Source organism: Tasmannia lanceolata, unplaced genomic scaffold, assembly GCF_043159265.1.
Source record: "Tasmannia lanceolata isolate RefF3 unplaced genomic scaffold, GAP_Taslan_0.1 ptg000018l, whole genome shotgun sequence".
Taxonomy (NCBI): Eukaryota; Viridiplantae; Streptophyta; class Magnoliopsida; order Canellales; family Winteraceae; genus Tasmannia; species Tasmannia lanceolata.
Window position 1 is genome coordinate 44891654 of NW_027518695.1, and position 72089 is coordinate 44963742.

General features: G+C 39.6%; 1 protein-coding gene across 1 annotated transcript; it reads right to left on the reverse strand.

Moving 5' to 3' along the window:
- Window positions 1–9635: 9635 nt before the first annotated feature.
- On the reverse strand, window positions 9636–56787 carry LOC143850878 (homeobox protein knotted-1-like 2). Its single transcript, XM_077360155.1, has 5 exons — window positions 55969–56787; window positions 55758–55880; window positions 55493–55628; window positions 10726–10979; window positions 9636–10116 (listed from the first exon to the last, which is right to left on the reverse strand). The coding sequence occupies exons 1-5, from the start codon at window positions 56302–56304 to the stop codon at window positions 9913–9915; spliced, it is 1053 nt and encodes a 350-aa protein (XP_077216270.1). The 5' UTR covers window positions 56305–56787; the 3' UTR covers window positions 9636–9912.
- Between the last annotated feature and the right edge of the window lie 15302 nt (window positions 56788–72089).

Consider the following 72089-nt stretch of genomic DNA (forward strand, 5'->3'; position numbering starts at 1 on the left):
TATTATGTCAGCAAGGTTCTTCACGATGCATAAATAAGGTACCAGCGGGTCGAGAAATTGGCTTACGCGCTGGAAATGGCGGCCAGGAAGTTAAGGCCGTACTTTCAAGCCCACACCATAAAAGTCTTGACTGATTAGCCACTCCGGCAAGTACTCCATCGACCAGATATCTCCGGGCGACTTGTGAAATGGTCCGTGGAGCTAAGCGAGTTCGATATCCAGTACGCACCTAGGCCAGCCATCAAGGCTCAAGTACTGGCCGACTTCGTGGCTGAGTGCACCATCCCCCAGCAGTTCGTCGATTCTGAAGCTGTGCAGCTCCCAGTTGCGGAGAGAGCAGCTCCTAAAGAATGTATAGCGGAGGGAGCTAAAACAGAAGTCGTTTATCAGCCAGCTAAGCCGGACCCCACAACCAGCTCATTAATCTGGGAAGTACATGTCGACGGGTCTTCGAATAAGAGTGGCTGTGGAGCCGGCCTCGTCCTCACCGGGCCTGACGACTTCACTGCAGATTATGCCCTGAGGTTTGAATTCCGCACATCCAACAACGAGGCAGAATATGAAGCTCTCCTCGCCGGAATGAGCCTCGCAATCCAAACCGGTGCCCGAAACTTAAAAGCATACTGTGACTCCCAGCTGGTTGCAAACCAGATTCAGGGGGTCTACGAAGCTCGAGATGAGCGTATGATCAAGTACCTCGCCAAGGTCCACCAACTTGCCAGCAAGTTTGAAAGTTTTGAGGTCATCAGAGTCCCCAGAACAGAAAATGCCAAGGCAGATGTGCTGTCAAAACTGGCTGCCTCCGGATATACCACCCTTGGGAGCATACGCATGGAGTTCCTGCCAAGATCCAGCATCGAAAGTAAAGCCGCGGAAACAATGCAGGTAGAGAATGAGCCGTGCTGGATGGACGAGATCATCAGTTATTTGCGCGACGGTAAACTCCCTGAGGATAAAAAGGAAGCCCGCAAGGTGATACAAAGAGTTGCCCGATTCTCCCTCAGCAGTGACATCTTGTATAAGAGATCCTATACTCTCCCATACTTGAAGTGCCTTAGGCCGGGCGACGCCGCATACACACTCTAGGAGACGCATGAAGGAATTTGTGGAGAACATCTGGGGGGCAAAGCCCTGGCAATAAAAGTGCTGCTCAGAGGTCTGTATTGGCCCACCATAAGGCAGGATGCGCTGAGTCTGGTCAAAAGGTGTGAGAGGTGTCAGAAATTCTCTCCCACCATTCACCAGCCCGCCGTGGCGATGGCTCCAATTATTAGTCCACTCCCCTTCGCAGTATGGGGGATGGACATCCTAGGCCCCTTCCCACCGGCCTCCGGAAAGCGCATGTTCGTGGTAGTGGCGATCGACTACTTTACTAAGTGGGTGGAGGCGGAACCTCTAGCACAGATCACAGAGCAAAATGTGCAGAACTTCTTCTGGAAATCAGTAGTTTGCAGATTTGGGATTCCTCGTACCTTGATAACGGACAACGGCAAACAGTTCGATTGCCGAAATTTTCGGAAGTTCTGCTCTGATCTAAAGATTGAACAGAGGTTCACTTCAGTAGCTCACCCCCAGACCAACGGGCAAACAAAGGTGACTAATAGGATCCTGCTTCAGGGAATAAAGAAAAGACTGGATGAAAAAGCTGGCCGCTGGGGAGACGAGCTGTATCACGTTCTATGGGCATATCGCACTACTCCACGCACGCCAACTGGTGAATCGCCATTCAACCTCTCCTTTGGAACAGAGGCTGTGATACCGGTCGATATAGTTACTCCGTCTCCCAGGGTCACCAGCTTCAACGAGAAGCTTAATAGTGACGGGCTCCGTGCCAATCTCGACTTACTAGAGGAGATCCGGGAAGAATCCCGAATCCGAGTCGCCGCTTACAAGCAGAGAGTATCCAACTATCATGACTCCAAGATACGTCCCAGAGAATTTCGGACAGGAGATTTAGTCCTGAGGAGAGCAGCCGTCTCCCAACCAATGAAAGTCGGGAACTCTCCCCGACTTGGGAGGGGCCGTATCGAGTGAAAGAAGTTATCCGCCCAGGTAGCTACAAGCTAGAGACACTGGAGGAGCGTCTATTACCCCACGCATGGAACTCCAGAAACCTCAGGAAATATTATCAGTAGGCACATCGTCCGGTGCGAGAGGTGATTTTGTAAATTATGTTTATGATAATATGAATAAATAATTCTTTTTGCAGATTCAAATTTTCCTCTTATAACTGGAAACCCAGTTCATAAACTTGGGTACTCTTTGGAAACCCAGTTCATAAACTTGGGTACTCTCTGGAAACCCAGTTCATAAACTTGGGTACTCTTTGGAAACCCAGTTCATAAAACATGGGTACTAACTGGAAACCCAGTTCATAAACTTGGGTACTCTGGAAACCCAGTTCATAAACTTGGGTACTCTCTGGAAACCCAGTTCATAAACTTGGGTACTCTTTGGAAACCCAGTTCATAAACTTTGGTACTCTTTGGAAACCCAGTTCATAAACTTGGGTACTCTCTGGAAACCCAGTTCATAAACTTGGGTACTCTTTGGAAACCCAGTTCATAAAACATGGGTACTAACTGGAAACCCAGTTCATAAACTTGGGTACTCTCTGGAAACCCAGTTCATAAACTTGGGTACTCTTTGGAAACCCAGTTCATAAAACATGGGTACTCTCTGGAAACCCAGTTCATAAACTTGGGTACTCTTTGGAAACCCAGTTCATAAAACATGGGTACTCTCTGGAAACCCAGTTCATAAACTTGGGTAGTCTTTGGAAACTCAGTTCATAAACTTGGGTACTCTCTGAAAACCCTGGTTATTAAAACTAGGGGGCAAGCCGGGCAAGCCACTCAGCTAGAGTTTATCAGAGACGGAGGAGGACAGAGGAGCACAAATATGGACAAGTATAATTTCATTGATCAAAATGTGGGGGGCCTCGAGGGCCAATACAGAATAAGCCTTAAAAGGTTGTCAAAAAAAAGGGAATCCTGGGGTCTCAAGGACCATTACAAAAAGAAACAGAAAATACTAAGAGATATCCGGGACAGAGGCGGTGTCGACAGCGGCATCAGCAGTATCAGTAGGGGCCTCTAGATCCTCCTCGACAATTGTCGGCCTAGCAGGAGGATTCCTATCTGTCATCACCAAGTTTGGGTTGCATGCTTTGAGTTGGTCAAGGCAATCATAGTACCCAAGACTATAGGCCTCGCTGGACAGACTGAAGAGTTCGGCCTCTTTCTCCTCTGCAGCCTCCTTCACCGCGATCCTTTGCCTCTCTTTGGCTCTCTCCCTCTGGGCGTTCATGGCTTCGGCAGCCTTATCCAGCTTCTACCTTTCGAGGGCCAAATCCTCCGTCAGCAGCTTCTTTTCTGCTTCCACCCGTCCGATGCTCGTTTGGAGCTCCTTGACCTTAGTGGCCAGCTTCCCGTTCACCTCTTCAGATTTGGTGATGGCTTCGGAGAACTTCTTGCTCTTCTCCTTGAGATCGTTGTAGTATATTCCAATCTACAGACAGAAACAAGCATCAGTATAGGAAGAAAGCAAAAGATGGACAGAAAGTAAGCAAATTCATTACCTGATAAAGTGACGAGAACACCGCCTCTTCTCCAGTAGCCGGCGGCTCGTCGACGACCTGTTGCTTATCCTTCAGAAGGAGACACTTGCTCACGATCTCAGCCGCTACTCGGCTCTCGCCCAGGGCAGTATCGTCCTTCTGAACGGCCCAATTGGGCCGAAAAACATTGTCACTCAACCTCACGGGAGGACGGGCTCCAGCTCCAGTTCCAGTGGATGTACCACCAGATTTAGAAGAACCACCTCCCTGAGCAAAGGGGCCCACTAGCCTCACTGTGGTTTTTGCCTTCTGAGCCGGGGGTGGCGCAGTGTCTCGTGACGGGGCCGGGCTCGCCAGCTCAGACGCCTTTCTCTTTTGGCGCTCTTGAATTGCCTGTTGAGCCCCTTCCTGCGCCCTTGGCTGGGCTCCTTGCCTTATCTTCTCGATTGTTGATTGTTTCTTCATTTCTGCAAGTAAGCAAGCAGTCAGAAGCAGATAAAAGGAAAAACAACAGTTTCAAGAGTCTAGCTACATACGTGCCGGAGTCGCGGTACTTATACCAAGTCCGAACAGTGAATGAGACCTGTTCGCTCCACCTCCTCCCGCATCAGGACGAGCGTCCTCTTATCGTCGCCCTCAAGAAGCGGCTTGCAGCTCAATCCGGTGGTATTCGGAGTATCCCACACTAGAGGAACTGGCCAGGGTTCGCTGGACTCCGTGTCGTTGACGTAAAAGAACCTATTTTTCCACGAGTGTATCGACGAAGGGATACCAGTAATGATTTTCAAATCAGGGCGCTGGCTAATATAAATCCAGCCCCCTTCCTTGTGCCTCTTCAGGTGTGCACAAGCACAGAATAGAGGCACGGACACGCCCCTCTCCGGCCGGCCATGAACAAGGTACAAGAACCCAGTCAGTAACCTCCATGAGTTCGGAGCCACCTGGGCAGGAGCCAGTCCATAATATCGGAGCACCGCGACATAGAAGGGGTGCAAAGGAAAGCGAAGCTCTGCTCTCAACGACTCTTCATAAATGCAGAGATCCGAGCTTTCGTTACACGCCCTATCTCCCTCTATTGCCGCTCTCAGCTCGAACGATGGGGGCACACAATATTTATCTCTAATGTCCTTCAGCATGGACTCGGTGAGGTAATTTTCCTCAACTACAGCCCGCATGTTGTACTTAGGGTTGGCCTCCATCCGTGCTCTAGCGATGACCTCCACGGCCCGGCCAGGAAGGAACGTTGTCGACGCCTCAACAACGTCACTACCCCCACTCCCCCCTACTCGGTGGAGACTATCAGTCGGGAGTGGGGTGACGTTCAGATCTAATATCACTTCGTCCTTGTCCCCTCCGTCGTCGCTGTCTATAATATCTACTCTAGCAGCCGGACTAGCCATTACAGGCTTCTGAAGCGGCCTAAGTTCTGAGCTACTACTGGTGGAAGACTCAGAACCGGTGAGTAGAGAGCTCCTAGATCCACGCGCGACTCCAACCACGAACTGCGAAGCCGAACTCGCAGAGCAAGAGAAGAGGAGAAAAAGAGGAGAAGATAAAAGGTGAAAAGTGAAAAATGAGAGGTAAAAGCCTCCTTTTATAACTTTTCGAAGGCGGTGGGGCATTAAATGCGAAGCACGCATCTCGAGGGCACTTAAATGACTCCACATGTCCCTTATTTAATGACGGACACTCCCAGACAAAGATGTGATTGAGCACGCGCGTATGGATACGCGCGTATGAACGCGTACCTCCAAAGGACAACCGGACTGGATCTCCGCACTCCGGACTGGATAATCGCACTCCGGACTGGACTTCCGTACTCCGGACTGGATATAACGCGTTTTTGCAAAACGACAAAAACCAGTCCGGCCCAAGCCGGACTGGACGCAAGACGACAAAAACCAGTCCGGCCCAAGCCGGACTGGATATAACGCGTTTCTACAAAACGACAAAAACCAGTCCGGCCCAAGCCGGACTAGACGCAAGACGACAAAAACCAGTCCGGCCCAAGCCGGACTGGACGCAAGACGACAAAAACCAGTCTGGCCTAAGCCAGACTGGATATAACGCGTTTCTACAAAACGACAAAAACCAGCCCGGCCCAAGCCGGACTGGACGCAAGACGACAAAAACCAGCCCGGCCCAAGCCGGACTAGATATAACGCGTTTCTACAAAATGACAAAAACCAGTCCGGCCCAAGCCGGACAGGCGGACTCCGGACTGGACCTCCGGACTCAAATTCAGCCGGACTCCGGACTGGATTTCCAAACTTGTTTCCAGCCGGACTCCGGACTCAAATCCAGCCGGACTCCGAACTGGACCTCCCGACTGAACCCTCCGATTCTCTTCCATACAGCGCCTGCCCGTCCAGATAATCGATCAACCACACTTTCCCAAGTCACTCAATGACTTGGAAAACTGGGGGGCAACTGATGGGGTGTAAAAACTCCGGCCTCTCACAGGCCGCCACCTGTCCTGGAGTAGGTGAACTCCAGCCTCTCACAGGCCGCCACCTGTCCCAGAGTAGGTGAACTCCAGCCTCTCACAGGCCGCCACCTGTCCTGGAGCAGGTGAACTCCAGCCTCTCACAGGCTGCCACCTGTCCTGGAGTAGGTGAACTCCAGCCTCTCACAGGCCGCCACCTGTCCTGGACACCTCACCAGGTTGTCCCCTATAAATAGGGGTTCAAAGCTCAAACCAACGGGTAATAAGAAAAAACCCTCTCCACCCAAACTCTTAGACTAGCTCTGCACTCCTGCTCATACTGACTTGAGTGTCGAAGGGCCTGTCCGGAGTAAAACCCGGGTTGGTCTTCCGACCTCGCTTGCCTTTGTGCAGGACTCAGCCACTTCGCTCCCCTTCACTCCGGGCCCTCAGGACTCAGCTCCTCTGGTCATCCAGCTCAGCTCTTACGTCACTGTCGTACCTGTTACCGATTTCCGGCCTAACAGAAGTAATCTGTGATTGCAAAATGTGTCTGATTTGCAAACTGATTTGGTTACGCTTTGTGTTAATAAGATGAGTTTAGTTTAATATCTGGAGATTTCTCCAATCTTTTCTTTGTTATAATCCCTGTCATTTGTTTTGGGTTTGTTGCAATCCTAAAATTAATGGCTTCAATTCCTCGTGCCAAATATATTGATCCATTTTACATTCCTCAGATTGCATAGTCCAGCTTGCATTTGGAATTCTAAGTCATTCCCCTATTCGAGTCATGGTATTCACTTACAAGATATTTTCTTCTGATATGAGAGTTATTCAGTTCATGAGATGATATCGAATTGGTTGGTTCTCCCATCTATACTTGCATGCATTTGAAATTCCTCATGAAGTTTTCTCTCATTAGAACCATGACAAAGCTCATATGGAACCTAAGATGTGATCACCTGTTATTTTCCCATGTTCCCTTCTAAAGCATTAAGATAAGGAAAGATGCACTTATTAGATTCTCCCATCCGAGGATTTTGATTGGTTGTGATATAAATTAGCAATAGCTCCTTCATTGCGTCTGTCAAAATCTATGAATGCTATTGATAGGAATCTCGTCTGATGCGTCGTATCACTCAAAAGTTGTTTTCTATCTTGTGGGTCTTAATAGGTCATGTCATCACGAAATGTAATCTGATTACCAACGCCATTGAATTGTCATTTTACATCTACCTTCGGTTTAGAAATATTGATTGAATCATCTCATGTTCTGATAAACTTTGGGGAATACCAAATATTCCTAAAATCAGCCTGAATATAGTAGAGCATACATTATTGAGAGATGATCCAAGCCATTTATTTGGTATCTATTAATGTAGAGGGGACATTCTCATCATATCATCATCCTACAAAGAAAATTCTTAGAGAGACATTAAAGGGGTTTCGGATCATCAAGCAAATGTAAGCTCCCAATATTTTGTTCATCAGGTAGTGTGAACCCATTAGGCTAGAGTCATTGAATAAGGGAACCTTTGCTATTGAAATGGCCAAGCAAATCTTGTTTTCTTCACCTTGGTGAATCGACTTAGCAGAGATGGTATTAAACCTTTCTCTATGGTTGGTGATGTTATTTCAAGTGGTGTTCCCGCACCCTTTTTTCCTCTTTATTTCTTTCCCTTCTCAGGATATCTATATCGGGTTCGGGAGTTTCCTTTGTTTCCGTGTCTTCCTTCGGTTGCAAAGTTCCTTTCCGTTTTTTTAGGCGATGACGAAATGATTCTTGAGCCAACTCTTTACCCTTCTTGTCCTCATACTAGGATTTCTCATAGGGTTTAGGGATTCTCCCTTTGTGGGGCCTTTGCTTCTTATAGGGTTCAACCTTGTCTTCTTCTTCGGGTTTACTTTGCACGTTCCTCGGGATCCTTTTCGAGTTTCGGGATTCCATCGATTTTGGGAACGCCTCGTCGGGTTTAGGCGACGACGGACGGAAACCTCCTGAGCCAAAACCCCTTTCAATCAAAGGGATAAACAAAAACACATAAAAATCAAACAGTAGAAATCCAAAAACAACAAAAATCTAAAAACATAAAAAACACCAAAACATTTTTCGAAAAAGTTATTTCGAACTACGTTGGCTTGATCCCTTTCCACAGGGTACTTAGGTAGCTTGGGTCCACCCAAGTTCAGTCAAACCTTTTTAATAAATATTTTCAAACATTTTCAAACATTTCAAAATAAAAGCAAAAATGGGCAAGGATGGTGATTGCCAGGTCACTCGGAGTCCCCTTTTCATTCCATTTCCGATTTTGATCGTGGTTTTTCGATTTTCATCGGTTTTCCGACGTTTTATCAAGTTTTGAGATTGCGATGACATAACGTGGTCCCTTCACAGGGATTGTCCTCGCTGAGTCCAACGATAAGTCATGACGATCGCGAGACTTGTCCGATCTTCAGCAGATTAGGATCGCTGGGCTTGATTCTCTTTGAATCGCCCTCTGAGCCTATCGCGTGTTCTATTTTCTTTTCCCTGGCATTTCTAGTCCTTGCATATCGTCGACTTTCTGATTCATTTCTTTTCGTTCATCTTTTAGCACGTTTGTCTTTAGTTTCTTTTAATTTGCTTACTTCTCTAGCTTGTGATTGATTGTTATTTCCTTAACCTTATCTCTCGCATAGGTTCGCATGCTAATATGTTTACTTTACTGCTTTGGTTGCTTAGCTATAACGTTTATTCATTCGTCTTGTCCTGATTATCTGTCTAGATATAGCTCTTTACTGCTTTCTCTATCTCATTATATCTGTCATTATCTGTTTAGCTCCTTACTTCTCTGCATGTGCTTGTTTACTGCTTTCTTAGATGTGATGAGTTAAGATTTGTTTATTTTCTTTGCCCATCCCCGGGTCATGCATGCTTAGATAGACGTTTTCTCGGGGATGATTGTTCCCATTTCACATGAATTTTGCCCAAAACTCTTCAAAGTTAATTAAAAATGGCATATGAGACCAGGTGCTTGCACTTAGGCGAATTGTGGGTGCTCTTCGAATCTTCCTCATTCGTCACCAGGCACGGACCTTTTGTATCTCTGGTTATCTGTTGCAACAGAGTATTTTATGGGGTTCCAGGGCCAGCTCCTTTGGATGGTGACTCTAACTTATTTTAGGTACGTCTTGGTTTCGAGGCTCCTGTCTCCGGATCAAGAGGTATCTCATACATATACATCGCCACCAATGCTGTGAGTGGCATCATTTCGAGAGTTCCTTGGTAGAGCTCTCATTCACATTGTGGAGGTCTTAGAGGATTGACAGGGATCTCGTATCCCTCACTCACTGTCCTCGGGATCGGGGTCCACACTTATGGACCCGTACCAGGGAATCTATCCATGACTAAGATGAAGCTTGTGTGAAAGTAAGTGGAGGTCAAGACTGGTGTTGAAAAATTGGTGAATGAGATTGTTTCTTGATTTCTTTGCTATATTTCACTCAAATTGTGAGTTCACCAGATTCAATCTGACACGAAGTATCTTGATGAAAAAAATATGATTTTTACCTTTTTCAATAACAGAATGATCTTTTATTTTCTTCTGGCCACATCATTTCATCAGATTTTCCCACCCAAGGTAAGCAACGGCACACAGCCATAGGAACATATAACACAAACCCCAATACATTCACCATCTTACTTAGCGAAGACGTGACAGCATTTGACACACAAGGTTTTAGAGCATCTTTAAATGAAAACAAATGACATACAAATGCTATAAAGTATTACCAATACAAGAGGTCTCCCATTCAAGAACACATCTCTAGCAGCAAAATCACATCACATGGCAAAGTGTAAAATCTTACGTTCTCTGCAAAACAATAACACCATCAACCCATATCTCATGCACCCACAACTGCTCATCTGTACGCTAGCAGAGAGCGATCACGGCCCCAAACGGTACGACCCATCGCTCATAAAGTGGCTTTCCATGAAGAGAGCTGCATTCTGGGGATGGAGTCCATCCATCACGACGAACTGCATGTCTTCTGATGGTTTCCAATGGCGTTTCCGTTGGTTTATAAACCAGTTATTAATCTGTTTCTGGTCTAGACCCGTCGATTCGGCTAAAGCTACCTTCTCCGTCTCCTGTACATATTAATATGTATGTGTTCATATTCAGTATAATCACATGTTTAAAATTCTATTGATTATGGGAAATGACATTCGGACACCATATTTGGTAATGAAAGTCATCTCTCCAGTTTATGCTTTTGCAATTGATTACCAGAGGCTGTTAAAATTTCACAAAATGTTTTCAACATATAAACATAGTAAGTGTATAACAAAAAGTGTCGCTACGAAACTATGGGACTGAAGACATCATTTCAAGGAAGGTGGAAGTAATGAATTGAGAGAGCATGAGTAACAAGAGGGTGAGAAGTGGCTGAAAAGCAGGGAGAAGAAAAATTCTACTAAAAATAGTCTTATTTTTCCTATTTCATCCACATAGCAGCATCACCTCACTCCTACCCTTTCAGTTCTCTCCCCCTCCCATCCTCTCTTCTCTCGCAACTTGGCAAACTAATATTCTCTGAACAACAAATCCTGGTTGCCAAAAATGGCCTTGGGATCTGTTGTTTTTTTAACAAAAAATGGGCGTAAAACAAATTTCAGTCATTTGGGTTGAAAGAAACAGAACCACAGCAAAGTATCCTTTAATTTTACCAAACAGAGCAAAATTGCAACAGTACTTACCGACGGGTACGGCCATTTGTAGTGCAGCTCCCACCAGTTGAGTAGCTTTTGCCTGGCTTCCTTTGGCAGTTTACCTTTCTTCTTTTTCTTGGAAAGTTCATGCTTAAGGCTGCTCAGGTACCCACTGTACTTCTTCAGAAGATGATGCTTAAGTTCTCTGTCTTCAGCACGAGGATCGATTTCCGGAAGTTCAGTTTCTCCCCCACTACCATCTTGATCCTCTTCAGAGGAACCAACACCCTCACATTTTTCGTCTGCATAGATCATTGGAATAATATAAATGAAACTAAAAAGAAAGCATAGGTAGATGGCGCTGCCAAGATGGCCCACACCTTATCTGGTAAAGACCCGCGGAATAAAAAGAGTGCAGCTGTGGCCTTTGCTGACACAACTGCTGAATTTCTGCAGGTCTCTCAGAGGACATGTCTGTTGACTAACAAATGCTTCATTGTCTAGTAAAAGATGGTGATCGGGAAGAAACTATTGTAATAAGTCCTCAGACTATTGAATTTGCAAGAGAATGTTAACGATAACTTAGCTAACCACAAATCTAACCGCAATCTCTTCATATTGCTACAGATTTTGTAGGAGATAATTATCTTTTCACCTTGAAAAATGTGTGACATGGAATTACATGATGCACTCATTTAATTCCTACGAAAATTAATGAACGAGAAAGATAAAACATAGAGAGAAGAATTCATTACAGATAAAGGTCTCAGAAAACAATAAAAATAGTGAAAAAAACAAAGATTTCATGTCTGAAACAAGATTATGGGAGAAAGCTAGCACTCTTGCAAATAGACAAGCACATTGCAGAGTTTTTCACAGAAGCCTTAATAAACATAGTAGAAATCTTTGACAAGATAGATATGCTATGCTGCTGGTATTGCAGAGCTTGAAATAGAAAGGTATGTGGTTAGCCAGCAATGCCGCAATGTAGCAAAATAGACAATGCATAATTGACTGTAGTGTACATCAGTTCATAATGAGCAGAAAAATACAGCTGACACACATTGCACATGTCACCCTGATGGCATGCAAGAAACCTCGATCCTTTGCAATGTGTACCACCCGTGCCACCTACGAGGAAATGGTCTCTCCTAGGCTTCAAGAATGTGACAATTTCAATATGACCGTTCCTTCCGTGAAAATTCTTTCGGCAGAGAAACTCCTTGCAAAATCTATGCAGATCTACCAAAAATTCGGCAATATCACCCTAGAGCCGAGTGAACAGAATGATAAAAATATGCTCTACAAATGCATGGATGTTTACTCCCACCGTTTTGAGGGTGGTCAACAACTTGCAGAGTAACTCCTTGCAAAATCTACGGAGAGCTAATAAAAACTTGGCAACATACCCATAGAACAAAGTGAACTGAAAGCTAAAAAACGCTATACAAATGCAAGGATGTTTTTGTTAGAAGGGTTGTAACCCCCGGGCAAAATCGTTACGCGTAGCGGAATTAAAATCACATAGAACAAAGCAATTTCTTCAATTTTGCCCGTATCCCAGAAATCCTAGGGTCTAGATGATCTGATAGTGATCAAAATAAAACATATAAAATATAAATTACCTCAATTGCTGTTGCCAAGAAGAACCTCTGCGTGATCTACTCCTTGAACGGTCACGATCGTTCCAAACGCCGCGAACCCGAAAGTTGATCTGATGGAATCCTTTTTGTTGCACAAAGGGAAAAAGAGTAACTTATATTCTCTAATGTGACCTGATCTATATCAGATCCAAGGATAGGAAAAAAAATTCCTTTTGATGGAGCTTTGATGGTTGTCTCACAAAATAGAAGTAGAAAACAAGAAGTATAAGATAGAAAGTGGAGAACGATTGGGCAGTTTTGCAAGGCTGCAAAAACGTAAATTTTTAGCACTTGGAAGAAGTAGAAAACGTCCCATAAAGCCTTTTCTAATGTGTGTTTTCTTTATTTAAAAGTTTTCTTTATTTGATAAAACTTTTATCAAGAAAAACATTTGATAAAACTTTTATCAAATCCACCTGGCCAGGTAATTTATAAGCCTACTGCTCTGACCAAAGCTGCAGATGATTCCCAATAATTTGGGCAGAGAATTCCATGTCGGGTATCCCTATTAGTCTTGTAGGTTTGTCTAACATTCCAGTACTACCCTCATGTGATCCTTAAGATAACCACTGTTAAATAGACCAAGAAATAAAGACGGGCCCACTGAGTTTTGTCCCACGAAGGGTGGTCATAGACTACCCCTTGGGCCCACTCGTGGTATACCTTTCAGTCAAGCAGTTTGAGCCCATAAATGCATTTCCTAAAATCATTTCAAAATATATTTTGAAAAACATTTGATAAAACTTTTATCAAGAAAAACATTTGATAAAACTTTTATCAAGAAAAACATTTGATAAATTTTTTATCAACTCCACCTGGCCAGGTAATTTATAAGCCTACTGCTCTGACCAAACCTGCAGATGGTTCCCAATAATTTGGGCAGAGAATTCCATGTCGGGTATCCCTATTAGTCTTGTAGGTTTGTCTAACATTCCAGTACTACCCTCATGTGATCCTTAAGATAACCACTGTTAAATAGACCAAGAAATAAAGACGGGCCCACAGACCAATATGATTCCTCAGGTCGAAGGACATGTAAAGGGTCCTGTCAAGTAGAATAGCCTTACCATCTCCTGTCCACAGGCTATTCCAATGTAATCATGTTTAGTGCGTAATCACATTGTCGCACACCCACTCTGCTTGCTTAGGGTCCACGACCCAAGTGACTGAGATAAGCCACTCCACGACACGTGCATGTAGGCAATACTGGTGCTGGTTGTGTACAAGAGGAGATGTCCAATCTTGACTAAACTAGGAACTTTTAAGGTCTACAAAGAACTGGAATTTCATATCTCCTTGCTCCCCAAGATCTTTGAATCCTAGAGCATGGGATTCCTACTTTGATCCCTAAGGGCAAATATGTGTAAAACAAATAAGCACATCTCACATATTTATTTAAATAACACCCAAGAATGTCATGAAATGAAACTTTTATTAATAAATAAGCAAAGTACACTGGTTTTTAGGGCACTAACTATAGCAGTTTCGTCTCACTGTTTTGTGGGTGCTTAACAACTTCCATTGTTTTGGGCCTTCCTCCCTCACTATCAATGCATATATGACAATCTACATTAAAATCATAGTAGTTTAACCAACTAGTACTGCTCAACTCAACTCAACTAAGCCTTTGTCCCAAACCAATTGGGGTCGACTAATGAATCCTTTAGAAAATTTTCATGATGAAGGTGAAAGAATCTACCGGGCTCAAAATGACTAAGTCTAATGACTCTAATTCTGACACTAGTTGGATTCATCTACATGGATCATTTTCTTCCATTCTCTCCTATCCAAGGTCATGTTCTCTGTTATGTTCCAAGCTATCAAATATTTCCTCACTGTTTCTACGCAAGTTGTTTTCGGTTTGCCCCTACATATTTATACTCCATCAACTTGGCACAAGTCGCGTCTTCTCACTGGAGCATCCAAAGGCTAACGTTGGATATGTCCAAACCATCTTAAGCGGTGCTCTCTCATCTTCTCCTCAATTGGTGCCACCCCCACCTTTTTACAATTGTCTTCATTTTTTATTCTACCTAACCTTGTGTGGCCGCACATCCATCTAAGAATTCGCATCTCCGCTACACTCATCTTATGCACATACTGCTTCTTGGTGGCCTAACATTCTGAGCCGTACAACATGGTTGGCCTCACAACTGTCTTATAAAACTTTCCCTTCAACTTGGTAAGGATTTTACGGTCGCACAGAACTCCTGAGGCAAGCTTCCACTTCCACCAACCTGCTCTTATTTTATGGTTAACATCCTCTTCAATCTCTCCTTCCTTATGTAAAATTGAGCGAAGATAGCTAAAGATATCCCTCTTAGGTACCTTCCGTCCAGTCATATTTACTACATCCTCGCCTCGCCTCCTTACATTACTAAAGTTGCACTCCATATACTCTTTCTTAGTTCTACTCAGTCTAAAACCTTTGGATTCTAAAGTAGTTCTCCATAACTCTAACTTAACATTTACTCCTGCTTTGGCTTCGTCAATTAAAAAAAGGAAATGGTTTCATCAATTAAAAAAAGGAAAGGGAAGAGTTTTAACCAACCAACACTAAATAAATAAAAAAGAAAGGGAAGAGTTTAGGGTGAAAATTTTACCCATGACGACTCCACTCCACCTTTTGATTTGGAGTAGTTGGAGACATCCGGGGGTTTCGTTCTTTTGGCTTCTTATTGTTCTCTTGTCATCCTGGCTTCTCCTTGTTCTCTTCCCCTTTTCGTTCGATTTTCTAGGAGAGTAAAGCCAGCTATTTCTAAACACTAAAATATTTTCTTTGTGATTCCCAAGGCCCTTAAAATGGATAAAAGAGATAATTTATAGGAGATGTATATTTTGGGTTTAATTCGAGGTAAAGCAATGGTGCTCAAGTCATTGCCTAAAAATGTATCCTATATATTGGATCATCAAGGTCTATCTAGAGAAAAGGATGGCCAGGATGGACTAATTGTGATATAAACTAGGGTTTCTGACTAATTATGGGCAGGTAGATAGGATCATGGTTTTAAATTTCGGTTTCAGCTAAAATTTCAGAGTTATCCGAAATCAAAATTTCAGCCGAAATCCCGAAATTTCTGCCGAAGTTTGGTATTCACGCACAAAATCTCGGATTTTAGGGACCAAATTTCGATCGAAATTAGTTGACGCAATAAAAAATTATTGTTTTAATAGAAATTTCGACGAAATTCCCGAAATTAATGAAATTTCGAACGAAATTTCTGAAATTTTGTAAATTTCGGTTTCGGTACCTTTTCGTTTCGGTCTAAATTTAAAACCATGGATAGGATTGATACCATCTGACATCATCAAAGTGTGAAGAATAAAAGGTACTAGTAGATATGCATTTAGATTTCAGCTTCGGGCCCGAAATTCAGGCCAAAATTTGGTAGATAGAAAAAAAAAAGCAATATTTTATTTACAAAATTTCAGAAAAATACTATATTAGAAATTTTGAATTTAGCGAAATTTAGAAAGAAATCAGAAATTTAGGATTTCACGAAATTTCAGTTTTGGTAGTTCGGACGAAATTTAAAACCATGTAGATTAATGGTAATTTTCGTGGATCAAGGTGAAAGTTATAATTGCAAATGTAAGCAATTTTGGGAGCTCCTAGATTAGATAATTGGGGTATTTTTAAAAGTTGGTGACAGTTAAGAGGGACAGGTTAGGATGAAGCGAGAGATCTCGCCAAGTGGCAGAATTATATAAGCTGGCATATGGTGGTTCCTATGGGAACCAAGAGTCATCTAAGAGGTGTGCATGATTAGGTCAATGGACACTAATTAACTGAGCATCATGCTTGATCTAGGATCTTTTGTATCATTCCAAAATCGAGGTGAAACTAATCATTTGCCCACTATTGTAGCCAATTTTAGATGAGACCTAACAATTAAGATGATGCTGACACTTGACAATGTTTCCAACTGGTTACCACAATGCCTCCAGATTGAATCTGAGTCATTGAGCGTACCTGCGTCATACTTTTTGCACGAATCTTCATTAATCAAATAAGATGTTTAGTGGTTTAAGAGTGACTAGGCCAAGCAAGGCTACACAGAGTAATAAGTGTAGGATAAGGAAAGGCTGAATAGGGAACGGACATTAATGGTAAACTAGATAACATAATGCTTCAAAGTGATGGGGCTCACCCATTTTCTCCTTTACTTATGATTGTGCATTGAGATTAGTAAATGTTAGCCCAATAGTTAAACAAGTACCCCTAGTTCAATGTTTTGATGATTAACAAACTCAATTTGTCAAGTAGAGACTATTTGGACTAATGCTCTTTGATGTTTAAGTGAATGTTCGTCAAGTCCAAGTACTCTCAATGATACACCTCAAAGGATAATCCATTCAAGTACAAATACAATTCAAAAGCTTGAAGAAGGCAAGAACAAAGCAAAGTCAAAGCAAGTTCAAGACATGTCCAAGAACCCTCAAAGGCTAATGGAAGCTCAAAAGATGGTGATCACTCCAAAGACCAAAGCCGTGCTCAAGCAAATCAAAGGAGTTAATTGAAGCCAAGACAAAGCATCATCAAAGTGCCATCAAGTTGAAGAACAAGGTTTACTTAGATTGTAATTTTAAAGGCACAAAAGACAGCTAAAATCACCCTAAAAGAACCTAATTGGACAAGTGAATGTCCATGGTGGTGTCCTCACATGTTTGGACCCATATGGCATTCCATTAACCAAGATAGAAGTGAATTCCGAAGGCCCAATCAAAACAGGAAGCAAAAGGGAAATTGTGCTGTCTAGAAGCCTTCATGAAATTCCGTGGGATTCCATGGAATTCCGAGGACCCCCACGGAATTCTGTGACATGTTATGGTGGAAAAAAAAGACCCAACGGTCGCTACGGAATTCCGAGCAATGCTTCCATAATGACAGTTGGAGACTCTATAACGGCCATGTTTTACTTTATTCTATAAATAGGGGTCTTTACGCTTTCAAAGGACTTCTTCAATGACTCATACATTATACCTTGAGTACATACATAGCCTTGAATCATTCTAAGACTCATAATCACACTCTCATCCTCTCTCTTGTGCCTTTATTCTTGGATTACCTTTGAGAGACCTTAGGATTTACTTGTTCTTTTCTATCTAGAGTGAGAGTGAGTGTTGTATACTTTGTAATCAGCCTACTAAGAAGCAAGTGAGCTACATCTTCTCTTCTTGATTGTATTTGGTGAAAGGGGCACCGTACCTAAGTCCCTTAGAGCTTTTGTGCTCGGATTGTATTTGGCGAAAGGGATGCCATATTTAAGTTCCTTGAAGCGTTGTAATCGGCCGGGTTGGCGAAGAAGATTACTAGTGGATTCCTCAAGAGATCAACTTGGGAAGAGTGGAGTAGGTCTTGGGTTTAAAACCGAACCACTTAAAAATCTGTAAGCCCAAGGGTACATCCCACTCTTGTTTTGATGATCAACAAATCCAAATTGATGGTAGTCTGCTAATGGCTTCTCTAGTGTTGTGTTTTAGACAGATTTCATTCAAGTCAACACTTGAAGCTAGAAGAACAAGGGCTAGTCTTGGAGAAAGTCAAGTATTGGTGTTTAACCTTCAAGCCATATGGTGTATTGAAGAAACAAGGGAACCACAAGTACAAGAACATGTTCAAAGACTATCTCAAGACAAAGGAAGCATCCAAGAAGATTGAAGATCAAGAAGACTCAAGGTTCATATGTTTGGAATGCATAGGAGTCGTCTTGGCACTTAATGTTTGCATGTTTTGATGTTTTCAAATCATATTTAAAACCATTTTTCTAAGTGTATTAATGTCTTTGAAAACACATGTTTAAAGCCCAAAGAGCAAAGCCCTAAGTCCCTCCCACAAGTATTTTAAAACAAGTTTTTAAAGCAGGGCCGGTCGACGGGGATAGGCCGGGCGACCGCGGGATGCTACCTGGAATTCCAATGCATCTCCAAATTTATTGGGACGGTCGACCGGGCCAACTCGATCGGCCGCGGGATGATTTCTCAATTTTGAGAAATCATCCAGGTTGGTCTTCACGGACAACCGCGACCCCCTCGGTCGACCGCGATATTGAATTCAAGCCAAAATATTTTTTTCAAGCAGGTAGCCCTCGGAGGGCGACAGCGGTGACCCCGGTCGACCGCAGCGATAAAAATTTTGAAAATAAAAATAGGTGCCCTATAAGGGCGGGCGACCGCAGAGGCCCGGTCGACCGCGCCGGTTCGGCGAAAGAGCCGTTTGAACGTGCTAGTGGTAAGTGCAACTACCCCACCTACACAGTTTTATCACGGCTTTGCCATTGTGGGTTTCTAAATCAACTATGGGTATTTAAACATGTTGAGAAACCCCATTTGATACCTTTTGAGCATTTTTCAAACCCTAGAGCTTTACTCTTTGAAATCAAAATGATCCTTTTTCAAAATCTCTTGAGCATTCAAACTTGCATTCATTTCTTGCCAAGAGGTTCTCCCTAAGCTTTTAATTTTAATCATTGGGAGGTTTGTGAGCTTTGAGAGTTGTATACGCCTACAAGAGGCTTGAGTGTGTTTCATTTTCTTTTATCCTTCTTTCATTTGCTTTTGAGATTGTAAAGAGGAGTTTCTTGCTTCAAGGCCGGAGTGCAACGAAGAGGAACGTCCTTGGAGGTGGATTTGTAATACAAGGGTGTGTCCCCTTGTTGAGGTGGTGAATGTTGTATACGCTTTGTGAGGCGGCATCAAGAAGTCTCATCATAGTGGAGAAAATCCCAAGGAAGCGAAGTTCTTGGGTAGTGGAGTGGGTCAAGTTGTGACCGAACCACTATAAATCATTGTGTGGTCTCCTTACTCTTTTTCCTCTCTTGTGATGTTGGTAATCTCTTTATCCTTTATTTTGAATATAACTTGAACAAGGGATAGAACTAATTAGGCTAATCTCACTTGCCCTAGCTTTTCAAATAGAAAAATTTGAAAACACCAATTCACCCCCCTCTTGGTTGTTGCCCTTTGGGATTTCAAAATCTTGTGTCAAGCTTCTCATTGTCTCATCTTCTTCTCTTTTGGTAAGTGCTTCAACTCTAAACTTTAAAAGTAACTCCCTTTCTTAATCAATTTAAAACAAGTAGAAGAAAGTTTTTCAAAGTTTCTTAAAATTTTAAAAGACACCCAATTCACCCCCCCCCCCCCCCCCTCTTGGGTTGCTAAGTGGAATTTCACTTGGTATCAAAGCTAAGGCTCTTATGGATTATTTCTCTTGAAAACCTACAAGGGAAAGATCCAATGGCAACCTTTTCTCAAAGTGTTGAGGGGCAATCCACTTCTAGACCTCCCTACTTCAATGGATTGAACTATTCTTATTGGAAAGCTAGGATGAAGGTCTTTCTAAAATCTTTAGATTTTGATGTATGGAGAAGTATTCAAAATGGATATAATAAACCTAACAAAGACATGAGTTCATGGGATGAAAATGAGAAGAAAGAATCCACCATAAATGCAAAAGCTATGAATGCCTTAATTTGCGCCCTTTCACCCGAAGATTTTAACCGACTTGCTACTCTTGAAATCGCTAAGGAAATTTGGGATGTGTTAGAAATAACTCATGAAGGGACTAATCAAGTAAAAGAATCTAAAATGAATCTTCTTTTTAGGAAATATGAACTTTTCATGATAAATCCTAATGAAACCATTTCCGAAATGCACACAAGATTCACCATTATAACCAATGGCCTTAAATCATTAGGAAAGCAAATGTCTAACAAAGAATTGGTAACCAAAATACTTAGATCTGTAAGCCCAAGGGTCTATCCTCCTACCTTGTTTTGATGATTCTCAAACTAAATTGATTATGCTTTTTGGATCTAATCAATTTGCCTTGAAGTGTTGTGATAGGACAGGTTAATCATTGAAGGAACCAACACCATTCAAGGGACAAAGAAGCTGGAATCAAAATTGAACCAACTCACCTTGGAAGAACAATCAAGGTGAAGCTCACTTCAACACACTCAAACAAAGCAAGCACACAATGGAAGATCTATGAAGACCAAGACCAAAGAGAAGTGTTACTACACTTAGACTTTGTGTACATCCTCTCTCTTTGGATTTTCTAAGTCAAGGCAATGTTTTCAAAACATGTTTTTTTTAAGAGACTAACACTCCTCCCCGTAATAGACTTAATTTGTTAAGAGAATGTTTGTGTGGTGGACCAACATGTTGGGACCCTCATAACATTCCAAATTATCATATAAATATGAGTTCCAAAAGCCCAAAAGAAAGCAGCAACAAAAACTGGAAAATAGGCTTCTCGGAACTCCGAGATTTTTCTCGGAACTCCGATAAATGGTCCAGGGAGTATTGTTCTATTCTCTGGTCGTTTTCTCGGAACTCTGAAGAGTTTTTCACGGAACTCAGAGAATTTTCTCGGAGCTCCGAAAACGTCGTGACAGCAAAAAATAACTGTTGTAATTCAAACGGCTAGTTGCTTTTTGGGGTGTTTTTGTTACCACCACCTCCAAACGGTCATATATTGTTTTGGGCTTATAAATACACATTCAAGAGGTTCATTAAACTCTCTTGAATGATTTACCAACCATCCTAAGCATTGAAAAACACTTGCAAATCCTTTTGGCTTAAGCATTTACTTTTCTCCGCCAAACTTGCCTTGCACTTGCAAATCTTGAGTTTGGATTTAGATTTTAAACTTGTAGTATCTTGGAGAGCATACAAGGGGATTTTATTGTGCATCAAGCCTTAAAGGAAGGCAAAGCAATCTTCTCTTCTTTATTGTAAAGGTGGCTAGGGCATCCTATTCTTAATACCCTAGGGAGAAGCGCTTAGAAGTCGACGGAGTAGGAGAGTCGGTGTAAAGGTAGCAAGGGCATCCTCATTTAATTCCCTTGGGTTGGTAATCGCCTCGGAGCCGGGCATCTTAGAGGTCTCAAATAGTGAAAATCCTTGAGAACGATCTCAAGAAGAGTGGAGTAGGGCTTTGCCCGAACCACTATACATCGGTGTGTTCTTTTCTTATTCTTGCACTCTCATTTTGTATTTGGTTGGGCATTTCTTTTTACTTTGATATTATTTGAACTAACCAAAAACTAAGCAAGTAAAGAGAATTTGAATTAGGTTAAAAATTTGATTTCAAAAAGGGATAATTTTTTGATAAAACCAATTCACCCCCCCCCCCCTCCTGGTTCCATAGACCTTTATTTCAAGATCACTACCTAAGGAATGGGATCCCAAAGTCACTGCCATAGAAGAAGCTAAAGATATATCAAAAATTGGACTGGAAAACCTTATAGGATCCTTGGTAACTTATGAAATGATTCTAAGAGGTAGGGAAACATTAAACAAACAAAAAGAAGATACTAAGAAAAAAGGAATTGCTTTTAAAGCAAGAGTTGAAAGTGAAGAAGAGAGTGATAAAGAAATTCAAGATGAAGATCTAGCTCTCTTCACTAAGAAATTCAAGAAGTTCCTCAAATTCAAGAAAGGAGGAAACACAAGCTGAAGAGATAGACCTACAAGTCAAGAAGAAATGAGATGTTACAATTGTAGGAAGATTGGGCACATAAGGCCAAATTGCCCTCTAAACAAGAATGATGAGAAGAACAAGAAGAAAAGAAGAGATTGCAAGAAGGCTATGTGTGCGGCATGGGATGAAGAAAATTGCCCATCCGAGAATGATTCAAGTGGGAAAGAAGATGACCTTTGCTTCATGGGACTTGCCGAAGTAACCAATGAAATCCCCATTTCCGAGGTAAATGATCTTGATGATATTTCTCATTAATTTTCTAAGGATGAATTATTAATTGAATGTGAGAAACTTCATTTAAGCTTGGATTTACAAAGTTCAAAGAATAAAACAATAAAAAAATCCTTGCATGATATAACTAGAGATTTTGGCTTCTTAAAGAAAGAATTTGATTTGCAAGCAAATACAAGTAAAAAATTGATTTTGGAAAACATACTATTGAATGAAGAAATTGATAAGCTTATCTTGGAAAACAAGAACTTGAAAGATGAAAATGAAAAACTTGATTTAAAATGCAATTAATTAAATCTATTATTTAGAAAGTTTTCATGTGGAAAGAAAAAGCTAGATAAAATCCTTAAAAACAAGCTTGTCTCTTTAGAAAAGGTTGGACTTGGATATCAAACATTTTTCAAAGGAGAAGCTTCGTTCAAGAACAAAGTGGTGAAATCTTCTTGCCACTCGCATGCTAGTTCTAGCTCATTTGTACCTACTTATCACTACTGTGGTAGAGTAGGTCATTTAAGATTTGCACGTAAAATTAAGAAATCAAATAGATCTAAATTTATTTACGTTAGAAAAGATGTCCTTGATGATGTTGCTAACTATTAAGGACCCAAGAAAAGGTGGTTACCTAAAGTTTCAACTTGAGCTTTTCATTCTTGTAGGTGTGCTTGAAGGGCGAGCCCATAAAAGACAAATGGTTTTTGGATAGCGGTTGCTCAAGGCACATGATCAGAGATGTGACTAAGTTTGCCTTCATCACCATGAGCGACAAAGGAAAAGTCACCCTTGGGGACGATACGAAAAGTAAGATCATTGATGAAGATACTATCAACATCAAATCAAAGGTATTAAAGTCGAAAATGTTTTGGTTGTTGATGGCCTCTCTTTTAATTTGATTAGTATTAGTCAATTATGTGATCTAGGTCCTAAAGTTCTATTTTAAAATGATAAATGCCATATCCTAAATGCTAAGAACAATGAGGTAGAATGTATTGCACATAGAGATGGAAATATGTACTCATTAGTCTTTAGAAGATCTTGACAACCAAAACATCCAATGTCTTTCCGCCATAGAAGATAACCCTTGACTATAGCATAGAAGACTTGGTTATGCTCATATGGATTTAATCTCAAGGTTGACATCTAAGAACTTAGTAAGAGAATTACCCAAACTTAAGTATGTAAGAGATAAGATTTGTAGTGCTTGCTTGCATGGAAAACAAACAAAAGATTCTTTCAAACCCAAAAGTGTAATATCAACATCTTGTCCACTACAACTCCTTCACATGGACCTATTTGGTCCCATGAAGACTCATAGTAGAGGAGGAAGTAGATATGTATATGTGATTATTGATAACTATTCTAGATTCACTTGGGTGTTATTTTTAGCAAGTAAAGATGAAACCTTCAAAATGTTTTTTTAATCTATGTAAAAGAATTCAAAATGAACAAGGTGTTTTCATCAATGAGATAAGAAGTGATCATGAAACCGAATTTGAGAATATTGATTTTGATACTTTTTGTAAAGAAAATGGAATCAAACATAATTTCTCGGCTCCAAGAACACCTCAACAAAATGGAGCTGCTGCAAGGAAAAATAGATCACTTATTGAAATGGCTAGAGCAATGCTAAATGAGCACAGTGTACCGAGAAACTTTTGGGCGGAAGCCGTTCACACGGCTTGCTATATTCTAAATAGAGTACTAATCAGACCTCATCTCAACAAAACACCCTATAAACTATGGAGTGGTACACCTCCTAAAGTAAGTTACTTTAAAGTTTTTGGATGTAAATGCTTCATATTAAACATGAAAGATAATGTGGACAAATTTGACTCCAAATCCGACGAAGGATCTGCTTAGGATATTCTACACCTAGCAAAGCCTATAGGGTGTATAACAAAAGAACTCAAATTGCTAAAGAATCTGTCCATGTTAAATTTGATGAATCCTTTGAACAACCTAGGGTGATAAATGATGATGATGCAAATCTCTTAGAGCCTCCAAGTCCAATAGACAATATTGTTCAACCTTTAGAAAACCTTGATTTAGAAGGACAACCAATAGAAGATGTTGAAGTTGAAGATCCCACCAAGCATAAGAGAATAATGTCTAGTCATCCTCCTAATCAAATCATAGGTGAAACTTCACAGGGAGATAGAACAAGATCGCATTATAGAAATGTATGTGCTAATATGACATTCATCTCCCCAATAGAGCCTAAATCCATAAAAGCCGAAAATGATGAATTTTATATGGCTGCAATGCAAGAGGAACTAAATCAATTTGAGACAAACAAAGTTTGGAGATTAGTTCCTAGAGCCTAGTAATCATCCGGTTATTAGAACTAAATGAGTGTTTAGAAACAAACTAGATGAGCATGGAGACATTCAAAGGAATAAAGTTAAATTAGTAGCCAAAGATTACAACCAAGAGGAAGGCATCGACTATGATGAAACATTTGCTCTAGTTGCTAGATTGGAAGCCATAAGGATGCTTCTCACATTTGCATGTCATAAAAACTTTTAAGTTATATCAAATGGATGTGAAGGGTGCATTCCTTAATGGGTATATCATGGAGGAAGTTTATATTGAAGAACCTCCCTGATTTGAAGATTTTAAATACCCTAATCATGTCTATAGGTTGGATAAAGCCTTGTATGGTTTAAAGCAAGCTCCTAGAGCTTGGTATGAAAAGCTTAGCTCCTTCCTATTACATAGTGGCTTTCAAATGGGCAAGGTTGATAAAACCTTGTTCTTCAAACGAAAAGGAAAAAATGTGCTTATTGTTCAAATATATGTTGATGATACTATATTTAGTGCTACTAATGAAAGCATGCATGAAGAATTTGCTAAATCCATGCAAAAAGAGTTTGAGATGAGCATGATGAGAGAGCTCAGATATTTCCTAGGACTTCAAATCAAATAGTGCAAAAATAAAAAATTTATCAATCAAAAGAAATATACTAGGGAACTCCTAAAGAAATTTAGAATGGATAGTTCACAAATCAAGCCAACTCCAATGAGTACATCCACCAAATTAGAGAAAAATGAAATTGGAAAACCGGTTGATGAAAAGAAGTTTAGAGGGGTGATAGGAAGCATTTTGTACTTGACTGCTAGTAGGCCGGATATAATGTTTAGTGTATGCATTTGTACTAGATTTCAATCGGCTCCTAAAGAGTCTCATTTGAGTGCGGTTAAGAGAATTTTTAAATATCTCAAAGGAACTCCTACTCTAGGTTTGTGGTATGCATTTGTACTAGATTTCAATCGGCTCCTAAAGAGTCTCATTTGAGTGCGGTTAAGAGAATTTTTAAATATCTCAAAGGAACTCCTACTCTAGGTTTGTGGTATGAAAGGACTAAAGAATTCGACCTAGTAGGTTATTCGGATGCCGATTTTGCCGGTTGTAGGATAGATAGGAAGAGTGCTAGTGGTACATGTCAATTACTAGGTAGATCTCTTGTGTCTTGGTTTAGCAAGAAACAAAACTCCGTAGCCCTTTTCTACTACCGAAGTCGAATACATTGCGGCCGGAGCTTGTTGTGCACAAATCCTATGGATGAAGCATACACTCATGGATCATAATCTTGAAATCAATTGTGTTCCAATCCATTGTGATAACACAAGTGTAATAAACTTTACTAGGAATCCAATTCAACATTCAAGAACCAAGCACATAGAGGTTATGCATCATTTCCTTAGAGATCATTCTCAAAAAGGACATATTTCCATAGAGTATATTAATACTAATGATTAATTAGCGGACATATTCACTAAACCCCTAAATGAGGATAGATTTTGTGATATTAGGAGTGGCCTAAACATTTGGAGCCTAGAACAAGTGAAAGAGCTTGATAAAGAAGCATGAAATGGTGATAAATGTACTCCTTAACTTATGTGTGTGTGTATATAAATATCACTCTTGTTTTGTTATTGACTACATGGTTCAAGATGATTAAATCTAATTGCTAAAAACTACTCAATTGGTGTCGATAGCCCATTTTGATCAAAGGAGGAGTTGGTACCATCACCTTTAATTAAAACACTTAATCATTTGGCCTAGTGCCATCTTCTAAACCATGCTTATGTCTATATTTGTTCTTTTCATGCTTGAATACACTATAGCATAGCTTGTTTATGTCTCTCTATTGATTGTGCCCTGACTTGAAAATTTCATATGTTAAAATCGCTCTTTAATTGCTTAGTAAGCTTGTAAAACCACCAAAATCTCATACAATTCGAACCAAAAATTTAAAAATTAAAAACTAAGAAAAATACACTTGACGGAACTCCGTGATTATTCACGAAATTCCGAGCTCGGAATTCGGAATTCCGTGAAATCCGACGGAATTCCGTGGAATGATCCAGAAGCAAAAACAATTCCGACGGAATGCCGTCAAAACGCACGGAATTCCGTGCATGCTCTGGACAGTTTTTTAAAAACGGGCCCGAGATAGCTCTAGCCACACAAAACCTCCTTTCCTCATTTCGTTTTTCACTCTTCCACTTCTCAAAAACAACCTAACTCTCATCCCTCATCTTCCCCTCTCCAAACCACTCATTCCCCTCTTTTTTTTGATGACGTAGGGTGTCCCCACCCCACTTCGTAGAGTGGGACTAATTCCCTCTAGATGCGCGCAATCACCCGTAAACCACGTGCATCGGGCAAGCCCAGGGGGATTCGAACTCTCGTCTTTGGGAAGCATACCAAAGACTTTAAGCCAACGAGCCACACCTGTACGGGTTCTCATTCCCCTCCTCTCCAAGATCAAATCCACTCCTTTTATCCCTTAAAACCCTATTTTTCTTCCAAAATCTGAAAATTTCCAATTTTGTTTGATCTCCATCAACAATCCCTTGTTCTTTACGCATTTCTCACTGTTTTCTTCCTCTTTTCCCTAGATCTACCACTTACCCCAACTCCCTCAAATCCTTTCCACTTCTACTCTCTTTAGGTTAGATCTTCTCTCATTTTCCACCTAAAATCCTAGATTTTCCTATTTTTCTTCAAACCCTAACATCAAAACCATTCCTAGACAAAAAAATCTGAACCTTGAAGGATCTTCCCGCGGCCGTGATGATTAAGAACCATCGCAAAAGAAGTCTAGGCTCCGGACACAGAGATCATACCCTCTTCGTACTTCAATGGCCAAGCGGAGAAGAAGCTATGGAAGAACGAGAACCGTGGCATCCTCACAGGGACATATGTCGAACTGAGCGTCCTTGAGCACTTTGGGCTCAACACTGCCTTCGACAACCTAGGATGGACTCCAATTCTTCACATCAACGAGCATGTTTACCCTCAATTGGTACGGTTGTTCTATGCTAATCTTCGTCTTTTCGCCTTCGAATTTTGTGATGGAATCTCGCGTCAAGAAAACTGTCATTAAAATTAACCAACGTCAGTTCAGTATGCTATTCGACATCTCTCACAACGACGCCGACCACTATTTTTGGCCTGAGGATGGTATAGATGAAATTGAAGGTCTTGATCAAGATACCGTGTATGGAGCAATTGTCAATGGGTATGCTCTCGGCATGTACGTTGAAGCTGAGCACCTTGTTCCTGCCGTCAAAATGCTACACAATATCATCTTCCACAACATCACTCCTCGAGGTGGGATGTTTAACGCTTTGCGGCCCTTAGAGGCCTGCATCATGTACTGTCTTTTCGTGCGTCCTCCCCTTTGCCTTGCAAACATCATCTTTCGATTCATGCATGAGGCACCTCGATGATCGCGCTCCTCTATGCCCTATGGCATGCTTCTGACCCGACTCTTCTGCCACTTTAGTGTCTCCTTGGCAGGAGAAGCAACAATCACACCTAAAGGCACATTCAATGATCGTTCCTTTAGGAGGATGGGACTCAATAGGGAGGCGCAATCAGATGATGATGATGAGTCTGACGTAGAGGGAGATGAGGATCAGGACGCCCCAGCACCAGAGGCCATGGAGACTACACAAGACCTTTCTCAGGCATGCACCCGCCAGGATCTCATGGCCATGCAGGAGGCTCTCGAGCATTCCATGACTTCTCAGTTCCAATAGCTTCGTACTCACGTGGACATTCAGTTTACCTACTTCACAGGGGCTAGGGAGAGTCAGTATCCCGACAGTTCTTCTGACCCTCCTTCAGAGCAGTAGATGGATTCTGATCTCTTGATTATTGCTCTAGATTATGTTATCTTCACTTTCTAGGATCCTGAGCTTATCTTTGCTTTTGGTTTGATGTTTGTATGACATTCTGTCTAGTTTGATGTCTACGGTTTGTACGTTCGTTTGGGTCTGTATGTGATCAGACTATACGATCTAGATCTTTGCTTTGTGAGCCTGTGGCTCATCGTTTAGTAGTAGGAGTGTATGGCCAAGCACCTCCTTATGTGTTGATCTCTTGTATGGCCTTTCTTCATAAATAAATTGTGGTTTGCTTATACATTTGAGATTGTATGAGATTGGATTCTCTTTTATGGATGGAATATCTTGTGGATTGCCAATGTCTATCACTTGTATTAGATGGTCTTATCCTTCATTATTAGACATAATTCACAGTTGCTCTTTCTTGGTTTATATTCCTTGTATTTCACATTTTTGTGCTGACAAAAGGGGGAGAATATTTGAGCTCCTAAATCATGATTACATGCATAAATTAAGGGGGATCAAAGCTCAATTTCTTTTAATTGTCTATCATTGTACTTATTGTCAATTAAATCATATTCTTAGGGGGAGCATTATTTGTTTTAATCAACCCATAAGGGGGAGCTCCTACACTAAGGCAAATTGTGTTTGTCACCACAAAAAAGGGGAGATTGTTCGCCCAATGGTTAAAAATGTACTCCTAGTTTAATGTATTGATGATTAACAAACTCAATTTGTCAAGTAAAGACTATTTGGACTAATGCTCTTTGATGGTTAAGTGAATGTTAGTCAAGCCCAAGTACTCTCAATGATACACCTCAAAGGATAATCCATTCAAGTACAAAGACAATTCAATAGCTTGAAGAAGGCAAGAACAAAGCAAAGGCAAAGCAAGTTCAAGACATGTCCAAGAACCCTGAAAGGAAAGATCAAATGCAAGCTCAAAAGATGGTGATCACTCCAAAGACCAAAGCCATGCTCAAGCAAATCAAAGGAGTTGGTTGAAGCCATCAAAGTGCCATCAAGTTGAAGAACAAGCTTTACTGAGATTGTAATTTGTCAATCATATGTATCTCATTTTAAAGCACAAAAGAGAGCTTAAATCAACATAAAATGAACCTAATTGGACAAGTGAATGTCCATGGTGGTGTCCTCACATGTTTGGACCCATATGGCATTCCATTAACCAAGATAGAAATGAATTCCGAAGGCCCAATCAAAACAACAAGCAAAAGGAAAATTGTGCTGTCCAGAAGCCTTCACGGAATTCCGTGGGATTCACAGAATTCCATGGATCCACACAGAATTTTGTGACACGTATTGGTCGAAAAAATAAAGACGCAACGGTCACTACGGAATTTCGAGCGATGCTTCCGTAATGACCGTTAGAGACTCTATAACGGCCATATTTTACTTTGTTCTATAAATAGGGGTCTTTAAGCTTTCAAAGGACTTCTTCAATGACTCATACATTATACCTTGAGTACATATATAACCTTGAATAATTACAAAACTTATAACCACACTCTCATCCTCTCTCTTGTGCCTTTATTCTTAGATTACCTTTGAGAGACCTTAGGATTTACTTGTTCTTTTCTATCTAAAGTGAGAGTGAGCGTTGCATACTTTGTAATCAGCCTACTAAGAAGCAAGTGAGCTACATCTTCTCTTCTTCATTGTATTTGGCGAAAGGGGCACCGTACTTAAGTCCTTTAGAGCATTTGTGCTAGGATTGTATTTGGCGAAAGGGACGCCGTATTTAAGTTCCTTGGAGCATTGTAATCGGTCGGGTTGGCAAAGAAGATTACCAGTGGATTCCTCAAGAGATCAACTTGGGAAGAGTGGAGTAGGTCTTGGGTTTAAGACCGAACCACTTAGAAATCTTGTGTCAAGCTTCTCATTGCCTCTTCTCTTCTTCGCTTGTGGTAAGTGCTTCAACTCTTAACTTCAAAACTAACTCCTTTTCTTAATCAATTTAAAACAAGTAGAAGAAAGTTTTTCAAAGTTTCTTAAAATTCTAAAAGATGCCCAATTCACCCCTCTTGGGTTGCTAAGTGGAATTTCAGTAAACAATTGTTTGGGTTGTTCATTGACAAATAGTGGTGCCTAAATAGGTGCTTGTTTTAGAAGGGTTTCTACCCCAGGCGAAATCACTACGCGTAGTGGAACTAGAAATCGTGTAGAACAAAAATTAATACCGGCTTTTAACCTTTATTAATAATGAGCACATCACACAGTTAATTAATTAATACCCAATAGATGTCATGAAATATAACCTTTATTAATATTTAAGTGACACGATGTATGAAAAGTACTGGCTTATAACACTTGTTTATGCAATACACCTTATACGAGTCTAAAATAAAATCTTTGAAGTTCTACTAGACACATCTCAACTTGTTTAGTGATTTATAACCCAATTAGTTGAATTCTAAGGAGATTCACACAAAACATGCACAATCCTTGAATAGTAGTCATTCTACATTGCATATCGAATAGTTATAAATCTTATAGGATAAAAATAACAAGATATTATTTCTCCTGGCACACATATTGAAAAAGTAGAAATAGATAACTAGTTTAGAGAGGGACCAGAGGAAGAAAGAACCATTCTTCACATTCCGAAAGTCCATCCCATTAGAGGCCAAAATACCTCCTTTTTATTAGCGTCTCTAAAACATAACCCACTGTCCATCAGGCAATACCGCTGCCTTCCAAGCAAATCAGTTTATCAAGTAACAAAAAAGGACACCTCCATGTACAACCGGAGTTGAATTTCCTGCAACGACAATATTTGAGCATCCTATTTTTATTACTAGGTGAGTTTTGGAAACAGTAAACAAGGTTCTGAGACAAAGATTCCCAACTTTCACACCCAACAAATGACATGAAAATTGTATCTGAATTACTTGGAGAAAGATTCCAATAAAAAACCGACCTCACAAAGCAATAAACTACAGGAACAAAATACTGAAACTGTAATTCACGGAGTCTAAATAAGTACTTTGTGAGACCATACAATACTGGGCAAGAAAATGTAATTAAGATTGATTAATTTTTTAAACCATATGAAAAATTGAAAGGGGACTCTAAATTCTGGGTAAAACAATATACTGGAACACTTTACAAGCACACCGTGAATTCTACGGAAATGAAATGTTTTCTTCTTTTTTTTTGCATAGGTAAGCTGGGATTGAACCTGCGACCTCAAGGTGAGAGACAAAGGCTCAACCATTGAGCAACAGGCTCGACCCCTACATAAATGAAATGCATACAGTACGATCATGAGATTTTTTTTTTGCGTAGGTAAGCTGGGATTGAACATCTGACCTCCTGGAAGAAGAACAAAGACTTGACCGTTGAGCTAGAGGGTCAATCCCACAATCATGAGAATTTAGGAATTGACAACGAAGAAAAATCAATAGCAATGGATGACTAGAAGAATAGGATACAGACCACATAGGTATTGAAATGTTGTGAAAACATCAATCTAGGGTATGATGGAAGCACAAATAAATAGAGGAATTAAACAAAAAAATCAATCGAAAAAACAAGAGATTGTGTGGTTTATCACGTTCCCACCCACAACTACACCCCGCACGCACAAGGGGTGGATGGGGGTGGTGGGGAAGAATTTGTCCTAGTCGGAGCGGCTGATATTACACGAGGACCATTGAAATCATTGGCAGGGGCATGAGAGATTCAGAATATACATGCATATACATTTGAAACATAAATATAACATGAAAAAAGCTCAAAGATTTATGTGTTCTGAGTGCATTGATCATATTTATTATATTTATTATATTTATTCCCATGAAGCATACATTGGTAACCAAAAATGTGCATATTCAAGTGAAATCACCACAATTTCAGGTTATCGAAGAAGTCGGATATAGGCAAATTGTGACAATTGACCTAACTAGAAATTGAAGCATATGTACAGAAAATTAAGACATAAAAATAATTACCAAAGGTTCCGTTTAACAACCTTTGGATAAAAGTTTCAATCGAACACACAGTTTGTCATAGCTTACAAGACATGGATAGAATTCATATACAACTATTTTCTGTGACAGACATATTGCACTGGCCATGCTAGAATTTAGAAACTGCTTCTTTCCTGCTGACACTAGAAACACACCCCTTTGTCTAAATTCACATCCACCAAAGCCTTCATATATTTCCTAGGGGTCCGTTTGGATGCACCGAAAAGTGGGGAAATCTAAGTAAAAGAACACATTCCATTTCCCATCATTGTTCAATTTCCATTTACTATTCACATGGCAGTCCTTGTCAGCTGTAAATCATCCAAATGCAAGCTGTTCACTACTGTTTGACTTTCCACTCAAATCAGGAGAAATAAGAAAGTACAGAAATAAGAATATATATTACTTGTAGTTCTATCTTTCGAGCATCCAAATGGACCCTTAGATGCTTCGCCCACATTCCTCTCTTGACACTTATTCAGTTCGATGAGCAGTTTAGACTTCTATTTTAACAGTTTTAAAAACTAGTAGGGTGATAAGTAGCCAAAACACATCGATCACATTATATAAGGAACATTTTCTCTTAGAACTGTTAGGGGCTATTTGGATACACGGACAATCTCTCGTTCAGCTACATTGCTAACATCTAGTATATGGACAATCTGTCTTCAACCTTGACATCATGCAGGTGAGACTCTGCATGTGACACCACCCTCCCTCGTGACATTTAAAACAGGATCTTTATGTGACAAACTCGATTAAAATGTGTTGCTCCTTACTCTGATTGTCAATAACTACAAATTTCAGAGGCATAAGCACAAGCCAACACAGAGAAGGCCAGGCAGAATTCAATTCCGGTCAAAACTGGGGAGGGGGAGGAGGTGAAAAGAATTTAATTCTTACATTTTTTATAAAAAAAATATTTGTACTAAATTAATGGTTTGGGCTTGTATTTAATTTATGCGATGCAGCTTATATGTTACACACAGAAAATGTTTTAAACTTAAAAGAGAAAGAGGATACATTAATCAATCTATAAAATAAAGTAAGAAACAGAATCGGAGAACTTATACTATCAACTAAAACCTTTTAACATCAAATGTTTTAATCCCATTTGCTATCTTCAGCCAGCCACATTACAACTCATTACCACCTCTCCAATCACCAATGTCACTATTGTAATGACTGGGATTGATGCTGCGATTTCCATCTCTATAGTCACACTTGTCATCTTATTTTCCATGAAGTATGCAATAACGTTCAGCACGCCCCACTCATTATTTTCATAATCACTTCATTTATCATAAATGCCAGTCACCATTCCTAGTAATATTACTCAATCCCTGACTTCATTACCATCATCATCAAACATATAACAAATACAATGAACATGCTCTTCAAAGTGTTCTTCCACCTCAGGACAAATGGAGAACAAATTCTCTACCAATCAGTTATAGAATTGTATTATGTCTTATAAATTTATGCTGATGCAACCTCAAATTATAATTCTGGCATAGGAGACTCTCTAATACCCATTACAAGTTGGTTATATATCTTCATTAGACTGCATTGAAAAGATATGGTTCATCAATGAAACACAATGTTTTATGGATTTTAGAAGGATAGTACATGTGGGGAGTTGGGAAACCAAAAATCCATAAGTCATGTATTTTTCCATGCTAACAATGTTTGGATCTAACCCCACGTCATTGCTTTGTAGAGATCTACATCTACAGTCATGCACACAAACTGCATCCTAGAAAGAACACACTTTGATACTGTTAGAACATGTATATGTACCTAAATGGCATAGTGGTCATTGTATTCAAGTCCTCTTATATAAATATACAAGTGAGGGGGAGCTTGGCTCTAACTCCCTTTCTCATCTTCCTTCTTTCTCTTGTCTTCTAACATGGGTTGTGGTGCCCTAGGGACCACCTTCGGAAGACCACCTTCTTCTTCTTTCTTCTCCTTCTCCTCTTTTTTTTTCTCCATCATCACCACCATCGTCGGTGCCTCACCCACCCCAAACCAAACCCCCCCAGTCCTCGCCGGCCCTTCCCAGCCCCCTCGCCCCACCCCCTCCGGCTTCCTAGCCACCTCGCCTCCCTCTCGGCCCCTCTCTCCACACCTCGCCCCCACCCCCGGCAGCTTCCCTCGCCCCATCCCGCCGGCTTCCCAGACCCCTCGCCACATCCACCACTCCTCCCTGCACTCCTCCCGACCTACCTGCAAGCCCGCTACCCCCTCTAAACCCTTGCCTCCTCCTCGATCTCACTCAAAACCCTCTCAACCCCTCTTTGGCCCTATTCCAAATAGTTTCTCACCCTTAACTTTTGTCCTTCTCTCTTCCTTTCCCTTACAGCCCTCTAAAACCCTTCTATTCACCTCTTTAATCCTCTACTCCTAAACTTCTAAACCCTTCACACTTTCCCTCATCCATTTTCTTGCCTTAATGGCCTAAATTATCTCAGATATCCTTATTATTTGTCAATGCGGCTCTGATTTCATATCATAGCCTCCCTTCTCATTATGGCTAATTCGTCTCTCTTGTGTTGATGTTCTTCTCTATCGAAGCCGCAGTCTCCTTGTCGGGCCCATCGTGTAGTTTTACTTTTTCTCTTCTCTTGTTTATCCTCCGTCGTGGTGGTTGAGGGTCCTCTTATCTCTATCTCTATGGATCCTCCTCTCATCATGGATCCTCCTGTCAGCTCGACTGCTCAGGTTAGCTCGGTTCCTCCATCTATGGGCCCATCCTCTAGTTATTCTAATTCTAGTTACTCTCCTTCTGTGGAGAACTCTTACCCACAGATGACTTCAAAAAAGCCTGACGGGTCCAATTACCTTAGTTGGAGTCAGGCAGTGAGACCTACCTCCTAGCTCGAAGTAAGGTCGCTTTCATTGAGAGGGATCCTCCATTCCGTTCCAATCCATATTATGACCGTTGGCGGTAGGATGATGCCCTGATCCGCACTCTTCCTTGGCAGAGCATGACTACTTAGGTGGCTCGCTCGATGATGACCTTGAGGACTACGAAGGCCATCTGGGATCACGCCTTTATTTTGTACTCTGGGGTGCATAACCTCATGCGTATTTGTGCCACCTATTCCCAGTGGATACGCCTCTAGCACGGTGATACACCTCTCCATGACCACTATAGCCATTTCAACTCTCTATGCCAGCAGCCGGACACTTTTATGCCTCTGACTTCTGATATTGTTGTTCTCTCCCCGCAGTAGAATCGGCATCATGCAATTCATTTCCTCGAGTCGCTAGATTCAGACTTTCTACCATTTTGACAACAGTTTCTTGGCTCCAGGTCTCTTCCATCTCTCACGGAGAGCTATTCCAGAGCCCAGTAATTCCTCCCTGGTGGCTCTTCCACTGCTCTTCATGTCGACGGCTCCGCCCTTGCTTCCTATGATGGTAGCGTCTGTTATGGTCGTGGCAATGGTTCCTTTGGCCGTGGTGGTGGTGGTCGCGATATTGGTAGTGGTCGTGGATGCAAATATTGTACTCACTATCGGCGGGAGGGCCATCATGTTGATACTTGCTATAGTCTTCTTCCCGAGCTTCGTCTCTCCCGCTTTGCGCACCTCACCGTTGCTGATTCTCTTGATGCTTCGCCTTCCCCTTCCATCCTTGGCAGTGCTCCATCAGCACCCCCGAGAGATACTTTTACCAACTCCAAGGCAAACTATGAGGAGTTACTGCGCCTTCATCTTAGCAACTGCCCACCCACTGCGGGTTTCGTACAGCCAGGTAGTTCTCCTGCCTCTCTCCTTACTAGCTCCAATTCTTGGATTATTGATTTCGGGGCCTCAAACCATCCTACTAGTAATTCTACTTCCCTGAATTCCTTTCGCCCATTTCATGCTGCTTCTCATTCTATAACCTTGGCCGATGGGAACACTACTGCCATCTCTGATATTGTTACTCTTTCACCACATTTTGGTTTTACTTTATTTTTCGTACTCTGTGCACCTAAGTCTCCTTTCTATTTGATTTCTGTCAGTTAGATTAATAAAAATCTTAATTGCTCAGTCTCATTCTTCCCCTCTTACTATGTTTTTCAGGATTTCTCGACTGGGAGGACGATTGGATCGGGTCGTGAGGTGGATGGACTCTATCGCCTCGATAGTGATCCGCCATGTACTGCTTTACATAGCTCTGTCGACTCGTACTTGTGGAATTATCGTCTCGGCCACCCCTCTATCCAGAAGCTTCGCCAGACATCTACTATATCCTCTGCTATTGAATCTTTTCATTGCGAGTCCTTTGAACTTGGGAAACACCATCTGTGTCTTTTCCCTCTAGGGTTATTAGTTGAGTCTCGCGTACTTTTGATTTAGTGTACTCTAATGAATGGGGTCCTTCGAGGACTATGTCACTTTCTAACTATAGATATTTTATCATTTTTGTGGATGATTTCTCTCGTGTGACTCGGTTGATTTTACTTAAAGACCGCTCTCATCCGCACTCTCCTCTTTCAAATCCATGTTCCAAATCATATTGGAGTGAAGCAGTTCTGATAGCCTGCTTCTTAGTTACTCGCCTTCAGTATTCGGTATTGGATGGCTCCTCTCCTTACTCTATCCTCCATCCTGAGGGAGATTCCTTTCCCCTTATCCCTCAGGTCTTTGGTTGTGTCTGCTTTGTACACAACCTCCCACCCGGTCCTGATAAGTTGAATCCTCAGGCAGAGAGGTGTGTCTTTCTGGGCTACTCTCGTACCCTGAAGGGCTATCGATGCTATAGCCCTCGGCTGAGATGGTTCTTTGTTTCTGCTGATGTCACCTTCTTTGAGTCGGTTTCCTTCTTTACTATTTCTGAGAGTACCCCTCTTCTATCTGATCCTCCAGTTCCCCATCCTCTTCCTGTTGTTCCTGATCCAGCTCCTTCCTCTTCTTCTTTGAGTCCTCCTCCTTCTCCTCCTCCTCCTCCTCCTCCTCATCTTCCTTCTTCCCCTGCGCCCCAGGTATTTCAGCGACGTCCGAGATGCGATGTTCCTCACCTAATGCCTGAGACAACACCCTCTCAGCCGGAGATCCCGGCCTCTTCATCTCAGCTACCTCTTTTACCCACTTCTAATGATTCTGTTGATTCCCCAATTTGATCACGCACTCGGTCCCGTACGACAGCTGACCATATTTCTTCTGTTATTTCCTATTGCCATCTCAACCCCTATGTTTCGCAGTTGTCTTCTTTTTCTTTGCCCAGGTCGGTAGCTGAGTCCCTCACTCACGCCAGCTGGCGTGCTGCTATGGAGACTGAGATGGCCGCTCTTCAGGCCAATCATACTTGGGATTCAGTCCCTCTTCCTCATGGGGCTCAGGCTAGATGGGTTTTTTGCCATCAAATATTTACCAGATAGCACCGTTAAGCAAGGTTTTAAATGTCAGTTTCGAAGTCAATTTCGGCCACCATGTAAAATTTTGACAAAATTTTTCAGTTTTCTTAAAATTTCCACCGAAAAGTAGAAAATTTCGATGGAAATTTCGGCCATTTCGATTGAAATTTCGTTAATTTCAGTGGAAATCTTTACATTTCAGTAGAAATCTTTTATATTTTGGTGGAAATTTTGTAAATAAGGGTGAAAAACGAAATTTCGGTTGAAATTTCGAATTTTGGAGAAATTTCGGGAAAATCATGTAAAAATCCAATTCAGTATAATTTGGGTTTCGGTGCAAACTGAAACCGAAATATTTTGAACAAAATTTCGGATTTCGGGCGAAATTTGAAACTATGACGTTGAGCATTTAAAGGCGCGCCTAGTTGCCAAGAGCTACACTCAAACCTTCGGAGTTGACTACACCGAGACCTTCTCACTAGTTGCCAAAATTCCTTCTATCAGAGTCTTTATCTGTCTCTTTTTCAACCTAGGATGGCCGTATTAGCTTGATGTCAAGAATGCCTTCATGGCAACTTGACTGAGGAGGTTTATCTGCAGCAACCTTCTGGTATGTTGCTCAGGGGGAGATGTCATTCTCAATCTGCAGGCTTCGCAAGTCTTTATTTGGGCTCAAACATTCTCCTCGAGCATGGTTTGGGCGATTCAGTGATGCTATAATGCGACTTGGCACGAGGTAATATGCAGTTGATCATTTTGTTTTCAGTCACCATTCTGAGGATGGGTATGTCCTTATAGTCTGCGTGGATGACATTATCATTACCGGCCGTGACACAGTTGGAATACAGAGGTTGAAGGCCTTCCTGTAGAAAAAAAATTTCCACAAAAGAACTTGGGCGACTAAGATATTTTCTGGGGATTGAGGTAGCTTATTCAAGTAGTAGTCTCTCCCTCACTCAAAGGAAGTATGTGCTAGATCTGTTGTATGAGGCTGGTTCTATGGGGATGAAACCAGCTGTTGTTCCCATGGACCCAAATACAAAGCTACTTTCAGAAGAGGGAGACTTCATGGATGACCCTGGCAGGTATTGTCAACTAGTTGGGAAGCTTATTTATCTTATTGTTACTCGCCTAGATATCTCGTACGTAGTTGGGTAGTTAGCCAGTTTACGAGTGCTCCACGTAGATCTCACTGGGCAGCAGTGATTCAGATTCTTCACTATCTGAAGGGGGCGTCAGGAAAAGGCCTGCTATTCAAGAAGCATGGGCATGCAAGGTTGGAAGGAGTTTGTGATGCAGATTGGGCAGGGTCTCCATCAAATAGGAGATCCACCACTAGCTATTGTACCTTTGTAGGGGGTAATTTAGTGTCATAGCGAAGTAAGAAACATGAGATAGTCTCCTAACACAGAGGACCATCCTCCACACGTTCCTTATAGTACGGGTTCCCTCTGCCAACAACGCCATCATCGGAAGGCCATCTCTCATATAACTCAAGTGTGGGGCTCTGTGTCGAAGGTTTGCTATATATATATATATGTGTGTATGTGTGTGTGTGTGGAAAGTGTTTCTGGACGATCGACCAGATAAGCTATCTCGTCCATCGACCAAATACACACTGTTATCGGTTTGCTTGAAGTGTGGAGCCATCTCTTAGTCGAGCTATTTTGTTTACACGAAAAACTCCCCAAACCATCTTCTTCGAGACTTCTGGTTACATGCTAGGGTTTCAAGATGTAAATCGACCAGAAACATAAGTTATCTTCTTTGAGAGTTTGAAATAAGCTAGGCGGTGAAATAAATGTTAGAGTTGGTGCCCTAAAACCCAGTATATTTCGCATGTTAATCAATAAAAGTTTCTTTTCATGACAATTTATGGGTAACTAACAGTTAAATATGTGTGATATGTTATTTATCATTGACACGTATTTGTCCTTAGGTAGCAAAGTAGGAAACACATGCTCATGGATGGATTCACAGATCCTAGGGAGCAAGGAGATATGGGATTCCGGTTCTTTGTAGACCTTAATAGTTACTAGTTGGGGTTGAGGTTGGACACCTCCCCGTGTATACAACTAGCATCTATCTTGTCTACATGCACGAGATGTGGAGTGACTTATCTAAATCACTTGCGTGGTGGACCCTAAGCAAGATAGAATGGGTACGACAATGAGATTGCGTACTGAACAGGATCACATTAGAATAGCTTGTGGACAGGAGACAGTTGAGCTATTCTACCAGACATGAGCCTTTACATGTGTGTTGGCGAGTCTCTCATTTTCTGTCTATCTAACCGTGATTCTCTTGGAGTCACCAGAGGGTAGTACTGGAGTGTTGGACAAACCTTCGATGTAAATAGTGACACCCGACATGGAATTCTCCACCTATTTTATAGGATAATATCTACGGTTTTGGTCAGAGTAGTAAGCCTAGAAAAATACCTGGCCAGGAGGATTTGATAAAGTGTATATCAAAAGGATTTCACAAAATAAGTTATGAAATGGTTTTAGCAAATGCATTTGCCGGCCAACACTACTTGACTGAAAGGTATACCGTGAGTGAGCTTAGAGGGTAGTTGATGTCCACCCCCCGTAGGCCTCAACTCGGTAGATGTGGACAAGGAGAAAGGACTTGCACATTTGATGTGATTAGGGGTATGACGATTTGACGGTTATCTTCAGAGTTACGTCTCGATGGAGGCCACTGACTCAATGCGATTGTAGCATTGGCTAAAGAGCAATAAATCGCAGTGGGGCCCATTTATGGGTTCTGCAGGATCTACCGTTAAATCCCGCTACGATCCCACTCACTACTCGATTGACCTATTATAATCTATTAGATAGAGGCATTTATTTGGTTCGCACACATGAATTATTTTTATGGCATTTGATGCAAAGAGAAAGATTTACATAGTTCTAATGATGTATACACACCATAGGACGCAATGGGAATATTAATTTAGTTAAATGTTAACTAAAGGGTATTGTGGGAATTATAGAAAAATATGGATGGAGCTTTTGTCCCGTTGGATGGGAGGAAATATGTTTATTTAATTAAAAAATTAAATAAACAATTGTAAGTTTAGCTTATAAACTCGTTTTACTAAAACAGTAATAACTTACTCACCTCTTGGCCAAAATTAATGTGTAAGTACTCGTTTCGAAGGACTTTGAAAGATCTACAACTTTGTAGTTCATATTTTTTCTAATTCGACCATTTACTTGTCCACAAAGGATGACGAAATTTGACCTACAACTTTATAGCAGGAAAGTAGAAAAAGAGTAGGAGATATTTTAGGGATTGTTTTTATCCAATAAAGCAACCCACGTTTTCTACTTGGAAAAATACCCAATTTAGAGTTTTCACGTCCAAGAATTTCTAAAAACATTCCCCAAATTGTTTAGTTTCTATTTTGAAAAAGGCAAACTAGCTTGTCCCTCCCAATTTTGACTAGTTTCCTTGTTTTTTAAGAATTCTCAAGAAACTTTGGATTGTATTAAAGGCAATTCAAATCTCTATAAATTCAAGACAAAGGAATAGAGTTTTATACAGCTCTTTCATAATCTAGGTGTTGGAAATTGAAAGAGACACACTAGAAAATTCGTCCCCTTTGTTCTCTTTCTCTCTCTATTCATCAACTAGTTTTGGATTTTTGAACTCAACGGCATTCATTCAACTAATCTCCATTGTTCTAAACAATAATTCCCATATTATAATTTGATTAAGATCAGATTATAAGGTAAACAAAGAGTTGTTTACAAGACCATTTGTGCAACAAAAGGAATCCATCGATTCAACTTGCGGTTTCGCGTCGATTAGATCGTCGACGAATTTTCGAGGAGTAGATCAAGAGGACGAGTTCTTGTCTACAACAACTTAAAGGTATTTATATTTGTGTTTATTAAATCACAATAAAAATCAATTAGTCCCTAGGAATCCTGAGTTAGAGAAAAAAATGAGATGATCATATGACACAAAATTAGAAATGGGGGTAGTGGTACAAGAATGAGTCCGAGAAGTGATAAGGGAATCCACAGGCACAGGAGGAGAAGGAAGAAGAGGTACCTAAGAAGTAGAGGAATGTTTGACTAGGAAGACGACGCCTTGAGCATGGTGTGATGGACATCTGGCCTTAGGCGATGCTGATAGACCTTCGTAGGAGGTGGAGGAGGGGCCGAAGTCACCTACAAAGGAGATGAAGTGGACTCTAGAGGCTCAGGTAGAACGAGAAGAGGAACCCGAGAGATTGGTACAACGCCATCACGGTGTGAGGTAAAGAAAGACATGGACTCGAAGAAGGTGATACGAGCAAAAACAAACAACCGGCGCAAATGAGGATTATAACAGCAATAACCTCTCTGGGTATGAGTACCCCAGAAAGATGTTAGAGTATATGCCCTGAAAAGCAAGTAGAATGATATTTTCTAATCAATAAAGGTTTATTTCATGACATGAATGAGTATTTACATTTATGAATGTGTGTGATGTGCTTATTTTATGACACATGTTCGTCCTTAGGTAGCATAGTCGAAATGCTATGCTCATAGAATTCACAGATCCGATGGAACAAGGAGATATGGCATCTCGGTTCTATGCAAGCCCTAATAGTTCCTGGTTGGGAAAGAGACTGGACATCTCTTACTGTATACAACAGTCTTGCCTACATGGACGTGTCGTGAGGTGACTTATCTCGGTCATCTGGGTAGTGGACCTTAAGCAAGAAGAGTGGGTGCGACGATTAGATCGCGCAACCAAACCGGATCAAACTAAGAACAACTTGTGAACAAGAGAAGTATAAAGTTTTTCTTCTAAACAGGACCCTTCACATGTCCTTAGACCTGAGGGATCTTATGTTAGAGTATACACCCTGAAAAGCTAGTAGAATGACATTTTCTAATCAATAAAGATTTATTTCATAACATGAATGGGTATTTACATTTATGAATGTGAATGATGTGCTTATTTTATTGACACATGTTCGTCCTTAGGTAGCATAGTAGAAATGCCATGCTCAAAGGATTCATAGATCCAAGGGAGCAAGAAGATATGGCATCTCGGTTCTATGCAAGCCTTAATAGTTTCTAGTTGGGAAGAGACTGGAAATCTCTTTCTGTATACAACTAGCACCAGTCTTGCCCTTAGAAGCACGAAGCGAAGGCGGGGGCGGGGGTGGGAGCGAGAGCGGGGGAGTGTGGGGGTCTAGAAGAATCTAAGGTTAGGAGCGCCATGGGAGCGCCTGTGTAGTATTTTCTTTGTCATTCAAAATTCAAGTACATCAAAAACAGTAATTTGTAATCATATTCGTAAATATGTTTCAAAGTTTAAGTACATCAAAAAGTAGCAATTTCCAAGTTTCCAACCATCATCATATATATTTCAAAATTTAAATGCATCAAAAAGACAAAAAGTAGTAATTTGTAACCATCGAAGATCTAAACCGTTCATTTATCGGGTCCAAATGTAAATACATATTTGCTCAAAAATAATCTCCATAAGATGATCCTAACCCTTCAATTTGTAAAGGTTTAGAATGGATGTGATAAGAAAATTGGTTTTTAAGTTAGACTAATCTCAGTCATTGACACAAAAGTGGATGGCTGAGATTATAATAATAGATGTGATTCATTTACTTTAGTAAGTCTCAATTGCCTATAATACATTATTATTAGGCATGTTTAAGAAAATTAATGAGTGCCCTTATCAAATTAATGGAGTGCCAAATATCATTCTTAAAGAGGAAAGATATTGGGAAATCAAGAAGGGAAGTGACATATTCGCCCCCTTTTTTTACTAGGGACATCCCCCTCTAGTGTAAAACTGTAGTCATAAATACACTGTAGATGGCTGTTCCAAGTAAAAAAGGGGCTAATATATCATTTCCCAATCAAAGAATTAAAGAATAGTATTTTCGTTCCAAACTTTTCCATCGATATTCCTGCATCCCAAACCTGGCGGTGTTGAATCATTTCCCTTAAATAAATTCTTTACATTTAATATTCCCAACATTTATATTGATCACAGCTGGCAAGTGGACGGTTCAGATCATATTTCAATGCTCTCATGCTTTGCATTTAATGTAAGGAAAGTGGTATATTCACCCCATTTTCTTACTTGGACAGCCCTCTCTAGTGTATTTATGACTGCTCTTTGACACTAGAGGGGGCTTTCCCAAGTACAACAAAAGCCTTAAGTGTGTTCATGACTACTCTTTTACACTAAAGGAGCTGTCCCAAGTACAACAAATGGGTGCCTTCCACGGGTTTCAAGCTGCTTTTCATGGTTTTCAAGCCGCCATTCACGCATGCCAAAAAAAGCCTGCCTTTCAAGTCATGCATGCAAGAAATTTTTAATAAAAAGCCAGCAATGAATGATATCCAATCACAAGGTTTAGTTCCCTCTTCGAGGAGTGCCTATATCAAATAAAAGATAGTATTTTAATATTCATTAACAAGTGGGGGTGTCTTTATCATTTAACAGTAGTGGATTTCCAGAGTACCATTTATTAGGGCTTTCACTTTGGACTAAAAGCAGAGAACGATGGAGTATTCAGTCCTTCAAGATTATACTCATCTCTTCGATCTTATCATCTCCTTTAGGGATTATGACAAGGGGTGTGTGAACTTCATCTCCTTCAATATCGTCATTTCCTAAACGTTCCAGATAAGATTCATTGCTTTTCTTTTCTTTTCTTTTTTATCATTTCTGTGTTTTTTTTAATGAGACTTTGGGGGCACGATCCTTAGCCGATCCATGGGGAGGAGCGCGGAGTCGTGGTTCTCACATGGGAGCGGCACCCATGTGCACGATTCCTGCTTCTAAGGTCTTGCCTACATGCACGTGTCGTGAGGTGACTTATCTTAGTCATATGGGTAGTGAACCCTAAGCAAGAAGAGTGGGTGCGACGATTGGATCGCGCAACCGAACCGGATCAAATAAAGAACAATTTGTGGACAAGAAAGCATAAAGTTGTTCTTCCAGACAAGACCCTTCACAAGTCCTTAGACCTGAGGGATCTTATTGGTTTGCCGGTCCGTTCTAGGGTCTTAGTCTATCTTATAGTGATTCTATTTTAGAGTCACATTCGAATAGAGTCATATCCTAGAGCAAACCCTCGAGACCAATAGTGATACCGAACAAGGGATTCTTCGCCCTAAAATTTAGGGATTGGCATCTACAATTTTGTCAGAGCAGTAGGCCTATTAAATAGCCTGACCAGGCGGATTTGATAAAATATTTATCGGAAAGTTTTATGAAACATTGAATTATTTTCAAAGGATTTTACAAATGCATTTGGAGGCCGAACACCGCTTGATCAAAATGGTATACCAAGAGTGAGCCAAGGGGGTAAATGGTGTCCACCTCCCGTATGACTCAACTCAGTAGATGTGGTTACGAAGAAAGGACTTGCACATACATGATGTGATTAGGGGAAAGATGATCTGACGATCATCTTCAAGGTTACGTCTCGATGGAGGCCACTGACCTAATGCAAGTGTAGTTTAACTACAGAGTGCGATCGCAGTTGGGCCCACCATAGGGTTCTGCAGGATTGACCGTCGGATCCCTACGACGATCCCACTCATAACTTGAATGACCCAGTAACGTCCAAATGAATCAGGGTTCCGCATTTTATGTAATTGCACGGACGGATATGATCCGTTAGATTAATGTGGATATTAATTAAATATATATATATATATGTGTTGATATATGTATATATATGTCTTTGTTAAGTAAGTAACAAGAGACTGTAAGAGAATTTTTTGAAGACAAATTGGAGCCGAAATAACTCTCATTGGATGTGAGTTATTAATCAATTAAATTATTAATTAATTATTTAATTATTATACATTATTATGCATAGTTAAATTGATTAATAATAAGCATAATAATGTGTAATCCAAATGAGGATAGTTATTCTCAAACCGGTTTTGCAAAAGTTGCAGAATTGGAACTGAATTGGGAATTGGGATAGGACTACACATTTGGATAAGGTTTGTGGGGCCCACAACACTCCTAAATCAGTTGGAGAGTTGGGGAAAAGAGTCTCAATTGCACTCAAACTCGTTGTTGAATAAGAATTGCTAAATTGTAGGATCTACAAAGCAAGCAATTTGTTTCCAACACCAACACTTATGAGATAAGGCCACAAGGGCTGGAGGGAGGCATCCATACACGTTCTCCCATGTATCTTAAGTATCCCCACCCAGCCTTGGAGGTTTGGGAGTCTGAATCACTCGAGGAGTCTCAATTCAAGTTGGTTTCTCAATTTGATTGGAATTGGGAGAGAGGAACAAGAATTTATCAAACCAAAACTCTACTTTATATAAAGGAGAGAAGGGAGAACGAAATTTGGTGTGTGGAATACTCAAAAATTCGTTCTCCCTTGCTTCCCCCTTCGGAAAAATAGTTTTCCATCTCTTTGTCTCTCTATTTCTCTTTCAAATGAAATAGTTTCAAAGAGAAAGGCTTCCAATCAATTTCTCTATTCTCTACAACATCTACCGAGTTGAGTCATACGGGGGAGTGGACATTAACTACCCCCTAGGCTCATTCATGGTATTCCTTTCAGTCAAGCAGTGTCGGCCCGCAAATGCATTTGCTAAAACCATTTTCAAACTTAATTTGTGAAAACCTTTTGATAAACATTTTATCAAATCACCTGGCCAGGTATTTTTCTAAGCCTACTGCTCTGACCAAAATTGTAGATGTTACCCTATTAAATATGCAGAGAATTCCATGTTGAGCATCAGTATTGACCTCAAAGGTTTGTCTAACACTCCAGTACTACCCTCTGGTGACTCCAAGAGAATCACGGTTAAATAGACAAAAAATGAGAAACTCGCCAACAGACCAATATAACCCCTCAGGTCAAAGGACATGTAAAGGGTCATGTCTGGTAGAATAGCTCAACTGTCACCTGTCCACAAGCCATTCTAATGTTATCCTGTTCAGTACGCAATCTCATTGTCGTACCCATTCTATCTTGCTTAAGGTCCACTACCCAAGTGATTGAGATAAATCACTCCACATCTTGTGCATGTAGACAAGATAAATGCCAGTTGTATACATGAGGAGGTGTCCAACTTCAACCCCAACTAGAAACTATTAAGGCCTGCAAAGAACCAGGATCTCATATTTTCTTGCTCCCTAGGATCTGTGAATGCATGAGCATGGGTTTCCTACTTTGCTACCTAATGACAAATGCGTGTCAATAACAAGTATTATATCACATATTTAACCTTTTGTACCCATTAATTGTCATGAAAAGAAACTTTTATTAACATGCGAAATACACTGGGTTTTAGGGCACCTACTCTAACAGGACCCACTATGAGGTTCTGCAGGATCGACCATCGGATCCCTGCGACGATCCCACTCACAACTCGAATGACCCGGTAACATCCAAATGGATTAGGGTTCTGCATTTTATTTAATTTCGCGGACGGATATGATCCGTTAGATTAATGTGGATATTAATTGAATATATGTATATAAATATATATGTGTGTGTGTGTATATACATCTCTTTGTTAATAGTTAACAAGGGGTAGTAAGAGAATTTTTCGAAGACAAATTGGAGCCGAATAACTCCCATTGGATGCGAGTTATTAATTAATTAAAATGTTCATTAATTATTTAATCATCATACATTATTAATTTGATTAATAATAAGCATAATAATGTGTAATCTAGATGAGGATAGTTATTCCCAAGCCGATTTTGCAAGAGAAGGGGAATTGGAACGGAATTGAGAATTGGAATAATACTACATATTTGGATAAGTATGGAGGGGCCCACCACACGCCCATAACAGATGGAGAGCTGGGGGAAAAGGCCCAAATGCTCAAGGACTTTGAATTGTACCCAAACTCCTGTTTGGATTGGAATTGCTAAAATATAGCATCTACAAAGTAAGCACTTCATTTCCAACATGAACTCTAAATGGATAAAGGCCACAAGGGCTGGGGAGAGGCTTCAAATTTCACCCCCCCCCCCCCCCCCCCCGCGGCATCTCCACATGCCCTTGGTCAATTGAGAAGTGTCCCAATTGCCCGAGGAGTTCAATCCAGCTTGTCTTCCTACTTTGGATAGGAATTGGAGAGAGAAACAAGGAGAAGATCAAACCAAACTCTTTATATTATATATGAGAGAGGGCTGAACGAATTTTGAAGAAGGAATACTCAAAAATTCGTCCAGCCCTCCCCTCCTTTGTGAAAATTCGTTTTCACTCCTCTCTCTCTCAATCTCTCTTCCAATTGAAAAAGGTTCAAAGAGAAAGGCTTCCAATTAATTTCTCTGTTCTCTACAATAATGGTGCTGATTAAATCAAACCTTAAAGAAGTGAATAAGAGTTATTCACATCCACAATAATCCGAGCAAAAAAAAAAAGAATACATCGGATCAACTTGCCGGGTTCGCGGCGTTCAGAACGATTGTAACCGTTCGAGAAGTAGACCAAGCAGCGTGATTCCTTGATTTCTTCTTCAAAGAGGTATTTCTTTATGTTTAATTAACATAATTAACTAATCTAGACTCTAGGATCTTAGGCAATTGCAACTTGCAAGATCAAAAAGAAAAATTTAAAGTTTTATGCGATTTTTGTTCTGATGCGCATGGCGATCTTGTCGGAAGGAGATAACCTTCCTTCAAAAGACACACCTCTCTGCCCATGGATCCAATTTATCCAGGCCAGGCGAGAGGTGGTGGGCAAAGCAAACACGGTGAAAAACCCATGGAACCAAGGGAAAAGGGCCACGCTGAGGATGTAAGACAGAGAATGAGGATTTACCATCTAACACAAAGGAAGCCAATTAGCTAGGAAACAAGAAGTGAGGATGGCATCGCTCTAATAGGCTTTGGGAACCCGCATTTGAAACAGAGGAGTGTGGGTCATATCAATCAAATATCGCAGTTTTCACTTAACTTCACCATTTTATTGAGAGGTGTAGGCACAAGAGGACTGATGCACAATATCATGAGTAGTTAAGAAATCTTGAAAGCAATTGGAAACAGAATAGTATTCCCATCATTGTCAGTGCATAAACATTTAAGAGTGCAATTATATTAGTTAGTAATCTCAGCATGAACCTACAAAAAGCAGTAAACACCTCTAAACAGTCTCTAAGGAGAAATAACCATGTCATACGTGAAAAATCATCAACAAAAATAATAAAGTATTTGTATCCTAACATAGACATAGTCCTGCAGGGACCTCATACATCATAATGTACTAAAGCAAAAGGACTAGAGACGTGACTAAGAACTGTAGATGGAAAGGACACATGATGGTGCTTCCAAGTTCATATGACTAGCCTTTAAATGATGTAACAAAACTACAAATAAAAGGAGACTACTGAAGCTTCTGGATGGAGGGATGGTTGAGATGACAACGCCACTGATGGGGATTGACTGAAGTATGCAAGACAATATGAGGGGGGACCACAGTTAAAGCAATAGAAACCATTCACCTCACAACCCGAACCAATCATCCTCCCAGTCGAGAGATCCTGAAAAATACAATAAGAAGGAAAGAAAGAGACAAAGCAGTAGCAGTTAAGATTTTTTGTTATTTGGATAACAGAAAGTAAATTAAAGGGTGAATTAGGAATACAAAGAACCAACGATAATGTAAGACCAGAATGTGGAGAGATAACACCAATACCAGATATGGGTGTAGTGGTCCCATCGGCCAGAGTAATCGTATGAGGGGCAGAATGAAAGGGCTAGAATTACCCCTCAATAAGCCAAGAGCTAGATGTGGTAAGGAGACCAGAAGGGGAACTACCTGGCTATGCAAAAGTGGCAGTAGCTGCCTATGCTCACACAGGCGCAAAAGCTCATCATACTCGGCCCTGGAGATGAGTAAAGAATCATCCTTAGCAACGGGGCCTGAGGAGGATGGAGAGACCTCCGAAAGATTAACAAATGTAATGTGAGCAAAACGGAGTGGAAAAAGCTTCGGATGTAAATCATGGTAAGTATCCATAGTATAGCCATCGAAATGGCAATGAGTATAGTAGGGACGCCCACACCCACCTGTGCCACTTTCGCCCCATGAATCACAGTCGCTGCTACATCCACGGCGTCCACAACCACGGCCAGACCGACCACCACCATGGCCAGAACGATCACCACCAAAATAAGTGGCAAGAGCGGAACTATCAACAGGAGGGTCACTGGGCCCCACGCTCCTCACGAGAGAAGACCTTCGTGAGGGAGGGGATGGAGTAGGATCCAATAATCTGCTATCGAAGCAATAAGAAATTAAGGCCCAAACAATCAAGGAAGCAAACAACACGGAGGTCTGCCTGGCGCTTGGCAAGGACAATTGATCGACGGTGAAGGGCTTATAAAAATCAAGTTGCTATAAGAGAGCAACATACTGATTGTAGAAGGTAGTTAAAGGCATTTCTCCGTGCGAGGCTCATCCACTCAGAGTAAACATCACATATGCGAGGGAGGTTATCAACCCCGGAATATAGGGTCACTGCACACTCCCAAATTTCCTTGTAGGTCTGGAGGTACATCTTCGTGCCAGCTAGTTGGGACTCCATATTGTTCCATAGGAGAGTCCAAATGAGTGCATCATCCTGGCGCCATTTAGCATATGAGGGATCTGTGGCAGAGGAAGGGCCACGCTCAATGAAATCATCCTTACCACAAAGCCAAAATGTAGGTCTGAACAACCATACGCCAAGGGGGTAGTTGGACCGGTCAAATTTGATGGAGGTCATCTATGGGAAAGGTGCCTCCGCAGAAGAAGACAAACTAGAAGAGGGAGCTGAGGCTGGGGGATCTATGACAACGGAATGATCAATATTGACGGGAGGGTCCATACTGACAGGAATAAAGAGAAGCTAACAACCGCAAACACTACAAGAGAATGATAGAAAAAGGGCAATAAACACATGGGCCCAAACACACGGATCCAAACCACAGACATATCACAAGGAGGAACAGAACCTCGAGACACAATGAGGGGACCAACCATCATAGGGAATCGAAGCCATGAAATGGCAAAGAGAGGACTAAGGGGAGAATTTAGACCATTAAAAGGCTGTTGCGTGGACAAGAGAGAGTCTTGGGTTAGGGTTTGTAGGAGGTGCAGAATGAGAAGGAAGGAAGCTAGGGTTTCTTCCAATGGTGATACCTAAGGCACCAAACCCTAGCGCTCTGATACCATGTTGAGAGAAGGGAAGAGGAGAGGAATGTGTGAGTTACGGATTATCACCCTTCACTAATTTATATATATATATATATATATATATATATATATAAATAATACAATGACCAAAATACCCTTAGGCACATACACACTTCTACCAAGAAGATGGATCCGGGTAAGGAGTAACTAACAGGGAAATCATCGTTTTGATCTTGATCAAGTGTGACCTAATCCGCTTATTTCCTTTATAGATCTGTTATATATATATATATATAGAGAGAGAGAGAGAGAGAGAGAGACTACAACTTAGACCTTTGGTTTCTAGGAAATTTTTTAATGGTATTTTTTGAGAAAAATATTCCTATTCCATATAATTCTCTTTGAGTTGGAAAAATGGATATTAAAATTTGAGCATGCTCAAGATGGGAAGCAATACCTTATTCCTTATCGTTTTGCAAGGTGAACTACGATACGGGCTTACGAAAATCAATAGGTCACGTGGACCAGTAGCTTGACGTGCAAGATTAGACCTCGATAGGCATTGACCCTCGTGGGAATGGGTCACGATGGACTAGTACCTCAATTGGAAAGATTGGGCCTCGATGGGCATGTACTCATGGACCGTTTTTGTGTATTGATCTTCATGGAAATGTGGATTTACACTTTCAGGAACACACCTCAATTGAATTGAGGCGCCTTAACCAAGATTTCAGGTGCCGTTATCGATATGTGTTTCGGTCATGACAAAAATGGAAACATGTCAATTTCGAATGAAAATTTTAGTGGAAATCCTATAAAATCACCGAGCATATGGAAACATATGAAAATGATGTACTCATTATATCAAACTTTACAAAGTACTAGAGTAAGCACAAGTTCAGAGTAAAAACAATCAAATAAGTCAAAAGACTACACAATAATTTAACAACAACAGAAACTTAGTCAAATGTGTTGTCGCACATGTTTATAATTTTATACATACTAAATTTGAAATGTATTTCATGTAATACGTAATACATACTCCACATTTCACATGTAATTCATATAAATATAAGTATGTAACACAAGGTTACCAGAGCGGGAATCGAAACGAGAATCGAAAGCGGGAATAGAAGACTCTCGGAATGGTCGGAAGCGGAAATCGTGAAGCCGCCGGAGTCACCGGAGAGTCGCTGGGGAGTCGCCGGAGATTCGCTAGGGATTCGCTGGGAATCATTGGGGAGTTAGGAATCGCCGGAAAATCGCGTTTCACATATCATTAAACAGCGGTTCCCAAAAGTGGGAATCTCGTCTCCGGGGAATCATAAACCGCGATTCCCAAAAGTGGGAATCGGATTTCCGTCGAATCTGGACCGGGATTCCCAGTCTTTTGGGGATTCGAGAAGAATCCTGTTTCGGATTCGAGAACAGGAGAATCGGGGTTCCTCACTCCCAAGGGAGAATCCTGCTTCATATTACTTAATATATCACCAATACACTTAGGTGCTGGCTATGGCATGCATTGCAATCAGGATGAAAATATTAATAGAAACATTTCGGTCATTTTGTCAGTTTCAGTGAAAATTTAAAACCATGATCACAATTGAGTAGAGAAACTAAAGGTTTATAAACCCTAAAGAAGTGTTGATGATGTGCAACAACAAGAGGATGGTGGTGTATTTGGCAACTAGTAGAAATGACAATGGTGAAGGCATGACAAATGTGGTTATGATGATTCGATTTTAGTCAACCTCCAAGACATAAGTTCAATCTTTCCAAAGAGGACACCCTCAAACCTCTTTACCAGGATGACAAGGAACTTATGTTCTCATAGAATAGACATTTATTGTGATCTTGTTTTTGGTGTGTGCACGATTGGGCTGGTGGTTTCTCCCTGTTCAAAGATCGTAATGGCAAACAACAACAATGAATTTAACAATGGAGAATCTATCCAAAAATGGGGACTCAATTGAAAATCAATTTAACAAAAATCTAAAGAAATAACAGGCTTGAGCAGACAACAAGATCTGAAGAGCATAGATTAGGTGTTGTAATAAAGTCAAGGTTCGATCAACCTAGTTTGATACTATCAATAAAAGAAATAGACCTTTTAGCAACAAAAAAACGGCCCATTATAAAGAGGCGCTAAAGGCATTTTGCGACAACTTTTTATCCATCGCTACTTTTCTAGGAAATGAAAATAAGAAATAACGGTCGTTGAATTACCTTTCTTAAACAAAAGAAAATAATTAGGTTATTAGCGATGGAAATTATAGTTGCTAAAATTGTCTAGAGATGGAGTTAACCGTCGCATGCAATAGCATTTTCCGCAACAAAAATGTCCATCAATAAAATCCAAAAATACTTCATACATTTAAGACAATAGAGATGGCTATAAATATCACCAATAATATAGCATGGGACATAATCCGTCGCCAATAAAATATCGACAGACAAGAAAATCATCGTCAATAATCTGTTTTTTCTTTTAATTATTTATTTGTTCCCGTGGAGTACTTGTCAGCTGAATGACTACTTATTAAATAAATTCCAACTACATAATATAAAATTAAAGTTTAAATAAAAAATTTGGCTATAAATATTCGCACAATCATGTTTAAATTAAACAAACAAGACATCGAAATTAATTGTGCATGTGATTGGTTGAGGAAAAACACAGATGACCATGAGATGAGGATCTTGACTAAAATGATGATCTAATGTCTCTGAACTAATCGGTCATAAGTTATGCTTAACAGATTTGAAATGCACAAAAGAGACTAATAAGTGAATCAGCCCCCAATGAACGAAAGTCAATGGAAAATCAACTAGAGAACCTGCAGGTTTCCTTCAAAGTAACATCAAATATGAGAGGCTTTTGTTTTTGAGGGATTTCCATTTTATCGTAGGCTGAGAGAATGTTCAACATTTTAATTGCTGTTTCTCGTCTGTAATCCTCTTCCATAAGTTATAGCTTTTTCTCTATTTCCTTATTTCTTTAATAAATTTCAGACCATTAGTTTTAGAGTGTGCAGTTTGTTTAAGTATGATTAATTGGTTGTTTGACATGATGAGCAAAGGTCCTGGGATCAAAACATATTAAAAATCCACATGTGGCCAACCCAAAAGAAGGGCCACATGTGCCACGTGTAGGCCAACCCTAAAAAGAGGGGCCACATGTGAGGGGTAGTGTTTAAGTATACAAAATTAAATAATGTTATCTCCAACGGCATAAGCTTTTGGAGTAATCGGTTGTTTCATACAGGTAACTGAAAATGATTATAAATTTGAATTGGTCAGGTATTTAGAATGTAATAGGCATGGTGAGAAATACTTTTAGACATAAAATAGATACCGCAGACAAGAATAGTTCCCTTGCCCCAATTTAAAACAAGAATAGAAGTCCAAAAGAAGAAAACAATTATGGCAGATCAATCAGGATCTAAAGACGCATTAGGATAAATACTAAATTGTTATTGATTTTACAAGGCACATGAAAAAGCAATCTCACAGAAATTCTCTTCACTATAGTATTTGATGAAGTATATTTAAATTGGATCTATGTGATAAGATTTCTCTTCAACTCAACCAAATACTGCTTCCTAAAAATGAGCACATATGATTTCCCATCGATGTTCATTATAATTTAGAAGCAAAGTTCGAACAATCTAACAATGCATATCTTTTATGTTAACAATAAAAATGAAAAAAAAAAAGAGTCTAATAGTCATCCCCTTGCTAAGAGAATCAAAACATTCCATGCCAATGTATCTTGGTCTAACAAAAAAAATAGAGAAAGAAGAGGACAATCTGAACTTTTTTCTATCGGCTGTTTTTCAACTCTTGTATGCCTCGGATGCAATCCCAACTTTCTGCTGTATTTCACGGGTAAGACGAAGAAATACAAATAACGTACATTGCACCCAATAAGTCATATCAAGAGCCATCACTAAAGATAGAATAAAAAGAAATAAAATACTCTATCAAATCGGCCATCACACACGTACAAGACTTGTTTAATTGCCAAATAAACAAAACGAAAGTGGCAAATCTTTTTCTAAACTAAATTAAAATAGATTTACTTTGGAAAGAATCCCTGACAATCTCCTATTAGGGTAACATGGGTACAAGCGACTTGAACGGCACCCGATGTTCTTCATTTAATTTAATAGTCCATCCCATAAGGGAAGAAAATAAAAGAAGGCCACGGAAATTACGATGATGATGTTATCGTTCTCGAGGTAGGTGCAGGAGCTTTGGAACCCTAAGATCTATCAGCACCGAAAAGCTAACCTAATTAGAGACGAACGTGTGATTTAAATTCTCTGTTAAGATATTAATAATAGCGTTTTGTCTTTGTTCTTTCTGGGGAGAGAGAGAGAGAGAGTGTGTTCTGAAGGCTTTCTGTACCGTATCAGTTTCTTTTCAGTTTCATCACGTTAGCCTGGTCAAAGTTCCCTCGCGGAAAACGGGGGGTGGGAGTAATAAAAATTGGGACTGCTATACGACCAAGACCGTACCGTACAGTTTGGGAGCTTTGTACTGTACAATGTAAACCACTTCTGCAGGGCATTTTCTCTCTATGGAAGAAGAGAATTGTTCTTTTCCTGGTTCAGTAAAAACGACCGTGAAAGAAAAAGCTCTTGGGATCAAAGGATTCGTTTTTTCTGTGTTTATACAAATCTTTCTGGTGTTTTCAATTTATGTAGTAAGAGTGGAGCTCTTGGGATATAAGGATCTTTTTTTACTCTATGTACTTATCTTTGTTCGATCTATTTTATTTTCGACTTTTGTAGTAGAAGGGGAGAGAGAGAGAGAGAGAGAGAGATTTACCAGAAGAGAAGATACTAACAGATCCGTTGCTCAAGGTGTTGAGCTGCGATTCGACTCTCCTCATAAAATCCATAGCCTCTTGCAAGGGCCTCGTTAGCTCCTCTCGGTATTTCACCAACATATCATAATAAGCTTCCTGTTATTGTGGAAAAGAAAGTGGAAAAGATCGAAAGGGAAACAACCAAAATACAAAGAAACAAATAAATCATAAGAAACCAAAAAAAAAGATGAAAAGAGAAATGAATAAAGAGAATCATCAAATCACCATGAATTGATCTAGTTCAGGATCCGACGCAGTGTCCCGGCAGCTCGCCGATGATCGGTGCCGTGTTTCGAACTCGCCACGAATAGCAGTGAGCCGAGCCACCACTTCTGGCGGAGCTCCTACCTATTTCATCAAAACACATAAAATTAGAAAATCTCATGAATTCCTCATATTTCCCCTTCACCCTTTTGTCATCATTTTTTCTCTTTACCTTTTGACAATCCATGTAAGCTTCCAACAGATTACAATACTGAGGATGAGCTACAATTTTAGCTTTAATGGCATCAGCCTCACTAGGGTTCTCATTCCCAACTCCTCTTATCAAAGGATAGTGAAAGTCCTGCAACTGTTGGGAGGAGCTTCCTTCACTCTTGACAGAAAAACACTCGCCAGATTGATTATGATGGAAGGGATGTTGGATGGGCGAAGGCTGGTGGTGCTGCATGTTGGAGCGATACAAAGGAGAATTCGGTGCAATAGTAGGACTAGCATATATAAAGCTGCCCCTTGTTGTAGTATTCTCTCTCAGTTGTGAATAATCATCCATGTCTAGAACAACCCAGATGAGAAAAAGGTCTAAATTTTGAAACCCTAGTCTAAAGGGGAGAGAGAAACATAAAAAACGAGAGAGAAACACAAACCCCTCGTGGGCTAGAGTCTAATATTTCCGGTCAAGAAATCTGAAAAAGAAAGCCATGGTTTTAGGCTTTCTTTTCCTGTTTCAAATCAGATGAAGCGTTTTCTTGCAGAGAGAGAGAGAGAGAGAGAGAGAGAGAGATTCCCCGTTCCTCAGGGGTGTGGAGCTGGGTATTGTTGCACCGTTCTCAAGGCGTTGGAGTTGGGTGGAACATCAGATATAGAGTCTGCTTTGCATCTCGTATCGGCACTGCCGGAAACCGGCAAGTCCTCTTCATGTTTCGGTGGATGACAAGACGTTTTTATCCGGAGTCTGGAAGCAGGATGTTGTTTGAAGGGTGAGATGGAGGAGGAATTTTTTTTTTCCTCACGGGGGCGCTTTAATTTTCACCCTCTTTCCATTTGTTTAATATTTTTCTATCCTTTCGTTCCGAGGCTGTTTCACACTTTCACCTCCGTTGTCGTGATGGAGTGGGTCGCTAAAAATCAACCTTTCACTTTTACGTGAAGAGTTAATACTAAAAAACATATAGTTTTTAGTGGAATAAATCTCAGCCGTGTAGGATGATTTTTAGGCCAGCGGTGAAACCAAATCTTTGTTACATGGATGTGGATCCTGTTTTGGTTATACTTTGGGTGATGTTTATTTTAAGTTATTTGCTAGGGACCATCAAGTAAGGCATTTTGTAGTCCGGGTGTTGAATAAGACAAAATCAGTTGAAAAAATGAGCCTATGTATGTCACGCCCCAAACCGTGTACATGGCCTAGAAGGTGACAGCGCAGTATACCTGCAAAGAAAATCCCTACAAGTATATGTTGATTTTTCCTTCAAAATCGAAATATTGAGTACCTGATTTTTGTTAAAAATAGAAAATATATGAGTTAAATAAACCTTTTCGAGGCGGCGAGATGAGGCACGGACTATATCGCTCTCTTTTAGGTGAATTTGCACCTCTGCGGAAACTTATTCCGATGCAGCAGATTAGTGGTCACAATCACCCTAGGATACAACAACCTGACTCACGGTCAATATCTAAGAATTGAACGATCCAAGAGGTTCGAACCACACGAACACTCTAATTGCCCAATAAAATAGATAAAGTAGAAGAAGAAAGAAAAGGTGAAAGAACACATTTTGTAGAGAAAAGAAAAAACAGAGAATGAAAAAGAAAACAGAAAGGTCTCTGTTAGGTTTTTCTATGTAGTGTATAAATACATATCGGTCTATGTTTTTATAAGCCAAAAGTGCTCGTTTAATTCACCCTTTAATACAGTAATGACATCCTTTAAGAAAAGAGTTGTTTAAATAACGATACAGATGCGAAAGGTCGATCCCAAAAGTCATGACACGCAAGAATGGTGAAATTCTTCACTGGGAACTTCAAAGTTCTTCAGCAAGAACGGTGAAGTTCTTAACTAGGAACTTTGAAGTTTTTAGTTGAGAACGGCGAAGTCCTTAGTCGAGAAAAGTGAAGTTATTTACCCAGTAACTTCGAACTTATGTGTCAAATAACTGAGAACGGCGAAGGTAATGGCAAAAAACATAATTTGGACTGGGGAAAACCTTAGATCACATGTGTGGCTGGCCGATCCGGGTCGGACAATGCATGTGTTGTATAGCCTAAAGCCCATCGAGTCCGCTTGGTGGCTCATGCGCGTAGGCCCCCTTTCTCCTCTTCTCATTCACAAGGCTAGAGAAGTAAATAGCTATATAAGCCCGTGAACCTTTCCTCCATTTTCCAATACGGGACTATTCTCTTTTAGAGAAAGGAAAAGAGAAAACTCATGTTTCAAACCAATGTGGCTGTTTTGAAGATAAAACAAACTTTTAGAAATACAAAAGAATGCTACGTATTGTATTAAAATACCAATAGTATACAAGGCTGAACAGAGATAATCAGAACCATCTATAGCAATAATCTTATAAACTAATAAAGGTTATACATGAATCAAAATAATCAAATGAAATCCAATGGGCAACACAAGAGAGGGGTCGATTTGGTAATTAAAAATTTTACCTAATTATTTGGCAAGTGTAGCTCTAACCCTTGTTCATATAAGCATAATAATAGAAATAGGGTTTAGATATTACCAATTACCCAAATGTGAAGGAGAGAGAAGATAGTATGGACCCCGATCTCGAGGCGCCCGAGGGCCTCTCGATCTCTCACACGAGTCGGAGAGCTCCGCTGCGGCTCTCTCAGAATATAGCGCCCTCACACATGAGTCATGATTGGGTGCGATACCTCTTAATTCGGAATAAAAACTCAGAACCAAGACGTACCTAAATATAAAGAAGAGTCGTCAATCAGGGATTAAGGCCCTAGAACCCATAAAATACTCTATTGCGACGGATAACCAGAGATGAAAAATGTTCGTGCTTAGTTACGAGTGGGGAAGGTGTTAGGCACCTCACTCGCCCGAGCGAACTCGGTCTCATATGCCATTTTTATTATTTTCGAAGAATTTTGGGCAAAAATTGTGTAATGGGAACAGACATCCCCGAGAAGACGATCTACCTAAAGCATGCATGGCCCGGGAATGGGTAAATAATAAAAAACATCCATGTTCTAAGGAGAGTTGATATCAGTATCACCTGTCATTGGAACGAATACTAAAGTCCACTGTCCCCCCTCTCAAAATATAATATGGAGGCAGAGAAGACTAGTGCCAATCCAATGCCAGATAACCCTACTATCTATCTCCACTATTCTTAACCCATCACATCTAATCTTAACTCATCACATCTTAAAAAGTGGTAAACAACCACATGCACAGCTACAGCTAAGCAGATAATGGCAGATAAAATGAGATAAGATAAGCAAAAAAAACAGTAAAGAGCTACACTAAGCAGATAATCATGATAAGATAAGCAGATAAACAGTAAAGAGCTACAGCTAAGCAGGTAATAAAAAATAATGAACACATATGTGTTACAGCTAAGCATGTGAACAAGCAAGTAGACAAGATAAGATATGCATGTAATGTGAATGAACAAGTAAAACTACACAAGAGATGTATCTAAAGTGTGAATACTCAAGACAAGCAAATAAACACACTAGCATGCCTCTATACAAAAAGTCATAACAAACAACAGACCACAAGCACTAAAACCCTAAAAGCTTAAAAAAATGTGCCACGGGTGATCTGGACCTTGATGGCCATCCAAGCTGCCTACGTATCCAAGCCTCTTTTTGGAATCAAGATCAATGTAGTTTGGTGGCGCTATTCTAAACTACGATGCCTATTGTGCTTAGAACCACTAAACTAAACTTGACCAACTAGACTTGACTTGTTATTAAAGCGTATTGAAGATGATTAGTTAAGTTGAAGTTGATTGTGAATTTTAGGACACCCTATATGCTCCTAACTAGATGTAAGTTCATTCCTGGACTAATGCAGGTGGGCCCTACATCCTATGTGCGACTAGGCTTTGCTTAAAGACAAAGATGGGCAAACTAAGTGAATCCTATTCTAGTCATCAGTTGACGATGTGTACAACTGACCACACAGAGGCTCCAAACTCTGAGACTCTCCTATACATCTAGGGCAGACTCCTATCTATCTAAGACAGACTCATATGCTTGTAGACACCCCATTTTGATTGAACTCTATATCTCCATGTTTGTGCAAAACCTTATCAAATCATTGAATTGGAACCCCAAATTTCACCCCAAGTTAGGTTAGGGTCCCACTAAGGTCCCTATAAATTTTGTCAAAATCTGAGCAAGTTTGCCTAGCGAATGAGCCGAATGGGAACCGTAGTACAAATGCAAAAGGGGGCTGGATTATCCTGGGAGATGCAGGGTAAAGATTGGAATAAGACACGAATTTGTAGTGCGCCCATTAACTTTTGCGCAACCGCGCGCCAATCAATTGGGGGGTGCCAATATCAGTTGCCTCTTTATTTTATAAAAAAAATGATGAAAAAATAAAGGAGGATTTTCATTTTCGTCAAAAATCTGAGAAGAGAAAGAGAGGAAAATCATCAAATCCCCAACCCTATCTTCTTCCACTTCCGATCATCTTCGGCAAGATCTGATTGATTCCCGGCCAAATTCCTTTTTTCTGGCCAATCATTTTGCTTTCTTAGCTAACTATTTTTCTTCATTTGCTCTCATTTCTAACCCTAACTCTCTTTTCCTTCTTCTCCGATTGATTTTTTGCTAGCTTCAGCCATATTTTTCGGCCAAAACCTTCTTCATCGGCACCTTTGATCTCTTCTTCAACTATCTCTTGTTATCCGAACCTTGAAACTTTAAATTCAGCTCATAGATTTCAGTTTCAATCTAGTTCTGCTCAAAGCGCAAGATCTGTTTAAATCTGAATAATACCATCTAGATTCATCACTGGTGCATGTTCTCTTTGTTGATTCAATTGCAATCCGCTAGCCAGAAGCAAAGATAGTAGAAGAAACAAAGGAGTGTTCATCGATTCTGAGAAGAAGGTGAAAATTTGTATGCAACAGGTAAGATCTGAATCATTCCCTTGCACAATTTCAAGATTTGATTGATTTTTCTTCTTAAAATTGCATTTGTATTATTTGCATGATAGTTGATTCGAGTGATATGCTTTTGATTTTGGCCCTCTGATAGAGTTGATTTTCAAATCACACTCTAACAATTGTTGTGTCTGATTTTTTATGTTGATTTGTGGATGATATTTCCTTACTGCCATTGTCTTACTGTTGATAATCGTTGAATCGATGCATGATGATTAGATCATTAACTTCTATTTCATGTTATCGTGTATTTAATAAAAAGGATCTGAATAGCAAATGTCTTTTAAAGAGTATGATTGGTTTCAATTGAATTAGAAAAGGTATTTCATAGTTTCGATTATTTATGTATCACATTAATCTTCATCAGATTTCATTGAGTAATTTAGAACTTATGTTATATAGATCGAGCGAACAATTGATGGCCCGTGTGGGAAAGTAAAGGATCTTTGTGTTTGTTTGTTTGTTTTTTTTTATCATTTTCAGCCATCTTAATCTTGATTTCCTAATCAGCAAGGCATGTTCAGTTTAAATTTTCTCAAGATATACTTATTCGAGTGATTTTCTTCATACCTGGTCTGATTGGAGGAATTTTGGAGAATTTTGACTTCTTTGATACTTGAATATGTGCCAGAATTTTTAGATTAAATAAAGTGTTTAGTGTAAATTCTATTTTGGCTGAGATTTAAGTTTTTTGTTTGATTTTGTCTCTATTTTATTCCTAAATTTTATTCTGGATACGGATAATTATGCTGGAATGGTGAATTTGTATAATATTTTGTCAAAATTAGAGATCTGTGTGTTTTGCATAGTATAAGATTTTACAAGGATAATATGTTTTTATGTGTGGATTGGGTTTTTCATTCATAATTTGTAAAGAACATTGTGCAAACACTCATATAGCCCATATGAAATGTATTTGTATCAAATTTTGGAAGCTTTATAAATGTTTTCTCATTAAGATTCATGATCTTAGATTATAATTTTGAAATTTCATTCCATGAATCATCATATAGAAAGACATATAACATCTTCTGTATAGTAGTAAACCTCATTTGGGAAAAACTTTAGTCCACCTGTTGATTGCATAAAATTTAAGGTTTGTGTATTTCAGAGGGTCTTTTATCTCAGAATTTTGAGGCTAATGTAAATGAGCATAACTATTTTATAGAAAATCTCAATGTTAATATCACCTTGTGCATGATCAGCTTGACTCTATTTCATTTCAACTCTGTCTTATGCTCACATATATCTGTTGATTAGTTTTCATGTTCATATATATGTTTAGCTCATTAATTTGGAATCCAGTCCATGTGTTGTGTGATACAAGTTCAAGCCCATAAGTCAGCCCTGTTATTACCCCATAAGTCAGCCCTTATTTTGCACAATACTAGTCAATAGTTCAGCCCCTGTTTTGCTTGTTAAGGGTGTGTGTTTGTCTATTTGTGTATCTGTAATTACATATGTATATGTGAAAGTGTTTGTGTGTGTGTGTGTGTGTGTGTGTGTGTGTGTGTGTATGTATGTGTGTTCATGTATGTATGCATGTGACTGTGACTGTGAGTGTGTGTGATGATGAGAAAATGTGTGGCCATGTGTGAGTGCAGGTGTGTCTATGAAGATGTGTCTATGAGTATAATTATGTGTATATACATGCGTATGCTAATGTGCGTATGTATTTGCATGTGTGTATGTGTAAGTAGATCATGTTCATTTTGACGATATTATTACCCACTAGTAATAGGATTTAATTGAGGTGATCACTTTATAGTGGTTGAAGAAATTTCATGTTCAGATTATGCTTGCACTCTAAATTTTTTATTGCCTTCAGCCTTTAGCATACAAAGTAATATTTTAGTATGCATTTTCGAATACTTGTGTAAATTCATATTGGCTGTAATGTCTTTTCTTCATAGCTAGTATAAATTTAGGTTACTTGAAAGATTTGTAAAAATCATTGGGATTTTTTCTTCAAATTGATGGGCAATTTATAAGGAATTAGGGTTTCGTTTATGTGTTTATCTCAAATATTTTGAGTGGTAATGTGTCTTTACACTAGTTAGAACATGTTGATGAAATTCCTTGGACAGTTGATTGTTTTAGCCAAGTTATGATAAGAAGCCTAGATAGTTCATGGATGATATGTAGCACTTTTTATTCTCAGTTTTGTTATTCAAGAATGATTTCTTGTTTTCTATATCTTAGAAAATAATGCTAGCCTTATTAAAATTGTTTCACTCTGCATTACTCTGAGGCTATACATTATCTTAAGGAGTTTGATTTTCTTTTGTTCAAATTGTTGGATAGAATGGTTTAAATGATGTGAAGTTTTCTAGAAAAATATTTTCAATACAATTTTAGAGGAATCAGGACCTGTATGTGATTGTATTTCAAGGAATCATAACTAATCATATATTCTTTCATTTTCTCATAACTCATTGAAACATGTCTTTGTACTTACCTCATGAGTTATAAGTGTTAATTTTCTTGAAATGTGAAGGTAATTGTTTGGGACAAAGGATAGTAAATTCTGTTGTAATTGAATGTACATTGCCATGTGATGAATTTTTATCATGCGGTTACATGATGTGATATTGAAATTGTCAGTACATTTTTGTTAGGCACTGGAATGAATAGAAGTATGATCATGGAATGACTGGGATGATTTTGTTTTTTACCTTAATTTGTTGAGCATAATCCGTGTTGATAAGGTTTACATACAAGCATGCAATTTTACTTCCAATTGTTTTATCACCTTGTTATTAGTACTCTTAAAAAAAATATTTATTGGATTGAAAAGTTGTCAGGGTTTGGATAAATTTGTATGGTTGTAGTTACTGCCATTACAGATTATTTCAATTTGAAACTATGATTTAGGTTTACTTAAAAGCATGTAGTTGCTATCATATAACACTTAGCTACTATTCTATATGCTCATACACTTCACAGTTGTAGCATAGCTGCTGTCCTATATGATTATTCACTTCACAGTTATAGCATAACTGCTGTTCTGTATGTTAATTCACTTCACACTTGGCGTAACTACTGTTCTATATGTTTATTCACTTCACAGTTGTAGCATAACTGCTGTTCATCATTGCATAATTGCTGTCCTACAAGTTATTGCTTTATAGTTGTGATTTTGGTTGGGTTTAAAAGTGCATATATGATGTTCATCTTTGCATAGCTGCTGTCCTACAGTTTATAGGCTTTGTAATTGTGATTTTGGTTGGGTTAAAGAGCACATCTTTGCTGTCCATCTTTGTGTAGCTGCTGTCCTATAGTTTCTATACTTTATAATTGTGATTCGGTTCGGTTAAAGAGCATATATTTGATGCCCATTACTGTATAACTGCTGCTCTTATAGGTTGTATACTCTCTAGTTGTGAATCATACTTTACTTAGCATATGAATTGTTTTCATAAGAATTGGATGAAAATTTGAAATTGCCCAAATTAAAGACAAATGGAAGTGATATTTAAATCCAAGTTTGATGGCATAAGAATTGATTGTATGCCCAGTTCATGACCTTTACAAAATTAGCATTACATGTACAGGAGTTACATCAGTTGTATTTTTCTCTATACTATTAGTAATACAGGTTTTATTGTTACATCAATTCATGTTCTCTTTTGCACCACCAACTGTATAGCTCAATTTTCCTACGATTGTCATTATCAATTGTGGATTCTTATAGATTCCTCATTTTCTTTTAGTCTTGTAACTTTGAATCTTAAGTTCCCTCTATGCATTGTAAAGCAATGGCGATGAAGGCGTTAACCCAAGCCCATCTTTAGGGGACTAGTTTAGTCTGAGTAGCTTTACCCATTTTAGTTTAGTAGACTTACTTTGTCTTTTAGACACCATTAGATGATAGTTCTTCATTTTCATTGCAAGAGCAATGAAAGAGTTATCTAGAGCCCTCATTTAGGAGACCATTGTGGTCTTATTAAAGAGTTACACTAGAAGACATACTTTGTCTCGTTAGGCACCTTGGGAGACAAGCCTTATTTAGAACCTACCCTCAGGGAGTTTACCTTTGTCTCATTTCTGGAACCCTTCCTAAGTTGTACCCCAACTTGTTTCCCCCTACTAATTGGAGACCAACTTGGTCTATTAGTTGTCTCATTCCTCTTATTCATTGCAAGGGCAATGATAAGGATACTTGGAACCCACCTCTGTGTCTAGGAAACTTGCCCAGTCTTATTAGTGCCCTTATAGGGTTATTGGTCATACCTTGACTTATTTGCACCCCCTCTTAGAGTGATAGATAGTCTTTTATTCATTTGCCCCTCCTTTAGAGTGTATTTGATGAACTTATAGCCCCTCTTTAGAATTACTTGTTTAGGATTTTATCCTTAGAGACTATCTTAGTTCTGTTAGAATTTGACTTGTTTGGGATCTTAGATCATTTCATTGTCTTGGACATTAGCTTATCCGGTTTAGGGCTGTTTGCCCTAGGGTTTGGCTATAGGGTGTTGCTTTGTGAGTTCCCTTTGGGTCTTGGACTAAAAGGGGATAGCATTTAAAAAATTTAAAAAAACATTTGAAAATTTTAAAAATCTAAAAACATTAAAACATTTGAAATTTAAAATTCAAAAATATTTGAAAACCAGAATAATTCAAAATTATTTAAAGAGTTAAAAGCTTTACGAGCGTAGTAGGAGAGTTTGTTTCCGAACTACGTTGGCTTGATCATCTTCCACGAGGTACATAGGCAGCTTGGGATTCTTATCCCAAGTTCAGTCAAACTTTGTAAATAGACTTTGTAAATCTTTCAAAAATCATTCAAACAACTTTAAAACATTGTTTTCAAAAAGATCTTCCTCTAGAGTTAGGAGTTTGTCCTAGATAGAGAGTTTAGAGTTAAGAGTTTGTCTTTGATGTGTTGTGTGTTTTGTTTGTGTTTGTGTTTGTGTTAGAGTTAGGAGTTTGTTACGCCTCAGTCCGGTCAGTTGGCGATTCACATCGCCGATTGATGATTAGGTCTAAGATGCGTTAGTGATTCCATTATTTTCCTTATGATACACAGCCTAGTTACACACAGGTTGTAGGAATCACCTGCATTAGCTTAGAGCTAACTTGCATTTAGTTAGGACATATAGGATGTCATAAAATCCACAATCTACTGGAATATAAATAATCGCACAAGAAGCTTTAATAACTAGTCCTGTCTTTTAGATCGAGTCTAGGATAGAGGTCTAGATGTCTTAGGCATCATAGTTTAGAATATGTGCGAAGAACTACATGACTCTGATTCTCGTGGAGGCAGGGATACGTAGGCGGCTTGGATGAACATCAGACCATCCAAGAGTCGAGGAGTACGTTTAGAGTCTAGAGATTTATCTTGTTGTATTGTATGTGATGTCGAGTTGTGTTGTATGTTTTGTTGTGTTTTCTTACTTTCCTGTACAGACCTTATACCTTTAGCTGTAGCATGCATGTGTTTGTCCACCAGAACTTAGACACCAGTTAGGCATGTCACTCATAACTTAGTTGTGATTAGGCGACACTACTTCCATTTATTTTGTGCATGCTTATTATTTTATCCCCGGCTCATGCATGTTTAGGTAGACGTCCACTCAGGGATATTTGTTCATATTTTACATGATTTTCGCCCAAAACTCTTCAAGGTTAATAATAAATGGCATAGGAGACCAAGTGCTTGCACTCGGACGAATTGGGGGTGCTCTTCAGACCTTCTCCATTCGTAATCAGGCACGAGCCCATATATATTTCTGGTTATCCATGGTATACAGAGCATATTTATTTTTGAGGTTCCATGGCCTATCCATGGATGGCGACTCTGAGTTATTTTAGATACGTCTTCGTTTCGAGCCCTGGCTCCGGATCAAGAGGTATCTCATTCATTTTGTATCGCCACTCGTGCTATGCTATGAGTGTGGCATCCGTTTCGAGAGTTCCTTGGTAGATCTCTCATTCACACGTGGATGATCCAGAGGCCGTTGGAGGCTCGTCTCCCACCGTCTCTCCAGATATGGGTCCACAATGCTAAAGGAAGATCTTTTTGGAAAGGTTTATTGAAGAATTTTTTAATGTTTTGGTTTGAAAGATTTTGTTTAAATATTTTTTTAAAAGGTTTACAAAGTTTTGTTTAAAAGGTTTGTAAAATTTTATTTAAAAGGTTTGACTAGACTTGGGATGACGGTCCCAAGCTGCCTACGTACCTCATGGAAGAGGATCAAGCCAACGTAGTTCGGAATCAACATTTCCAAAATACTCTCCTGATGTCTTTTAGATTGTTCTCATGTTTTTATGTTTTTCTAAACTTTCTAATGTTTTAAGTTGTTTTTGTCTTTTCTGAAGTTTCTTGATTTTTGGTACTTTTATGTTTCTGTTGTTTTAAGTTTTTCTATGTTTTTTGTATTTTTGAGGTGTTTTCACCCTTTTGGCCAAAGGGAACCTATATGACCACACTCTGTGATCCACAGCCTGGTAGAGTATCAACACTAAGGACAGAATCCCTAGAGCCTAAGGAAAATCCCTAAACAAGTGAACTAGTGTCCGACTATGAAAGCTATGATTCCAAGATAGACCTATCTAAGAAGACTAAGCTAATCTCTATAGAAGAGGGAAGATACCCTAACAAAGGACAAAATCCTAACTAAAAGACTGACTCCTAAACTAGTAGCTCCAGAAATGGGAGAGAGATACTAATGAGACTGTGCAAGTCTACTAAGAGAAAAAGAGATAACTGATGCTAATGAGACAAAGCATGTCTTCTATAGAAGAAGATATAAACAAGGGTGTTAGAGAGACTGAGCTAGTCTCCTAAATAGAAAGGAAACAACTATGTTAGCCCAAGGTTTCCCATGGGTTCATTCAATCACCTTGTTTTGATGACTAACAAACGCAAATTGATTAGTCGTTTATGGACTAATTGTTTGCCTTGAGTGTTGTACTATGGACAGAAAATTCACAGGCTAATCCATGATAACACCAACACGCCATTGATGGCCTATGCTTGAAAATGAACCAACAAATGGACAAAGGAGCTAGAGCATACTTTGACAAACCATAGCTTAAAGGATCTACCAAGGAGAAGCTCGACATCATCTACATCAAGCATTTGGACAATTAGGAAAAATCAATGAAGGCCAAAGCTGGAGGATCAACAAGGAATGCAAAAGACAAAGGAGCTTGAACCAAACAGTGGCATCATCCTTGGAAGGTGTCAAAGAAAGAAGCTCAAATTTGAAGATCCCAAAGCAAGCCAAGCACCACATTGAAGATCAAATGAAGATTGGCTCAAGAAAAGTTGAAGAGAGTACTTAGAATGGTAGTATGTATCACCTTTCTCTCTTGTGTTTTCTCTTGATAAAGGCACATCTTAAAACCCCTAAAAATATATTTTTTAAAGAGACTAACACACCCTTTAAGAACTTAAATGGATAAGTGAATGGCCATGTGGTGCACCAACATGTTGGGACCCATATGGCATTCAACACAACATTGAACAAAACAGAGTTCTAAGAGTTCAATCTGGCCAACAACTACATCCTATCAAAACTTGTTTAAAATATTTTCAAATATTTTTGAAAATATTTTTAACAGATAGCTCTCATTTTTCTCATATCCGTAGAGTATAAGAACGTCGAAATCCGACAAGAAACGAAGGAGATATGAATTTTTCAAATTAGAAGCTGATTGCTGGAAATCCAGTCTCGGAGCTCCGAGAATTTGCTCGGAACTCCGAGACATTTCTCGGAGCTCCGAGAAAACAACCTGGACACAAAAAAATAGAGCCGTTAGGAGTCTAACAGTTAATAGTTTATTGACCCGAAAATGACCGAAATACCCCCAAAACGGTCATATTGAGTTGGAACTCTATATATACACATTGTATGGACCTAAAACTTCAAGATGAACATGTTCCAACTCAAAAGAACCCTTGAAAACTACTTGCAATCGTTTTTGGGTTAATTTTCCTCACCAACCTCTTGTTTCTTGATTTGAGAAAATTATTTGAGATTGGTTTAGGCATTACTTGTAATTATCTTTGAGAGTGTTTTGTTAGCTCTACTTTATATTAGCCTATCTAGAGGCAAGTGAGCAACATCTTCTTCTCTATATTGTATTTGGCAACAAATGGCGCCGTATTTAAGACCCTTGGAGCTTGGATGCTCGGATTGTATAAGGCGAAAGGAACGCCGTATTTAAGTTCCTTGGAAGATAGTGGATACCTCAAGGAGAGCAAACTTGAAAAGAGTGGAGTAGGTCTTGGGTTTAAGACCGAACCACTATAAAAGCGCTTGTGTCAAAGCCTCTTATCTTTCTACCTCCTTCCCTTGATTGGTGATTGGTACACATCTCTCTTACTCTCTCTTGTAGGTGCTTTAATATTCATATCCTTGCTTGAGTGAGTGATTAGCACTTAAGTTGAAATTGCATATTCATTTCTTTCTAATTAAGCCTCTCATCATTCTAGTCAAGTTATAAAATCAACTAGGGAATAAAGTTTACATCATTTCTATTAAGCTTAATTAATCAAACTAACTTGATTGAGAAAAGTTAAAACTAGGATAATTTTGGTAAAGAGTTTTTAAAGAGAATAAGTTTTTTAAAGAAATCCAATTCACCCCCCTCTTGGGTTGCCTAGTGGGATTTCACTTGGTATCAGAGCTAAAGGCTTTTATATTGATTTTTGAACTTTCAAATTTTTTTCAAGAGAAAAGATCTATATTGGCAACCTAATGGCCTCTAGACTTCCTTGTTTTGATGGAACTGACTATGGATCTTGGTCGATCCGTATGAGGTCTTATCTAAAGAGTCTAGATAGTGAATTATTAAAAGTAATTGAAAATGGCTTTGCACTAAACTCAAAATCTAGAAAAATTAGTGAATATGATAAAAGAATATTTTCTTTGAATTCAAAAGCCATGATTGCTTTATGTTGCTCTTTGCCATCCAACATATTTGACAAAATATCTAATTGTAAAAATGCCAAAGAAATATGGACATCACTTGAAAATATTTTCAATGTAAACTATTTTATGGCACTAGAAAACAACAATGAAAAAAATAATGATTTAGATATGGATGAGTCTCTTATTATTGATGAACTTATTAATGGATGTGAGAAACTAAATGATGCCTTAATTATTGAAGTCTTCAAAAATTAAAAACTTAAAAACTCTCTCAACTCAATTTCTAAGGAATTTGAAAAACTCCAAAATGATTATCAAATCTTGTTAAATGAAGAAAAAAAATTGATGGAGGATAGTAACACTTTGAAAAAGAAAAACTTAGAATTCATTGAAGAAGTTGAATTGTTGGAAAATGAACTAAAAGAATTGAAACTAAAAGAAGAAGAAGAAAAGTTTAAAATGAGCTCATCTTATGAGAATAAAAATATGAAAAATAACATTGAGGAGATGAAATTAGAAAAATAAAAGATTGAGTTAGAATACAAAACCTTACAAGAAGAATGTGCTAAACATGTTTGTGAACCTAAACATTCTTGTAGTTGTTTATCTTGTCCATCTACCTACACATATATGTCTTGTGATTTTTGTGGTAGATTTGGACATTACAAATCTAAATGCAAGTTTAGATTTGTAAAAAGTAATAAGTTTGTTTGGGTTAGAAATGACTTATCACCTAGGACAACCTTGCTTGGAACCAAGATGGTTTGGGTTCCAAAACCCCCAACATGATCTATATTATGTTTATCTTATATTAGGGGATGTGCTTTAATTGAATATCATTTGAAAATAAATTTGTTGATACAATGTGCTTGTTCTTGTTTAAATTTTTTTTTTATCAATACATGTTGTGCCTTAAATTGAAAATCCTTTCAAAACATGTGTATGTAGATATCATACGCTCATATTTGCTTAAATAACATATATCTATATATCACTTTGTTAGCCCAAGGGTTCCCCATGGGTTCATTCAATCACCTTATTTTGATGATTAACAAACGCAAATTGATTAGTCTTTTATGGACTAATTGTTTGCCTTGAGTGTTGTGCTATGGATAGGAAATTCACAGGTTAATCCATGCTAGCACACACCATTGATGGCCTATGCTTGAAGATGAACCAAACACGTGTCAAAGGAGCTAGAGCATACAAAGGATCAATCATACCTTGGAGGATCAACCAAGGAGAAGCTCAACATTAGTCATCACAAAGCATTGAACAAACAAAGAAAGATCGATAAAGGCCAAAGCTTGGAGATCAACAACTTGTCAAGGAGCTTGAACCAACTTGAAGGAGTGATCCATGCAAGAGAGCAAGACTTGAAGATGAGCTTTAAATTTGAAGATGTGAGTAATGAGTCTTGTGTTAGATTGTATAATTTAATCCCACTTAGGTATCCCTTGTTGAGGCATAATCAAGTCACTAATAAGGTCCCAAACAATATTAGAATATAAGGAAAAGACCCGTAGACTAAAGCCCTAGTGCCATAGATAGCTTAGAATTGTAAAAGATTCAAATCGACACACTTAGCAATTGAATTTTGAGATCAGGTCATAAATCTTATCATAACTGATCCTAAACATTTTTAAATATTTTTTAAAAATATTTTTAACAGAAAGAGCTCATCATTTCCGTTCAAATCGAGTATAAGAACGTCGAAATCCGACGAGAAACGAGTGAGATATGAATTTTACAAAACCGAGTCTGAAATTTGAAAAATGTCAAAAATGCCCTGAAATAGATCCGTTGGGAAGTTGCCCAGAATTATAGAAATGCCCTTGTAACGGCTAGTTTTGGGTTTTCTCTATATATATGGGTTCCCTAAGCATGTGAACCAATCTCTCTCATTCCTAAACTTGTTGTAAACATATTAGAGAGTGGAAAACACCCTTGTGCCTCAATTTGGAAATATCTAAAGGGATTAGACCTAAGCTTATCTTTGTAATTATCTTTGAGAGACTCTTGTGAGCTTTACATTGTATCAAGCCTTCAAGAGGCTAAAGAGTGTGCTTCCATCTTCTTCTTCATTGTAAACTTGGCGACAAAGGGTGCCGTATTTAAGACCCTTGGAGCTTGGACGCTCGGATTGTACAAGGCGAAAGGAACGCCGTATTTAAGTTCCTTAGAAGATAGTGGATTCCTCAAGGAGGCAAAACTTGAGAAGAGTGGAGTAGGTCTTGGGGTTAAGACCGAACCACTATAAATCTTCGTGTCTCTTGTGTGGTATTTATCTCTCTCACCCTCACTCTTAT

Coding starts and splice junctions, on each gene's coding strand:
- LOC143850878 (XM_077360155.1), bottom strand. CDS start 56,304: ATGGATGATTATTCACAACTGAGAGAGAATACTACAACAAGGGGCAGC. Junction 55,629..55,757: donor CTGAACTAGATCAATTCATG/GTGATTTGATGA, acceptor CCACAATAACAG/GAAGCTTATTATGATATGTT. Junction 10,980..55,492: donor TGTTAGTATCTTCTCTTCTG/GTAAATCTCTCT, acceptor TGATCTATGCAG/ACGAAAAATGTGAGGGTGTT.